The sequence below is a fragment of the Corylus avellana genome, chromosome ca9 (genome assembly GCF_901000735.1).
Source record: "Corylus avellana chromosome ca9, CavTom2PMs-1.0".
Lineage (NCBI taxonomy): Eukaryota > Viridiplantae > Streptophyta > Magnoliopsida > Fagales > Betulaceae > Corylus > Corylus avellana.
This window is the reverse complement of record NC_081549.1, coordinates 6362965-6433318: the sequence shown is the minus strand read 5'-3', so window position 1 is coordinate 6433318 and position 70354 is coordinate 6362965. Positions and strand designations below refer to the sequence as shown.

The window sequence follows — 70354 nt, the reverse complement described above, 5'->3', positions numbered from 1 at the left end:
ACTTTCATGATTTCCTCTAAGTATAGTAATACGCTGAGGATAACGCACTTTCAAGGCCACCAAAAGCTGGATGAATTAACTAATTAGTATCACCAAGATATTGCCACAGGTAACCCCAATAAAATATGCAAGCAGAAAAACTTCTAGACTACTCCCCCACCTGTCCCCGCCCTGCCCACTCCAAAGACCACAGGATAGTCAAAGGAATCAAGAATAATTAGTAAGAGCATCTATTATGAAAATTTGTAGCTAAACACCTCTAGCAAACCTATCACAAGAGGCCAACCCCTATCGCCTGGAATATGCCAACCTACCATGCAAGCAGGAACACATCTTCCAAATGCCAATGGATGCATCTCAGTCATTTTATTAAAGTGAGTAGGTCCATGAAATGCTGTCTCAATTAGAAGAAGTAGAAATGACTTTGTGGCCATTGCTTAGAGCTGATAGGTTGATGAGTGGATGTTCATCTCCCCCAATTCAAGAAAATCCTATTTGACCATATTCAGAAGGTCCTTACGGCACAAGTAAGCTGTCTGTTTTCATATTTACAAATATATTGGAAGAACTCAATTAGTAGATGAAAGGAGGTCCTGCTAATTTTACAGAAAAAAATCCAATCTTCATCAATACCAAACCCAAATTGAAGAATTATTACTCAGAATAATTCCTCCAAGAGACACAGAAAATGACCTAGAGCATCAACAGCATCCCTTACACAAGCAACCCCTCACACCCCCTTGGGGAGAGCGGGGAAGGGGGGTGGGGGGGTGTGGGGCAGGTAAAAAAAACACAGAAAAACAACAGTAACAATAACATAGAAGGATACCAATCTTGTTACAACACAAACAAGAGTATCATAGCTGATAGTGCTGTATACTTGTCACGACATACATGAATACGGTAACTGGAACCAAAACTATACAACATACATGATGCTGCCAGTTCTTGAAGCCATTTCATAGAGATATTTCTTTCAAGATAGCATAAGTAAAATCCAGTATCTTCATTCAAATTTTACTTACCGTCACAGTTTCAACAGAATAATACCCACGGTCCACATAATCTCCCATAAAGAGGTAATTTGTATCTGGACACTGTCAATGAAACAAAATAACCATAAAATTTAGATCCAGACTTAATTAGAAGAACCACGGTCCACATAATCTCCCATAACACTGTCAATGAAACAAAATAACCATAAAATTTAGATCCAAACTAAATTAGAAGAAACATTCAGAAGGAAGTCAAAAACAAGTATGGCTTTATTTGTTAAACTATTTTCCTTCTCACTCTGTTTTTTGTCTTCAAAACAAAAACATTAAAATCCCAAATACAATACACTCACAAAACACTCAAAACTATTTTCGCTTTTATGTTACACCATAATACTTTTTCAAACAAAAAACAAAACACACCCTCCAAAACACACAAACAAACGGAGCTTATATTATCGAAAAATATATAAATAAATAAATAAAACAAGCAAAAGAATACAAATCTTGATTTAGAGCAGAACCTTTTTCCACAAAAGTGGATGAGACATGGTTCAGTTTACTAATACCATTTTTTGTTTTCAAATGAGCAGAATAATCACAGTGGATTGAGTCAAAAACCAATTATGCACTGAATTAAATTAGCAGTTCCCTGACTGGTGGCAATTTACTCCACAATACCTCTGGAGCCCTTCCATCTTCAAAAGCATTTCTTTGACAGGTCTCAATTAGTTAATTTAGACATTCCCCAGCTGAACCACAAGAGTTGAATACAAAAATATGTCATGGTCAGAACTGATACCTTCCCTCCAATTCGAAAAAGTTCAGCAAGATCGTGAAACTGCCCATGAATATCGCCACAAATTGTTACAGGGCTTTTCACAGGCTGTGATACAGGAAAAAACAGAAAAAGAAAATCAATCTTTTCCTCCTTTAAGCTAAAAAAAGAGAAAAAAAAAAAAATCAACATGTGCAAAGTATAATGCGAGAATAATCAAAATATGATCGATAGCATAAAAGAATCATATTGCACCAGGAACTTGAAAACAAATTGCTATTCTTCATAAGATTCTAAAACACAGTCTCACTTTTCAGCAGAGTTACTAGTTCTTTTTCTTTCAAGGTTAGCTAGAAATACATATATTTTCGCAATTGATTCAAGAACGCACAATCTCAGAATCGAACAATGAAAGAAATAAAATGACAGTGGAGCAGCTAAGATTAACATATTCAGCAACAACAAAAAATGCCAATGAAAATTTGAAAAGGCAAGGATGAGCCGTGGCACCTGTACATTGCTTTCCTCCATTAATATCTCCTTAGCCTTCTCACACAACGCTCTAACCTACACGGAAAGCCAAATACATTGTTTAAAAAAAACAATAATTTTTTGCTACGACTCGAAAATTCTAATTCCTTATTATTCGGTGCTGCGTTTTCTCAGCATACAAACAGATCCTCATTTTTTTTCAGAAAAACGAAAAATTATAATGGAACCTGTTGCTCCACGAGTGGCTTGCACTCCATGAGCTGGGCGATCTGCTCGTCGACGTCGTCACTCGAGTCCGATGGTAACGAATTCACGCCCATATTGCTCTTCTTCTCCGGAATTGGACCAGGCGATCGGTATCCAAACTAGTAATAACCCTAACCCTAGACTTGCGGTATTCTCTAACCTCGCTCTCTGCTCCTGCAGCGGAGTCGAAATGGGACAGCGCGTGGAGGAGGGAGTGAGCAAGCGCGTAGCAGTTTTTTTATACAGTTAGAACTTGCTCTCTTTCTGTTTTTTTCTTTTTCTTTTTCTTTTTTCTGTTTTTTCTTTTGTGTTGTTGTCGTCGATGCGGGCACAATGCCTCATGAGATGGCCCAATGGGCTTTTGCTATGGTTCTTGCTTTCTCCTGAACCCAAATAAAGCACAAGTCATTTCTCTGTCTATGATGATGGCCATCCTCCGTTGTTTTTAATCCTTCCAGAGGTTTCTTTTTCACAGCGTCTTGGGGAGGTTGCACAAAGGGTAGCTTTTGTACCACCAATTGAAAGGTAACACTTGAGCCAATCTTATTAGACTTAATTTTAGAAAGATAAAAAAAAACCTATTGCACCAGATTATACAAGTTTGAGGAAATAAAAAACTTCAAAAATTAATTTTTTTTAAAAAACAAATTAGAAGTAGTGAGCAGCCACCACAAGTGGGTGGTGGGGATGGCTTGGGTGGTGGGGGTGGCCGCACAAGCCATCCCCCGCCCAGGGAATGGCCACGCAAGGGATTCTCGCCTAGGGAGAGAGTTCCAGCGGAGAGAGATCCAGTCGAGAGAGAGAGAGGGGAGAGATCCAGGCCATAGGGGGCAGCTCGTAGCCACCCCTGATGGCCTAGCTCTCCAATACAAAACCCTTTTTTTATTTATTTTTTATTTTTAAAAATGTAAACCTAATATAATCAGGTGGTTTGGTTTTATTTTAGTAATGTGTTTAGACGATAAATAGTTGGCACAAAAGTAAGCTTTTGTGCAACCTCAGTATATAAGTTATTCTGTTCTTTTTTTCCTTTTAAAACAAAAAATAAAGGAAAAACTATTCTTTTAAAACAAAATATTTTTAAAAGAGCTTTACGAATTGACAAGTAGACATTTAAATATATCAAACTACCATTTTATATAAAAAAAAAATGTCAATCTATTAGCTTCATCTCTTGTTGACTAAAAACTTCCTAAACATCCTAAGAAAACTAAAGTAAAATGTAATAGAATAGAAACAAAAATCTATTAATAAAAAACAACAATAAAAAAACTTAAAACAAAAAAACAAAAAAAAATAGGGATTGGCCACTCCCAACCCACCAAGTGACCGCCTCTAGTAGGTCATGGAGTGGCTCTGGCTCGCAAGCCACCTCCTATCTATGGGAGTGGCCTATCAACCAACCGAAACCCCAAGGGGTGATGACTGATGAGCACCCACCACTACCCTCAAGGGTTTCTTAGCTTTTTTTCTTCTTTTTTTTTTTAAGATTTATCTATTTTTATTTTTAATCAAAGTTGAAAAAATATATATTTCAATGTGACGTGGCACCAACAAACGTTCCAAAATTGGTCGAAAATTCAACATAATGACCCATTTCAAATTCACAAAATCAACTTATGCATTTAAAATTATGAAAAGAAAAAAAAATACAAATAAAAAATGAGTTGTTATTTAAAATAGCGCTTTGCTTCATGGATTCATCTTAGATTTTCCCAAAAGAAAATTGAGGCGGTTTAGTCACTCCCTATCTTCCATTTTTTTTTTCCTAAGGTTCATTTTATTTTTTTTACTAATTAATAATTATAAAATGATAAATGTGGTTTTTTAATGGTCAAATTGAGGGTGTTTTCAAAATATTTTGGTCAAATGCAAGGCACATGACCAGTGTTTCATCCATTGTAATGGTCAACTTTTTTTTTTAAGTGGGGGTGTCAGGTGTATGATGTACGACAATATTTCATTTCCTTATTAGGATTAAATTTGTTTTAATTATTTTTTTTTCTTTATTAGGATTAGGTTTACTATTACTACTAGGATTATGTTTATTTTCTCTATAAGTATTTATCTTCTATAACTAGGCTAGTTTATGATGTAGAACTCAATTCATTGAATTATTATCAAATCAGAGAATTTTCTCTCAAATACTCTACGAAATTTTATCTTTCTTTTAGTCTACGGGCTTGTTTTATCTTTTGGGTAGAAGACGAAGACGCTTCTCCTTACAGAATCTGTTGGAATTGATGGCTCATATTAATACCAGTAGAATGCCAAGTAAACAGGAGCGGAGTGAACGTTGTACGGAACAGGATATTTCGGGGATTTCCTTGATACATCCATACAAGTAGGGTTTAGGGTTTTTCTATATATATGTATGATGTAACCCTGAATCATTAAGAGTAAAAATACAGCCACCTATCGTGGACGTAGGCAAATTACCAAACCACGTTAAATTTGTGTTTCGACTCTCTCTCTTTTCGATTCTATATTGTTCATCAATTATTATGCATAGTAACAACAGAATCAAAGGCACTGCTATTTGGTTAGTTACCTAACTTACCTTAGTCTTTCACTACGTCAATTGGTATCAGAGATAGGGCTGGCAAAACGGGTCAGCGGGTCGACCCGCTTATGACCCACGGGTACCCGCGACCCGTTTAACCAAAACCCAAACACGACCCGTTTATTAAACGGGTCGGACCCTCCGACACGACACGAACCCGAGTATTTCACGGGTCACCCGACACGACCCGTGAGACCCGTTTACCCCTTTAACTTAAAAAATGATTTTTTTTTTTTTTAAAAAATAAAATAAAATAATAATAGTTTTATAATAATAGTGATAAGTCTGATTCGTCTGAAGAAGAAATACACTTCAAAATCAATATGAAAAGAGATGGATTAAGAAGAAAAGGGAAAAAGGAAAAAGAGGAGAAGATTACAAGAAGATTACGGGGCTTGGGGAGCTTAGGCTTCAAATCAGCTCGGACCCTCCTCCTTTCTGCAGTAATGGGTGCCTTCTCAGCCATCGTTGCCATGGCTTCCTTTGATGCTTGATCTGTTACGTCGGCGGCGAGAGTGAGAGAGAGCGGCAGTGGAGAAAGTGAGAAACAAAGGAAAAATGGAGCGGTGAAAGGCCGAGAGGTTTGGTCCGTCTGGATCCGCTAATCTAGAGAGTGGAGTGGAGGAGACTGCAAGTTTGCGACACGGGTCTGGATCGTCTGGGCGTTTTTCACTTTTTTGGGGGAAGAAAGAGAGCGGCAGTGGCGGAGGCAAGGAGCGGCGGTGGCGTGGCGTGGGTCGAGGTTGCATGTGGACTAAGGAGTGGAGGAACGACGAGAGAGAGAGACCGGCAGTGGAGGAGCGACAGTGGCGTGGCCGTGGGGGGTGGCATGGCGTGAGGAGTGAGGTCGAGAGGGTCTCTGGGTTTGGAGGATTTTGATTTTTGGAGTTGGAGGAGATGAGTTTCCTGTATGCGTTTTTCACTTAAAAAAAAAAAAAAAAAGAACAAACGGGTCTGGCGGGTCACCCGCGACACGACCCGCCAGACACTCATAAACGGGTCATAAATGGGTCGACCCGTTTATGACCCAAACCTATTTAAGGTAAACCCAAACCCGCTAATTTCGTGTCGGGTTGTTGGGTCGTGTCAAAATTGCCAGCCCTAATCAGAGACATGCTTTATCCTGATCATGGTCAATCAGCGCAACAGTGACAAACTTCTCCAACAATATAGTGACCTTTTTTTAGACTAATGATATATTGATGTATTCAAATGCTACACTTATAAGTTCGTGAAGCTCTTTTGAAAATGGTTGTTAATTACCCAAAAAAAAATTATTAATGTTAAAGGCCCATTTGGTAAAATTTGGAGAAAAGTCCATGTACTACCCAATTGTCAGTGTCTCCCAAATGATTAAAAATTATATATTCCCTCAAATGCCAGTAAAAATACAAAAGTAATCCCAACTTTTTATTTTTATTTTTTATGTTTAAAAAATACCCCTATAAATTAGAAAAAAAAAAAAAAAAGGTTAATAACTTTTTTGGTACCTAAGTTTTCACTTTTTTATTTTTTTCCCTCCTGAGTTTTAAAACATGACAAATCTAGTACCTAACCTATGGAGAAAAGACAAAATCAATACCTCTGTTAGTTCCGTTAGTCATAATTAACGGGTTTAGTAGGAAAATCAACCAGGAAAGCTTAGAACCCTAAAAAGTAAAAATAATTAAAAATTAAAAAAATAAATAAAAATGAGCTGCCACTGTTTGGTTGCCAAGAAAACAAGGGAAAGAATGTGTTGCGGAGTTGACAAGAATTTATTTGTATTTTAGACACTATTACATGTCCAAGTTCTTTCGGGTAATTTCAGACACTAGTTCTAAGCTTTCCTTGTTGATTTTCCTACTAAACCCGTTAATTAGGACTGACGGAACTAACGGAGGTATTGATTTTGTCTTTTCCCCATAGGTTGGGTACTCGATTTGTCATGTTTTAAAACTCAGGGGGGAAAAAATAAAAAAGTGAAAACTCAGGTACCAAAAAAGTTATTAACTCCAAAAAAAAAAAAAAAAAAAAAAAATGAAGAAGAAGAAGAAGAAGGAGGAGGAGTGGTTGTCAAACCATCCCTAAGGGAGCCACCCCCAAGTGTTTTGAGGTAGCACTACCGTGGTGGTGTGATATGCCAGCCTTAGTGGTAACCGGCCACCCTCGAGGTTGCCAACCCTATTTAAGGGCTACAGCGCTGTCTAGATGCCAGTACGGTGGTCGCGTGAAAGAGTGGTCATCGCCACTAGGCAGCGGTGGCAACACTACCAATTTTTGTTAACAACATTAAGAAAACTTAATTTGGACCGACCCACGGCCAACCATGGATTTGGACTGCCGTGGCAACACTAGGCAATTTGGGCATTTGAACAACAAAAGAGTGTGAAATTAAAAAAGCTAAAACATGAAATACAAACATTGCAAATTTTTAAATTTAGAGATTATGATTACAAAATCGCTTATTCTTCGAGAGGTGTAAGTGAAGTTTACCCTTTGTTTATTTGTTATATAAGAGTCTTGTAGTTTGTTTTTTGAAAAATGTGTTAGTGGTGGGGCAGATATGAAAATCTACTTGGTTAATCAATTTTAAGAATAGTTTTCAGTATTTGAAAAGTGAACTAAGTTTTGCAAAAGTATACCAAACAAGCCATCATGGTTCGTTTGGTTAAAAAACTCAAAAAAATTATTCGTTGACTTTAGGAAAAGTCCACATACCCCTTCAAACTATTATTCAATTGACAATGTCTCAAAAAAAAAGGACAATGTTCCCAAAAAAACAAAAAAATTAACAATTTTTAGTAGTTTGAGGAGGGCATGTCGCAATTGAAAGTTATGGGGAACATTATCAATTGAATGGTAGTTTAAGGAGAGTATGTGGACTTTTCCCTTTGACTTTTTTGCTCTAAAATGTCTAAAATGCACTTTTTGAAAAAGCTTAAAAATGAAGCTTTTTTTTAAAAAAATAAAAAGCTGTATTTCTCAATGCAATCCCAAACATGCTATAAAGGATTGCGTTAATGAGCTTAAAAATTATTTTCAGTACACAAAAAGTTGTGACAGACAAAAATCTATTTCATTTAATAAAAAAGTATTTATTTGACAATTTCTTCTAAAAAACGCCAAAACACATTTTTGGGGAAAGCTTAAATATGAAGTTTTTTTCTAAAAATTTATTTATGCCTTTAAAAGCTATATTTCTCGACACAATTCCAAACAATCTCTTCTACAATTTCCTATCAGATTAAGTTTTTGGAATAAGTAGAAATTCAACATGATATCAAAACAAGGGTCTTGAATTCAAACATTGTCTCCATTATTCACCCTTCATCTCAGTTAAAGATTCAACGTAGTGAGCCCCACTTGTTAAAAGAGTGTTATAATATAATTTAAATAATTAAATTTACAATTTTCTATCACTTAGAGTTTTTAAGATAACTGGAAATCGAAGAAATCTAAATAAAAGCACAAACTTTATCCAATTGACAAAAATGTATCAACCAGTTATAAATAAGATGTGTGTTGTCACATACTTAAGCCAAAAGTAACCGCTTTTCTCTCTTAGTGAGAGAAGCTTTAGGTAGAGACTCTTTCCTCATTGTAAGGCCTGCCTTTTTTTTTTTTTTTTTTTTCCGCTAGTAGTGCAGTTGTTTGGGGAGGAGGCAGGGGGGACGGACGTGTTGCAGTTCGTCCCCCAAATTTTTTGAAATTCTTCTTTAAATATATATATATTATAAATTTGTCCCCCCAAATTTATAAATCTGTCTCCCCAAAATAATATTTTTATCCTCTTTAATTTTTATTTATTTTTTTTAATTTCACCCCAACTAAAATTAGATCATTCTATTTGCCCCTAAACGACTAAATAGTCTTTCTCTCGTTCATTTCTAACTAGTAGAACTACAATTTGATTTGGAGTTTTGAGCTTTTGTGTAGCATCACATCAAGAGTCAAGCATCAAACTAACCTCTGCTGGCAGCCTGGCATCAGAACAAAAATCACATCTTGTCTCTTGAAAACAAAATCAACATTTCCGTGTGATTCAGCTTCTCTCATCTCTCTTCACTTTCAAAACTACTCTACACTGTCTCTAGAATGGAAGTGTGCACTGTGACAGAGCCGTGGATCTCTCTTACAATCTTAGATCCATCATCCATTTGACGAAAAATTAAAGCTTGAAAGTTGGAAGATTGAAGATGCTTGTTTATTTTTTCTGCCAGTGTATATTTGCAAGACTGCAACTCTTTATCTTTACTCTAAAATCTGAATCTGATTTTTTGGTGAACTGAAGCGGTGAAGGCGTGAGGCCCAAAGGCCAAAGCCGTGTCTCGGTGTGTGGTGACTGGTGAGCGGCGTGACTATGAGCCTGGTCTCTGCAAAACTCTCATTTTTCTCTCTCAAACATTTGAAAAGGCTTAAAGGCATAAGCAAAAGACTCAAAAGTCTGCCTCACCAGCGCCAGGTCGGTGCAATTTTTTTATTTTTTTTTTTATTTTAATAGGAAGTTTCAAGTTTGTCTTTGCTAATTGTTGGTGAATGGTGAGTCCGCGAGTGACATGATCGTACATGCCACTTTGTTGTTTGGTGAGTGTCGGAGTGATCACGTGAGTTTGCCATAATCTTAGAAAGTTTCTTTGTTTTGTATTTTTGTATTTTTTTTAATTTTGTTGTTTGGTGAGTCCGTGTTGTTTTTATTTATTTATTTTAATTTTGTTGTAGGTGAGTCGGTGCCTTTGTTTCCCTTAGATTTTTGTGAATTTTGGTAGCAACTCAAAAGATAGTCAACTTGAAGAATGCAGATCATTACTACATCCAGTAAAGAGCGTGATCTTAAAAATAAAAGAAAAAAAAAATGGATTTGTTGTGTGAGGATGTGAGCTTAAAAAATTTTCATTGTCTAATGAATTTTCAGCTTACATGTTTTATAATAAATTGTAAATTGTAATGATCTTATAATATTCAATTGGTAGCTAAGAGCGGAGTTGAGTCACATGACTATGGTTCATGGATGAGAATGAGATGCCAAAAGTATGTGATATGTGATCAGGTTTTAACATTTTTTTTGATAAATTGGTTTTAATAAATTTAGGTTGCATTGTGGTAAGGCACAACCAGTTCTGGGATTTCACAGGCAAGAACGAGATATCACGCTGAAAGGTTTTTTTATTTTTTTTGGACCCTAGAGATCATGATTAGTTTATTTTGTTAGGAGTTTGTACTATTGAATATTTATGATGCCATGAGATTTCGAATCGAATGCGTATTTTGATATAGAAAAATTATACAATTTTTTTATTTTAGTTTTCATTGTTAGATTTTGTGGGTTAATTTGATTGGTTTGAATTTATTAATTTATTTGGCATTCCTTTACTTGTTAGTGATAATAAGAAATAATGAAATTATAAACAAAAATCTTATACTTCTAGATATTTTTCAAGTTAATTCTTGATCCATAATTTTTCTTAGAGTTAAGAGAAATATGGGAAAGCCAAAAACACTTGATTTATTCTTTAAGAAAAAAGATGCGAGTTAATCAGAAGTTAATACTTGTAAACATTTAGAGAGACATTTAGCAATGGATCTCGAGGCTTTAGTGACTGATGAGCGTCCCTCCAAATGTCCAAGAATTCAACCTGAAGAAATGAATATTACCTTTTTGCAATGTGATCTAGGATTACGTCCGCAAATATGAGAATTCCCTGTTAACTTACAAGATGACATTCAACGTGCTTGTATTAAAGGAAAACCATGTCAACCTAAGCTTTCGGAATATCCATTTTCAGGAACGGGTAATAATCGTCGCCGATTTCAAGCCTCTTGGTTTGAGACATACTCAACTTGGTTGTAGTACTCAGAGTCAAAGGATACTATATTTTGTCTTCAATGCTATGTTTTTGCTAAGAAACCAACAGGTCGTCCAGAATCAGATGCATTTACAGGGAAATGTTTTAACAATTGGAAAAAGGCAAGCGATGAGATGAATAGTTCTTTAATGAGACATGTGGGGACAGATCTAAATTCACCACATAATATTGCCATGAAATGTTGTGAGGATCTAATGAATCAGTCAGGGCATATTGACAAGATAGTTGAAAAGCAAACATTACAAAAAACAAAGAATAATCGGTTGCGGCTCAAAACCTCTATAGATAGTGTTAAATGGCTTGCATTCCAAACATGTCTCTTTAGAGGTCACGATGAAAGCTCTAGCTCGAAAAATCAAGGTAACTTCATTAAATTGGTAAAGCTCCTAGCAAACTATAATGACGATGTTGCTAGATTTGTCTTGGAAAATGTTCCGAAAAATGCCAAATATACATCGCCTAAAATTCAAAAGGAAATCCTACATATCATTGCAAATAAAGTGTGGGATGTGATTAAAAAAGAAATTAGAGATGCCAAATTTTGCATTCTCGTTGATGAAGCTCGGGATGAATCAAAAAGGGAGCAAATGGCTACTATTTTGAGGTTTGTTGATAAAGATGGTTTTATTAGGGAGCGATTCTTTCATATTGTGCATGTTAAAGATACTTCTGCATCAACTTTGAAAAAAGAGATATGTGTTGTTCTTTCTCGTTACAACCTCCAAATCGTAAATATTCGAGGCCAAGGATATGATGGAGTTAGTAATATGCGTGGTGAATTAAATTTGTTACAAGCTTTATTTGTTAGGGATTGTCCATATGCATATTATGCGCATTGCATGACTCATAAACTACAATTAGCTTTAGTTGCAGCATCTAGAGAAGTCAAGCACATTTATCAATTCTTTAGACAGTTGGCTTCAATTGTTAATATTGTTGGGGGTTCTTCTAAACGTCATGATGACTTGCAATCTATCCACGTTGTTGAAATTGAAAATTTGGTTGCTTCTAATGCAATTGAGACTGGAAAGAGGGTAAACCAAATTGGCAATTTGCAACGACCTGGAGATACTTGATGGTAATCTCATTATCAATCTGTTTGTAGCATGATAAGAATGTTTGGTGCAACTTGTTCAGTTATCAACAAGATCTCAAATGAGGGAGCTAATTATTCTCAACGTGGTGATGCTGAAGCGGCTTACATGATATTAACATCATTTGAATTTATTTTGATGTTGCATTTGATGAAAGAAATTATGAGACTCAAGAATATGCTTCGCCAAACTTTGCAACAAAAGTCACTAGACATTTTAAATGTCATGAGTCAAGTTTCAACTACACAATTACTCATTCAAAAGATGAGAGATGATGGGTGGGAGCCTTTGCTTGCTACTGTTAAATCATTTTGTGAAGAAAATGATATTGATATTCATGATATGAATGCTCATTACACTAGAGTTCGAGGTAGATCTCGTCGTCAAGATGAAGGGTCTCCGACAATAATGGAGCATCATTTTAGAGTTGATATATTTACTGCTGCAATAGACTTCCAGTTACAAGAATTGAAAAATAGATTTAGTGAGCAAGCTGTGGAACTCCTCACTCTTAGCGTCGCTTTAAGCCCTAAAGATGCATACAAATCATTTAAGATTGATGATATATGTAAGTTAGCTAAGAAGTTTTATCCTCGAGATTTCACTGAGCAAGAAAAAATTTGTTTGAAATTTCAGTTGCAGCATTATAAGCTTGATGTGCCAAAGCATCAAGATTTTCAAAATATGTCTACATTATCTTAGTTATGCAAAGGATTGGCAGTTTCAAAAAAATCAAAGATTTATCCTTTGATTGACAGATTGATTCGTCTAGTGTTGACTCTCCCTGTTTCTACTGCAACTACAGAACGAGCTTTTTCTGCCATGAAACTTATAAAGACTAGATTGCGTACTAGAATGCAAGATGAGTTTCTTGCAGACCATTTGGTAGTTTATATTGAGAAAGAAATTGCTAAGAATTTCACTTCAGAGATAATAATGGATGAATTTTATCCCATTAGTGATTGTCGCCGAGCATAATTTGAAGGAGAAACCATGTTCTTTTTTTTTGGATTTTTTTTGTACCTGTCCATAGCAGAGAAAGTTCTCTTGATCTTTTTTATGATGATTCTATAGACATGCAACTTTTATAATGTTGTACAATTTAATATGAAATTAAATTTAAGAGTTCTCAGTTTTTATTTAGCATAAATACACACCTATAAAGAAAGACTATATATATCTATATATTTATGTATTATACAAGTCCGTCCCCCCAATCCAAAAATCCTAGTTCCGCCCCTAGGAGGAGGGATGGCCCTCCCTCCATCCTCCCTTTCTTTCCTTCTCATTTTGTCTTCCCTCGTGCTCGACCTCTTTTCCTCCTACATGCACAATGTTTTCTATCTATCTACCGTTGACTACATCTCTGTTGCACCATGTCACTCGACTCCTCCTCTATTCAGCTCCTGCATGTTCACTGCTTGATGTCCACCCCTCTACAACCCAAATATGCTATGGTTCTTAGATGTGTTTTCTTTAAAGTGCAATCTACCTTCCTCCATTAGATCTGAAATCCACACGCTAGTCCACCGCCCTCATCGGCCTTCCAACTCCTAACCCCCGCCTTTTGTTCCTCCATCAACCCTTCACACTCCAGTCCACTCGCCAGTCAGTGGACTTCTCATGCTGTTTTTCCTCCTTCTCCACCGCCGATGCTGCTTTTTGTTGGATTTTTTGTTGTTGTTGTTTTTCTACTTGTTTCGTTGTTTATGTGTCATTGTTTTTGTTGTTTCTGCATTTTCGTTATTTACTTTATTTCATTGTATTTTTCTATTGTGTTTGTTGGGTTTTGTGAGTTTTAGTCTCTTTATGTTATTGAGGTCTCTCTATGTTGTGGAGACTAGTGCTACCATAGATAGTACTCAATTTTCTTTGGTTACATATTTGGATTTCGAAAATGTCTTTCCCGCTCTAGCTTCTTACTAGTGGTGGATGTGGTTCCCAATCGGGGTGCAAATAATTTGGACCTCTTGAGATTCTTAGACTTGTAAATAGGGTTGGGGAACCTCTTGAGGTTCGTGATTCTTTTTGTGCTTATTTTGCTTCAGTAATTGCTATATGTGATTCATCGGAGATAATCGAGTCACTTGTTTAGCCCAATTTCAACTATTGGTTTGTTTATTTGCATTTGCATTGTTACTTTTTTTGTGGGTATGCTATTGGAGGAGCTCACCCATTTTCGGTATTTTAATCTCTTGTAACTATTTTTCAATTTAATTACACACTCGAAAATATTGATTGTGAATTGCAAAACTTTATTTCTCCCTCTAGGATATCATGTTTGATATTATTTCCACTTGACAGGACACCAATGACATTGGATCGTTAAATACCGATTTTTGTGTTGATACAAACAAGCCGATTGGTTTATAAGACCTAATTCTCGTCCCAAAGTTTGAGTTACACATGAAATGTTATGATTTATGGTCGCTGAAAACTACTCACGAAAAGTCTAAATGGTGGAAATTCCAGCCGCTCCCTCAAGATCAATCGAGTTATAACCTAACTTAGCCCTACTAGGATATTAGTGGTTCACAAGACGATTAATATTAATTAGGCTTGTGTGAGTCATTTTCCACTACGAAGAGCCGAACCCACTACCTAGTACATGCCAAATCTCATGAGAATTTTTTTAATAGAAAAAAAAAAATCATATTAAATTGGTGTTAAGTATAAGGGAAAATTATTTATTTAATTTATGGAGTTTGCAATTGTATCAAATTGATTCGTGGGTATCAAAAGTGTCTTAAAATGATCATAAGGTATATTATTTGTCCGAAATGGTCATTGATATAAGTTATTTGACAAAAACCGTTTGATGCACATGCAGATCCGTGCATGTCACACCCAATCACTAATTGACACGTGGCATGAGTGATGCCTCGACCTATTATAAAATTATATAGTTTTACCCTTAAAGGCAATATGGTACATCTACAAATGCTAAATAAATAACTTTCACATATATATAAATATATTTATGCTGTAATCTTTGAGTTACACATTTTTTTTTTGAGTTATAACTCTGGTCCTTTCATGACATACCTACCAATGATATTTAGGACACGAGGGGCTCTAATGCTCTATGGTTTGAGATCAGCTGTTTTTAATTTTATAGTCACTACCTGAAGATTTATATTTGATAATGACATTGTAGAATTACAAATAAAAATATGCTCCATTACAATATCCAAACCACATAGTAAACTAAGAATATATATCTGTATATATATACAAAATAATTGTTCGCTCAGAACCAGTGTTTATGAGAGGCTTAAACAGTAAAAAAATTAAAGGCGCTGTCTCAAAATACGTTCACTCAAAACCAAGAACATAAGAGGTATAAACAGTGAAAAATTACAAGTGTTATCTCAAACCAATTAGGCCATAACCTAACACAAAAAAGGCTAGTAACACCCAAGCCAAGTGACTTCTTTCATAAGTAATCCTAACTTTGCTCGAGACTTCTTTCATAAGTAATCCTAACTTGCCCACGGGAAGAAGTAAGTGCCAACTTACTAAAAGAAACAGGGACAAAAGAAAAAGAAAAAAAGGTAGAGAACAAAACTCCACAGAAAGCTTTAGATACAATCATGCAAAGACTTTAATAACTTGTCCGGTAAGAACAACATCCGGATTTGAACATGTTTTGGATGAAGCAATTGCTGCAATTGGCAGATTTATATCATGCAATTCAGGGCAGTTCAATAAAAAAATGAGGATAAGGCAAAAAAAAAAATTAATATTAATACAAATTACTAATGAATTGTTAATATATTATTCTCAATCGATAATATAACTAATATTTTATATTTCTTATAAGATAAATAATTGTAACTATGATTTAATTAGCTATGTACTAAAATCAACGATCGGATTGAACTCATAACAACGACCAACTAAAATCAACGGTTTTTGATTTTTTAATTTTTATTATTTTTTTAAACTCATAGCAATGTCAAATGGCCTCCTCTCATTTTATTTTTCTCAAGGTTTATTTATTTATTTTATTATTATTTTTAACCTTTTTTTTTTTATAACTAAAAATTAATATAAAAGATTTTTGTTGGAGCCTTTTATAAATTAAGAGCCTTAAGCGATTACCGAGCCGGTCCGATTGCAATTCCTTAGAATTGCAAAAGCTTATAATTCTGCAGAGCTAGGTTGTTTATTTAAAATGAATGATCTTGAGTCATATAAACCTAAAAAAAAGCAAAATAACTAAAGGGATGGTCCGATCACCCCAAGAGGTAGTCCAATGGGTAATCCCGCCGAATCAAAATCCTCTACATTTTAGGGTGCATGCTTGAATTACTAGCATTTTGAGCGCTTAAGAGAGTTGCAAAGCCCACCTATCTCGTGCACGTTGAGGTGTAATACTTACCTACATGAAACACATGAATATGCAACCCCTTTTTATAGAATTATCCGAATTGCTTGTAATTTAGACACTCTAAATGCAAGTTCGGCCACCTCTTAAAAGTGATTGACCATTGTTTTATCTTGAGAAAATAGTCAACCTTTGGCTGACCACCTCAAGAAGTAATCCAACCAACCAACCAACCATCCATTTAGTTAATTAATTTATTTTTCTAAGACTTAATATAAATTCAATTAGCCATTCATCTTGAACCAGCCGTCTGAAAATTTGGAATTGCAGGGAGCTGAAATGGCACATAAAGCAGCCAACCCACATAACCGGATAATAATTAGTCTCCCCTTAACCTCACAATTACTGTAATTAATTAGAATATAGAAACCCATTTTAGGGACGCCAACGCATTTCTCTCTCTTTTTATTTCGCCAGTTTCCTTACTGTGTGGGACACCCGTTTGCTTAAGATTTTTTTTTCTCTCTCTCTTTTTCTTTTTCTCTCTGGTTTGGTAGCGACGAAAGTGAAGGAAGAAAGAGTATTGATCCGTGTTGAAAAAGGGTAAGCGACCTGAAAAAAATCTCATTCATCTTTGACAAGTGGAAAATAACCGATATTTTCTCTCCCGTGTCCGATCCAGTTCGTCTTCACGAACAAGTTAGGGTTTCGAAATTTCATTTTCAGATCCAGTTTCGCCATTCACAGCTTCTTCTTTCTCTCTCATTACCACCATTTTCGTCCGCTCTCTCTCTCACAGTATTTTTCTGGGCCACAGAGCTAGGTATAGAGCTTGCTCTCGTTGTTGTTGTTTTTTGGATGTGAGCTCGTTGATGTATTTGTATGGAAAATCCGATTTCGTCACTGTTTTTTTTTTGGTCTATTCTGATTGTGCTGTGCAATTTGTATTTGTTGTGATGGCATTTTTTCAAGCTTGTATTTTGATCTGTTTAGCATGGCATTCATTGTCGTAACAAATTGTTCTTTTTTCTAATTTTTGACGAATCTAGTGTTAAAGACTAATTTCGTCACTACCCTTTGTCAATTTTTTATGATCTCCATTGTTGTGACAACTATATACATTTTGTATAACTGCATGGTTTTTCGTTATCATTTCTATTTTTTTTGGGAGATATATTCATTTAAGCTTAATTGTACTTGATGAATCAAGTTAATGATTTGCTGTGTTATATATAGGGCAAAGTCATAAGAGGAAAATTTGATTTGGACCCAAAATTTCGCTTTTCACATTTTGGTGGAGTAGGGTGTTGGTTGTGGTCGCTGAGCTTTTATTAGTAAGAGGTTTGCAAGTATGAGAACTTCATGGGCAGATTCTGTGGCCAACTCTGCATCTGAGAATGCAGCCACTGGTTCTTCCGAAAGCAATGGCTTGAAACGGCCTACCAGGTCAACCTATGTCCCGCCCCATCTCCGTAATAGGCAACCTTCTTCATCAGATCACCCACCTCCAGTGCACACTACTCCTTCACCAGCCAATGGTCGGGTTGGATATGGTGGACCCCCAACTGGGTCGCGCTGGGGTGGAGGGTCTAGGCCTGATTTCGGGCGTGTGGGAGATAATGGTTCAGGTGGTGGACGAGGCGGTAGTGGATGGAGCAGTCGAGGTGGGGGGAGGGAGCGGGAGGTGAACCCTTTCGGTGATGATGACAATACAGAGGAGGAGTTTAGTGAGCAAGAAAACACGGGTATTAACTTTGAGGCTTATGATGATATCCCGGTGGAGACGAGTGGGGACAATGTGCCACCTGCTGTGAATACGTTTGCAGAGATAGACTTGGGGGAGGCATTGAATCTAAATATTCGGAGGTGCAAGTATGTGAAACCAACTCCTGTTCAACGTTATGCTATACCAATTTCTCTTGCGGGGCGGGATTTGATGGCTTGTGCTCAGACAGGGTCAGGGAAGACTGCTGCCTTTTGCTTTCCAATCATCAGTGGAATCATGCGGGGGCAGTATGTTCAGAGACCACCACGAGGAGCACGTACTGTGTACCCTCTTGCTCTAATTCTTTCCCCAACAAGGGAGCTATCATGCCAGGTGGAATACTTGTTTATACTACTTACTTGATGAGCATTACGAGAGTTTTGCAAATTTTTGATATGGGTATTCTGTGTCTCTGATTTTTGTTCTATTGTCATTGATTTGTAGATCCATGACGAAGCAAAAAAGTTTTCCTATCAAACTGGTGTCAAGGTGGTCGTTGCTTATGGAGGAGCACCAATCAACCAACAGGTTTTCATTATATTGATAATAGTTGTGGTGTACTGATTCGTTGGCCTCTTTGTTTGCTTTTATATTGTTTGGTTGTTATCTTTCTAAGTTGTCAACTGCTTGACGTTAAATTTTATTCCAGACACAATGTTTCTATCTTACCCTGCATTTATTTATTTGGTTTTGTTTAATTTTTCTTCTTTATAACTTTGTATAATGATGAAAATACGCATTCAAAGACAAATTGTGTTGGTTTTTATTTCTAAGGTGGCCTTTGTACCTTTTGTAGTTGGCGGGGCAACTTAATTATGTGTGCCAGGTTTGGCAACTTAGATTTTGTTGCTTTCATAAGGCTCAGTTGTGTTTCCTTAGTAGCTCTGCATGCCGAACTGTTACTTTCAAATTTTTTGAAGTTGTTGCTTTTCCTGGATTAATTATGGCAAGTGTGTTGGTGATAGTGACTTTTTTGGATGTTGGTATTCTGGTACTGCACAGATGAGTGCTTTGGGGATAGTAAGTTAGTTTTATGCTTAAAAGTTTGGGATTTCTGAAATTAGCCGTGGATGGCTTATTGAGGCTGAGGACATTAGATGATGGTGTTTCTTATTGAAATTTGAATAATAATAATAATAATGCTTGAGGAAACATGAGAGGAGTATAAATCTATTCTCTAGTGTAAACTATTGTTGGAGGTTTTGAGGGGAGTGATGGTTGCTTTATGCAGACAGAAGGAATTTTGTGTGTTGCAAAGGGATAGCCTTTTATCATAGAGGTTTTATGTCAATAGCTGTTTCTAGTACAAAAACACGCACACATTTTTTATGTTACTTAGGATATGAACAAGGCATAGCTTTTCTTTGCAAAATTTTTAAGTAACTATTATTCAAGATTCTATAACCATGTTGATTGAATTATTTTACAGAAAATAGATAACCGCCTGGGTAATTACCTTCCCTTGTTGAGTTTTGCCTCTTGGGTAGTGGTTATTATTGCCATATAAGATGGAGGTGATTCATGGTATAGTGATTGGGCTCTTTAAATGGCTTCGCTGAAGTTTTAGGTTCTTGTAAATTTGAGGGGAGTTTGTTTTGCAGTACGTTTCAATATGGAGATGCTGTTAATTTTGATAATGGCTGAATTGTTGTGGGGTTGTTGACTGCTTGTTTTGGCTGGTCAAATATGGGGGGGGGGGTTGGCACAGCCGCACATGCTTTTGCTTTAGTGAATGTCTTTACTGTATTGATGCGGAACGAGTTATTAGTATTTGATTTAATTTTTAAGAGTCAATTCAATAATGAGCATTGCCCTGTTAGGTAAGTCAATAAATTTATGTTAGGTAAGTTAATAAATGGGCGATGCCCTAGGGTTTGGTTGAAGTCTATTTAAGCATGCTTTGTCCTCCAATGGAGACAGAATTTGATGGAATAAAATCATGTTGTGATTTTCTCTCCTTCTTCTTCTCTCTCTCTCTCTCTCCCCCCCCCCTTCTCTCTCTTTTTCTCCCCGAGCTTCTCTCTTCTCTCTCTTTCCCGGCTGCACACAACAAATTGTGAAACCAAACCACTTCCATACAACCCAAACCATTGGTGTAAAAAAAAAAAAATCATCTCCACCAGTTTCAACCCTTCAAAACCAAACAGTGTATCGACTCCAACCTCCCCCTTCTCTCTCTTTTTCTCCCCGAGCTTCTCTCTTCTCTCTCTTTCCCGGCTGCGCACAACAAATTGTGAAACCAAACCACTTCCATACAACCCAAACCATTGGTGTAAAAAAAAAAAACCATCTCCACCAGTTTCAACCCTTCAAAACCAAACAATGTATCGACTCCAACCTCCCCCATGGCTGGAACCCACCACATCACCACCAATCAACCATCAACGACAAACATCCAAACAACCAATCCAAACTGGATACCACCACTGAAATCCACAAAAAAAAAAAAAAAAATTCCCTAACAGGCCACTCTCCCCCATCGGAATCCCCTCACCCCACACTACTGTGCCACCACCACCCAATTGCCAAACCCACCTCTCTGCCACCACCCAAAACCAAACCAACCACTGCGCTGCAACTTCCCAATTTGGTCTGCGCCACACATGCACCCTGCATGCCAGACGTGCCACCAACCACAGAGCCATCAAGCCCTGTTGGCCTTCTCCACCATCAGCCCATCGCCCAGACAGTAGCGTGACTGCCTCATATAGCACCGCCACGTTCTCTAACGCTGCCATGTCCTGCTGTCACATCCCTTTCTGGAAAATCGTGCCCAAGAACCACACCACCACTCCAGCTACCAGATGTGTTCTTCCTGATCATGCTTGCACTCGATTGTGTGAGAGAAGACCTATACAAATCTCTATTTATTTTGCCTACAAAGCACCGAAAGAAACATTGATTTTGAAGAGAAGTGTGACAATTGGGATTTGTTGAAAATAAAGGCATGTTTTGGACCCTAGCGCATTGGGCCTTTTCAAGACTTGGGCTTGGATCCAATATTTTAGCATATGTTTTTAATCTTTCAGTATTTCAAAACTTGAGGTCGATTTTTTTTTACCCATGGGAGAATGATGCCAAATGAATTATTAGTATTTAATTTTTTAGAGTCGATGGTCTATGCCGTCCTTAGGCAAGCTTGGTTGTAAAGGGAAAGGCTCTAGGATTACAAGCCATGATCTAAAAAGTGAATAAACCAGGATTCGATTCTAATGGAGGAGAGCGTATAGGGATACGATCGGAGAAAGTCGAGAATCGTCGGGTTTGCTTCCCAGATTCTCTAGAGTGAAGTGATTCATGGGAAGAAGAAAAGCACATATAACTGAATTCCGCCCCTACTTAAAAGTACTCCCAAAGATCGGCTATCTGCAAGACGTACTTGTGATGTTGACTTAGGAATGAATTAGCCAAGTGCACATTTTGTGTCCCTTACTGCTAGTCTTGTTGGGACTGTGGAAATGAGAGGACTCGTCGGTGTCGATGTCACTACAACCATGGGACGTGACCTTCCAAAACCACCGATACACCCCATCGCTATCCTTTTAGCCTTCCGCAATATGCATTTTCTAGTCAGCTTCCTATTTTTGGAAGTCCGTCCCATCTGACAAATAACACTTATATCTATCTTGCACCCTCTTCTCAGCTTGCGTGGCTTCTTATCTTAACCTATCTTGCCCCTCTAGGTTATTTTGGGTAATTCAATAATGGGCATTGCTCGGTTAGGTGAATCAATAAAACTATGTTAGGTAAGTTAATAAATGGGCGTTGCCCTAGGATTCAGTCGGAGTCTATGTAAGCATGCTTTGTACTCCAATAGAGACATTATTTGATGGAATAAAATTATGACAAAGTGATCTTTCTCGTGCCGTTTCTCTCTCTCTCTCTCTCTCTCTCTCTTTTCCCCAACTTCTCTCTCTCTCTCTCCTGGATTCTCTCGTTCTTTCTCTCCTATCTCCCATCTATCTATTTTCTTTAGTTATTCACTAGAACAATTATGATTTAGAAGTTGATCTGGGGCAAGTGTTTGGATCTATTATGACATAGCCATGAGATGCTCAACAAAACACTTTTTAATCTTATATGACATGAGGTGCGCAACGAATACTTTTCAATCTTTTCAGGCCTTTGAATTGAGGCAAAATATTTTTTTTTTTGTGCAACACGGTATTCGTTTCTCAATTATAAGTTCCTAAATGGAACTACTTTATGTATTTAGCTTTTCTCTCTTCTTTAGCTTCTTTCTCCTCTCTTTCCCATATTTTCACATTGTAATTCTGGTGATTCTTGTTTGTTCCGCATTATAGTTCCATAGTTTTTTTTTATCTGATTCTTTTTTTTTTTTTTTGTGCGCGTTGGGGGGTGGGGGGATTTTTAATAGTTCTCAGCTTGATCATTTTTGCAAATATCTTCCACCTACTTTTATACTAATACTTGTTGTGTGCTCAGTTGCGAGAGCTTGAGAGAGGAGTTGATATTCTTGTGGCAACCCCAGGACGATTGGTTGATTTGCTTGAGAGGGCTAGAGTGTCATTGCAGATGATCCGATATCTGGCACTTGATGAGGCAGATCGGATGCTGGATATGGGTTTTGAGCCTCAAATCCGGAAGATAGTGGAGCAAATGGACATGCCTCCACCAGGTGAGAGGCAGACATTGCTGTTTAGCGCCACCTTTCCTAAAGAGATACAGGTTAGTCTTGATTGTTGCATTTAAATTTGTTTGTTTGGTTATTGTATTGCAAGTTATGGATATTTTATGTTGTTCGCTGAATTGTCATGGACATTATTTTTATTATTATTAGAAGAAGAATAAGAAGACACCTTCCAAATTCTTCATGTATCTATGTTTTGAAAACCATTTTCTTAGAACGAAAAACTGTTTTAAAAAAACATGTTCTCATGCAGCCATTGTAAACAGTGGTGCATGGAGATGGAGGGGTCCCCTGCATGTAGAGGGGGGCGGTGGGCGATCTCCACCCCGCAGAGGGGTGGGGTGTGGAACTTCTTCCCTGCAGAGGGGCTTGGAGGGGATGGTCTGCTCCCCTCTGTGAGAAAGATGAAGTCACCCTCATAACACATCACCTCCCACCGCCCCCCTTTGCAAGGGTGGAGATCCACCCGCAGAGGTCGGCGGTGGGGTGGAGACTGGCATGAGGGGTGGGTCTTCCACCAACTCCATGCCTTCTGTGGGGGTGGACACCAGAAGTGGAGAGGGGGGAGACCCAACTCCCTCTAGTGAATGGGTGGCGGCCTCCATCCCTCACAGACGAGGGGTGGTGGCTGCAACCCATGGAGGCCAGCAAGGGGCTTTTTTTTTTTGGTTGCTTTTTTCAGTTTCCAAAACACTTAAAATCTATTGAAAACAAAACACAAAAACTTATTCAAACAGGCTGAAAGTTTTTGTAAGAAAGGGTCCCTTCAATTGTGTCTATCTGATAGCTTCTTTTGCAATTGGCGTGGTATGCAGAGACTGGCATCTGATTTTCTTTCAAATTACATATTTTTGGCGGTTGGAAGGGTTGGTTCAAGTACTGATTTGATTGTTCAAAGAGTTGAATTTGTTCAAGAGTCTGACAAGAGAAGCCATCTTATGGACCTTCTTCATGCTCAGAGGGAAAATGGAGTTCAGGGCAAGGTAACTTGAGACATGCTCGTATTCTTCACTTTGGACTTACCCCTGAAGTTCCTTCTATTTTATTTGTCTTTTGGAGTAAACTTGGTGTTTTCTTCCAAAATTGACACTTACGCTGCTAGTTCAGAAGAAATCCTCTCTAATTCAATTTGACGGGTTTATTTATTTTTAGTACACTGTTGATAATTGCTTGTCTTCGAATTTGCAGCAATCTTTGACATTAGTTTTTGTGGAGACAAAGAAGGGAGCCGACTCATTGGAGCATTGGTTGTGTCTTAATGGGTTTCCTGCAACTACCATTCATGGCGATAGATCACAACAGGTGAATTTGTTGGAATAGATCAATTAAATGAAGTGTTAGATATATTCTGAATCTTGTATATTTTCAATTTTATTGACTTGAAAGTATGCATTGTTGATGAGTTGACGTGTTCATATTGCCTATCCTACATGTGAGTTTGACTTGTGCTATTGTGTTTGTATCATCACTAACATAATAATTAGTAGTGTGCATCATCAAATATGTAGAATCCTGATCTCGATATCAGAATTTCGATGATAATATTTTCCCTGCTTATTACAATCAATATCAAGCCCCCCCACCCCCTTTTAATTTAGATATAATTAAATTTGTGCAAATTAGCAATGTGAACATCTAATTACTTTTTTAGCAACAATCACATGATGCAGTGTATGATTCCACAAGATTCAAATTCCAAATATCTGGCAGGATTTTTTTTTTCAAGGTTGCAACTTGCTTATTCTGTACCAACTTTAGGGACCTCAAAATAGTGATCGTTAAACACCCCACCCCCCACCCCCCCTTGTGTCGTGACAATCGGACCCCCCAAAAAGGGGTGATTTTTACCTTTTCCAACGTTTTGGTGATTTCTCTTTGGATTCAAAATAGGATATTGCCTTAGAGAATATTATGTAAGAAAAAGAGCTTCTCTGCTGGGATGATTGGCAGCTTGAAAGTATCTGATGAGCTGTGCCTAGCCTGCCTTATGTGTCAATAAGCCTTAGCCAAGTGAGGCCAAGCTCATTTTGATGTTCATGAGCCTAAGCCAAGCTAGCCAAGCCATAGCTATTATCAACAGGCAGAAGAAAACATTTCCAGTGTCTACTGTAGTTATCTTGTCTAGTTAAAAGTTTCTGTTTAATACCCAATTATCGTTGAATGTAACACTGCTTTCTGATTTGGGAATAGAAAGAGTAGGCACTTACCAGTTATAAGATGAAAAATGCTTAGTTGATAGCTGTCTCATGTTTTTTAATGCATCCTTTTGTCATTTGGTTTGCATCGACCATTCCATCATTTGCCATAATTTAAGTATTTTACATTATTATTATAATGTCATCGCCTTATTGTACATGATTTTGTATGCAGGAAAGAGAACATGCATTGAGATTGTTCAAGAGTGGAAAGGCACCAATTTTAGTGGCAACAGATGTAGCAGCACGTGGTCTTGATATTCCTCATGTAGCTCATGTGGTAAACTTTGATCTGCCCAATGACATTGATGATTATGTTCACCGGATAGGACGGACGGGGCGAGCTGGAAAAACAGGATTGGCAACGGCCTTCTTTAACGATAATAATTTGTCAATGGCAAGGCCGCTAGCTGATCTAATGCAAGAAGCAAATCAGGAAGTACCTCATTGGCTTACACGTTATGCATCAAGGGCTTCCTATGGTGGTGGTGGCAGAAATCGGCGGTCTGGGGGAGGCCGATTTGGTGGCCGTGATTTTAGGAGGGATGGTTCATTTAATAGGCCTACAGATCACTATGGTGGAGCAAATAGTAGCAGTGGATATGGGTATTCTGGTGGTTATGGTGGGGGGTATGGTCAAGGTGTGACCAGTGCTTGGGATTAATGTCCCTGCTGTACGCTGAAATTGTTGCCCCTAGTTTTCTCACAGTATATATATATTTTTTCTAGAACTCAAGGATTGTTGTATTCTCATTCGTTTTTGCTTTATTTCTCGTGTTCATCCGGGTTCTAATGTAGGAAATGCTATGTAGAAATTCATGGAGGGGGCTGTAGGTTTGGCATAAGCATCAGTATTTATAGGTGGCTTGGTTGGCAGAGATGGGCTTCCGTGTTCGACTGTGTCTGTGGACACAATACAAGTTGGTTAGAGTATTTTTCTTCTTTTTCTCATTTTGGTCTGAGACCTATTGAGTATAAACATACATCAGGTGCAGCTATTAGTTGGTGGAAGGGATACCATCCAAATGGTATGTCTGGTGCCAATTCACGTAATTGCAGGATATATTCTGATTCTTGGATAGTGCATTTAGTAGAGATAAATGTGTGCATGGGGAAAACTTGGGTGGGCGGACAATCATCGTCACGCTTCTGGGTGGGATGGGCAGCGGATGCCTGTACGAACAGGTGAGGCTTGGGAGAGGTTTAAATATTTGGCCGGGCACATTTGCACTTGGGAGATGATTGGAGGGAAAAAAACGAAGGGGGGACGCATTTATGCTTGTATTTGATGAGGCTACGTATAATATGGTTGTCAAAATGATGGAAGCTCTACATCCTATGCCGGAAAGTGGCATCAACCAAAGTCTCTGGTCTCCTGAAAATTGGAAGCAGTCGGGCAGAATTAATTACTCATTTTGATATCTCGTTATTTACAAAGGTTAACATTTAAAGAGAAAAAAGGTCCAACGAAAAGAAAAGGGAATTTTCATACAAAGATGCTTAGTAAATTTCGAGCAAATAAGAAAGCATGATCAAAACTTTATTCCGAAGGAGAGGCAAACTCCACGAATCAAACTTATTCTGATGTTACCCTGCAAATTTCCCTGAATATTTCTTTGTTCAAACAATAGTTGAGATTGTTACAATACCAAAATGTATACCTCCAATTTCTTATATGATCCATGGCTCTTCTATCAACTCATTCCTCTATTCATTGTAACATTAGTTACTGCATCAAATTTCCCTTGAATTAGTTTTTGACATATCATCTTGATGAAGTTTTGCCGTACCCTTGTAGCTTGACATGCTGTTTGAGCAACCTGATACAAAATAAGCCAACACTTGAAGGCCCAAAACAAGAGCTTTCATTTGTTAAAGATAATTCACAAGTAAAAGTTTTCAATTGGAAGCTGGGATCTCTCTTGTTAAATAATAGTAGCAAACCACAGGCATCAATATAATAAAGAATACAATCTTTTATGAATGGTGAATCTCTCTCTAGTCGACACAGAATATATCAAACATAAAAGCACAGGCCGATGTACTTATTAAAAAGATTTTGGAAAAAAAAAGAAAAGAAAGGAACAAAGAAAGAATTGTCATGATCCAAATACACCATAACAAAAGAAAAAGTTGAAGGAGCTATTATAGCTAGAAGTCTGCTTAATTCTCACTGCATATATTTTTCTAGATGCTACACACACACACACACACACACACACACACACATATATATATATATATATATATATATATATTTTCTAGGCAATTCTAGATGCTACTTAAATTTTCCTATAACGGAATGCAAAATCGAAGCATACGATCATTTTAACTGCTTGCACTAAGTCAGCTTCTCTATCGTAAATACAAACAAGCTCCTTGTTCTTTCACACAAAACCAAAGATTAGGTGTCCAAACAGCACTGTTTAGTGACATTATAAGCCATTTTCTTTCATTCAAAATTATCAGTACAACTGTACTGAATGACATAAAAGTAGCTGGCAATTCGAATACCTATATATGGCACAAGAGATGTAAGAAAAGGTGTTCTATAATTGTTAACATGCCTAATGATTTCTGAATCTAATAAAATGCTTCACCGTGAATGTAAAACTCTAGTTGCATGTCACTACAAAGGTGATCGATCTCAGGCACTTCTTTCTCCAGCAACACGCATATCAGAACATGAGTAATAACACCGCATCCATAGTGGTAATCACTTAACATTGCAAATGGTCTGTTGTCTTGTCTTGATTTCTAACGACAGATACGGGATCAATTGATCCAAATAGTGACTACAAGAACTTGAACGCTAGATTTTCCTTGTTGTGGTTGCCCCCTTAACAGTTAACTTATAACCTGTTTGAAAGAGTTGGGGTGCCCCACTTAGCTGAAAGCGGTTGGAGCTTTCTTGTAGAAAACGTTCAGAAGTTGCTAGATCTAATGCTGACAACAATCACCCAAATAGGATGATTAACCATTTCCCTCTTATGCATTAAGCTTACATGCCCGTGTAAGTAAAAATGAGAGTTCAATGTAAGATTGCTTCAGTCTCCCAAGCATAAAATGAAATTTATATTAATAATGATAAAGAACATCTTCATTTCACTTTACACTAAAAGAATGGGACTGTTTGTTATACATGCTGAGGAGGTGCCAAATGGTGTACTTGGATAACTCATTTTATCTCTTGGCTAATCGGTTTTGGTGAACGACACTTCCACCAGCTTTTTTAGTAGTTCTCATGGTCTAAAACAGGGAAAACTTCATCTCCGTTGTTGTTTGTTATTGTTATAGAGGCTTTAGATAAGATCGCAACTGCAGTGAGAGGGGTGGGGGGAGGGGTATCTGGTTTTTCCATCAGGCTTAGGGCTAGTGGGATTGATATCTCTCATCTTTTGTTTGCAAAATTTGATTTTTTTGTGGAGCTCACCTGCGTCATTTGTGGTGCTGATTTTTATGTTTTGAAGCCAGTTCGGGTTTGAAGATTAATTTGGCCAAGTCATAGTTGATCCCTATAGGTAATGTCAAAAATGTAGAAGATATGGCTTGTATTTTGGGTTGTGGGGTCTCCTCTTTGCCTTGGAAGTACCTAGGTCGCCTACTGGATGCTACTTTTAAGGCCAATTCTATTTGGGACGGCATTATTAAGAAGGCTGAGCCCCATTTGGTTGGTTGGAAGATGTTTACTTGTCTAAACAGGAAGAATAACCTTCATTAAGAGCACTTGGTCCAATTTTCCTACTTACTCCCACACCCCCCCCCCCAGAGAGTTGCTAGCTGCATTGAGAAGTTACAACAAGATTTCTTGGATGTGCCCTTTGTGTTTTTAATGAAGTTTATTTACTTATTAAAAAAAAAAAACTTAACACTAAAAGAATTTCTAAACCGGATCTCAAGCAACAGATGAGCTTACTCTATTGTGATTAATAAGGTCATCAGCATTTTGACTTCTGAACACATAATGTTTCACATATAAGTATTGGCAGCATATTTTAATATAAAAGCATAACATACATTTGTTGAATTTTGTCCTTCCAAATCAAATGATAAGTAAGCATCAATATATTTACCAACAGGACATAAACTTGTCTAATCAAAACAATTCGGTTTTTGCCTTGGTGCAAGTAATGAGAAGTAAAGCCATAATCTCATACTGTTCATATTATTTGCAAAGGAAAGTTTAAATAACAACGCAGAGAGAATTTTGCTCAGAGTCAGCAGCAAGACCAAAACAGACAATGAATGTGCATAGAATGTAGAGAAAGATAGTCCTAGTAATCCCCGAGAGCAATCTAAAAGCACTACTTTCAAGCAGAATTCCTTACCTTGAGCCACTGATCAATGTTTTTCTATTTTGCATTTGAGTAAACCTCAATTCTGTCATACAAGCACTACTCTTCATCAGACCCTTCCTCCACCTCTGAAATTTCCTCCTCATAGCACTCATCACCCGCTTCATCCTCTTCTGCCTCAGAACCTTCTTGCTCTGTCTCATCTTCCATATCATCAAGTAAAATGTCTTGCTGAGGTAGCAAGTTTACACCTTTACCACGATAAAGAAGCCCTGTTCTCATAACATGATAAAACTTCTCCCTGGCACGTACAAGAGGATGTGGGTTTACAAGTTTTCCCCGGCGGTACCCTTCTCTAATAGCCACAGTCGTTGTTTTACACTTCAGTGACAGGTAGAAAATCCCTGGATACCTTGTAAATATTCGAGTAAACTTATGTGGAAGATTCAGTTCCTCCCTCAAGCTTCTGAGGTAGTTCCTTTTAGTCTTTTTGTGAATAGTCAAGCTCAACATCTCATGCAAAACCCCAACAACTCGTTTCTCCATAAGATCACTATTAGGATCAATTTTACTAGAATCCTCATACGGTGAAATGTATGGTAACTTCTGAAACTCCTCCATCCACGTCTTCACCTTCTTCTGTGCCCCGTAACCCCTCGGAAAACTCATGGGGAATGCCAATGCCGTTTGCCCCCTCTTGAATTGCCTATACTCATTACCCAATTTACTACTCTCATTACTCCTCTCTAATGCCGAGGCTGCGAATTCCTCACGCCATTCTGCGAGTCGCAAGCACGCGACCCCATTCGAGGCCTTAATGAATCGAAAATGATCCGGGTACTTCGGAACCAATACTTTAGCAAAATCATCTGGCAAACCCAGATCCCATTTCAACGGATACAAAGATTGCAACTCTATAGTCCTAGTTTTCATCATCATAAGCAATCTACAGAGCCTCTCCACAGTGTCACTCTCACGGTCTTGGTGAATAGTTTGCTCTTGTGAGTCTAACAATAATGCAGTGTCTGTTAACTTAAAGCAAGGAAAATTGGCGTAACGGGTGTGAGGGAATTCGTGAAAGAGAGTGGGGTACCTGCGCAAGAAGCGGAGAACGGGGACGGTGAGGCCGAGAAGCTTTTGCCAATCGGCGACGGACTTGGCAGTGAGAAAACCGGTTGGGGAGCGCTTGATAGCGTCCTTGAGGAGGCAGGCAGCCTTGAGATCGGTCTCGGTGTCGATGATGTGGTCCAGGCTTCGGTTCTTGACCCATTTGAGACGGACCCTAGTTATGCCTCGGCATTGGTGGCATTGGTGAGGAAGAAGAAGAAGGTTGTGGCTCTCAGAGGGGGTGGGCTTCTGGGATTTTAGGATTGAGAAGAGGAAGTGTTTGATTTTGAAGCTCATGTTCGTGCGGCGTAAGTGTTTGAGAAAATGTCTCAGAGGATATTCATTTGCCTGTACTGCCAAAGCACAAATGAGAATTGCGAGTCTTTATGTGCACAGTCCACGTCATGAAGCGATATGCCGAGTGGCGGGACAGTGGCCGTGGATTGAAATACGAAATCATTGAGCAACGTCGTATGGGCTGAAAATAGATAAGTTTTAATATTAGCCGTAGATTTAAAATAACAGGAGATGTCCTGTTATTTCTCCACAGCATGTAAGCCGGACCCATGCGAAGTATCTTAACCCATGTAGAAAAACGTTTGTCGAAATACTCGAAACACAAAACATACTCACAAAAAAAAAAAAAAAAAAAAAAAAAAAAAAAACCACAAAACAACAAGATGGAAGAAGCAGAAGCAGAGTTCATATGGAACAGAGAAACAATCCCGAAGGTCCTCAAAATCGTGAGCACGAGACTTCCTCAGAGAGACCTCATCTCTCTCCTTTTGGTCAGTCCATGGCTTTACCGTACCCTGATCTCTTATCCTTCTCTCTGGCAGGTAGTGTTTTGTCTTTAAGTCATCTCGTGTGATTTTTTATTGGGTACGAATGTTATATCGGTTTGCGTGATCTGGGTTTTCATTGTTCAGGTTATTGATTTATGTGAGATGGGTAATGCCGGAAATCGGCTTGTGGCTGCTCTTTCACTGGTTAGTAGAAGTTCAGATTGCCAAAAAGTTACAATTTCTTTGTTTTGTTTTTTCAATGAATGATGAATATTTTATGTTGAATGAAATAACAGAAGTAATGGGTCAGCCATTTTAAGGTTAGAGTTTGAAAATATTCAATATTGGATCATATGGCAGTCGTACTGTTAAAGTGATAAAATGGTGGTTAATTTATTTTGGGGTGAATATAGAGGGTAGTAATGGGTGTTGTCACTGAGGGGGATAGTTGTGTGATTTGCCTTGCTGAGGTTATTGCAATTGTTGTTTAAAATTAAGGATGATTTTGTGGTGATTATTGTTTTTGTATTTTGTAGCCAAGATATCATCATGTGAAGGAGATAAAGCTTGAATTTGCGCAAGATATTGAGGACAAACATCTTGAACTCCTTAAAATCAAGGTAACACATGTTGCTGTGGTTTGAATTTGTACTAAATTTCATTTGTTGAAAAACTTGAAAGGCTTGGACAGTATGGTGTGTGAGTTGCAATGTTGGGCACCGACAACCATATTATGTTCCTCATTACATAGATCCTGGTTTTATCATCATAAGCTATATGTAACATAAGTATAGCTTGCTGTTTGGAAGGATTTTCCCTGGGGAAAAGAAGGGTGATCTTATATCATAAGCCATATTTTAAGCAGCATTATGAGCGTGCTAGGTAGAGAGAGAAGAGAAAAAAGGAAGCTTATTGATTTACAGGTTCTAGAATTCTTAACTTTGGGGATGGTTCAACCACTCTCCTGGCCAATCTGGGGTGGTTGTGATAGTGTCTCATAGGACTGAACATCCAGCTCATCATCATGGGATAAGACGTGGGTGGTAGTTCTTAGCTTCAGTTGTTAACTTTATCCTTTATTGCCAATATTTGTTAACATGGGTAGTGGGTAGTTTATTTAGGTTGTGGGTAATTATCTTTAGTTATGTAGGTAGTTTTCTTTAGTAAAAGTAGTAACCGTTGTTGTATTAAGTTTATATATATGTGTGGCATTAGAATAAGAAAGGTAGAGAAGAAAGTGTTTGTATTGTGGTATTCCTCCAACCCTAAGTGCGGTTACTCCCACCCCAAGTGGAGATTATCAGTTCATCATTATTGACTCTGACTGAGACTTATTAGGTCAGACCACCCCCCATAGAATTTTTTATTTCAAATTTATATATATATATATATATATATAGGGGACACATGTTATATTATTATTGGTGCTGATGTGGCACTTTGAAGATTTCGTCAAAATTTCAAAAGGAAGTTTGGGCTGGGGAATTATTTGCTATTTATGCTTACCACATGGAATGTTAAGCCACTTTTTATACCCTAGGAAGCTTATTGCAAATTTGTGCAACCATAGGGACTGATTTTGCATCTTTCCCTTTTAAATATCGTATGCTTTTGACCGGATGCTTTTCATAACTTAACATTCTATGGATTTTATTTTTTGATAAGTTGTAACTTTAAGATTTTATTGATGAAATTTTGAGAATTTTATAGTGCTTGGATTCTCTTCAAAACCTAGAGTCTTTGAATCTGAATGGCTGCCAAAAGATCTCCGATAAGGGAATTGAAGCTATAACCAGTGCCTGTCCTATACTGAAGGTTTTCGCTATCTATTGGAATGTGAGGTATTTTAATATTCACTAGACTGTAAATCAACATGAATTTTTCAAATCCTATTTTTAGATGTAAACTTTGCTCATTACTGATGAATTTCGAAATATGAATTTAACTTCAGGATTACAGATATGGGTATGAAGCATCTGGTGAATAACTGCAAACGTGTAACCAATTTGAACTTAAGTGGGTGTAAGGTATTTCATTGCTAGGTTTAATCCTACTAGCTGCATTCTAAACTATATATAGTAATACTTGCATATGTACGAACAAAGACAAAAATATAGGTGACCATATATATTATTTAGGTACATCCCTTATTATAAAGGTGACCATGCATGTATAATTATAAATTTGCTGTGACACGTGGTTACTCTTGGTTCTGCATGTTTTATGAGAAAAGGCCAGAAGGAAGCTTTTCACTTTTTACAGCATGCATTGCATTACTTTGTTGTTAGTATGAGTGACTGAAACCTCTGGAGTGCTTTTGCATTAATTTAAACCACTTGTCATATGCTATAATATAGCTCAGTGTGAAAATTCCCAAGGAGTATTATGAAATATTTACTCACGTTATGCCCTCCATTAGAGGCAAAAGGAATGCATGTAGGTGGAAGTCCTTTTTATTTCCTTTTTATGATCTAATTTTTAACCAGCGAAACAATATGTGAATCATGACATGTCCATCTTTTGAATGTTTACGATTATATCTTGCATCCATTACTCAGCTGTTGAGTTTGAATATTTATCTTGAAGGATTCTTTCAACATGGTACTTTGATGTGCTTTGCAGAATATTTCAGACGAAAGTTTGCAATTAGTTGCTGAGAATTATCCGAAGTTAGAGTCGTTGAACCTGACTAGGTAACATTGGTCTATATATAGATTATATTGGATAATTGGAAAACACTTATTTTTGGGAAATGAAAATAATTTATCTGCTGTTATATCATGACACAGATTTCACAACAATCATTTCTTGATGGCATTGCTTTAGGCTATGATCATCTGAAAAATGATAATTTGATGGCATATTTTACTGGCACAGATGCTGGTCAGGATGGGTTATTATTGTTTGCTAATTCTGTAAAGTATGCAATTCTTCATCTTGAAATTTTTGCATTCTAGATGATGGTCAAGTGATATGGTGAATTTACTTGCCATGAGTAAAAAACTTATGTTCGTGCTCATGCTTACATTTCATAATTTGGCATACCTAGGTGCATCAAATTAACAGATCATGGATTGCTGCAGATATTGCTCAAATGCTCCTTTCTCCAGAGTCTAAACGTCTATGCCCTTTCTGGGTATGCAATTGATCCTTTGTATGTTAAATTTAAAATTAGTTCTTGCTGTGATTTGACTGGTTGCATTGCCTATTTTTTTTTCTTTCCCAAAGCTTCACAGATGAAGCTTACAAAAGAATATCACTTCTATCCCATCTTAAGTTCTTAGACCTATGTGGTGCCCAGGTAAAATCTCAGATTTGCTGAACAACCTTTTTGCACACAGTTTACCAAACTGAGGATTGATACTAATCAGAAATGTTATTTTCAGAATATATCAGATGAAGGACTTTCCTGTATAGCTAAATGCACGAACCTTGTATCTCTCAATTTGACATGGTAACTAAAACTTTCAATCTCCCTAAAGATATCTTTGAAGAAAAGGAGATAGATTGAATGAGATTTTATAAACCAATATCGTCTTTTTTTCCTGATAGGTGCGTCCGAATCACTGATGCTGGGGTCATAGCCATTGCGCAGGGTTGCACCTCTCTAGAATTCCTTAGGTAATCCTGATAAGAAAATATTTAAAGAACTGAAATATCTTAGATTTCCCAATCCATTTTGACTTGAGCAGTTGTAATCTCTTGTCATTTACTTGCTTTAATTTTACATAAGAAACTTGTCTATGTTCTTGTCTCAAGATGATGATGTTTGATTTTGGCTTCTATTAGTTAGCTATTTACGAACTCATAAAATCACTTCTGGTTTCATAAAACCTTTTCAAATGGCTGGTTTACCCATAACTTTGAGGTGATGCTATTTATAAGCCAAGCCGAGCCTGAGAAGGTCTTATTGCATTGAGGCTACAAATATGCAAGCACTCATGGGCACCTCGCACTGGTTTGAGCTGGTTGTTTTGCTGATTTAATTATTGAGCTGACCTTGAGAGCTCGGATAAGACAAGTTTGAGCCCAAGCTAAGCTGGGCTTGGCCATGTGCTCATGAGCCCGCCTCATATGCATTTGTATAAGTTCTTGTTTTTTGTTTTTTTTGTTTGTTTGTTTGTTTGTTTTTTTCTTTTAATTGCTTTTACGCTGATATTTACATGGAAGTTAATATATTTATGGCTGGATAAGCTCGTTCCACATCCCCCTCTTCCACCTAGATCTGTATGGCTCAAGTTCCAAACTCTTTTTGCGTGATCATCAAATCATTAGACACTGATTCTAACATCCTTCTCTGTGTCTCTCATTTCTTTAGGTAATTGAAGGGGTTATGGTTTGGTTTGTCTGTCTTTATTCTTTGGGTGTTGAATGGGTTACAATTTGGTTACGTTCTGGTTGTTTCAGAGTGCTTTGATAGAATTAATCTTGAACTTACTAGGCTTGACATCAAACTTTGGCTTCAAGCTGAGCTGATGAGGTAATGTAAGAAAACCCAACCCAGCTCCAGCTTCATATTCTACTGACCAAGTGGGACCAGCAAACTCAAGGATTGAGCTCTTCTCAGCTTGGTTGCATCCCTAGCCACATTCAACTGATCTATCACATTGCTTCTGATCCATTGAGCCAAGCTCAAGTGCTCATGTACTGGGCTTGGCCGGTGCAACTACACCTCTAACTGGAAAAAAAAGATAGTAAAAGATGTTCATTACTCAAAGGAGGAACTGATGTTGTCACTTTTGGTTTAGAAAATTTGCAAATCATTTTGGAAGCCTTTTAATTTGTTTATTTTTTGAATGTTATGCCTAAAGTGCAATAACAACTGATTAAGCATCAGGTTATCTGAAATTTCATTGGTGAAACTTTTGGGGTTCACTTGATTTTCTTGATCTAGGGTTCAGGATTAGTGTCATTGAATTTCTAGTTAGTTAGGTAAAACAGATATCATGTATACAAAAAACCAAGATCAGAGAAATACAATGCTTTGATTGTAGATTGTAGAGCATATAAAGCTTTCATGGCCTATCCCATGCCCTTGTGATGACACCTTAAGGCATGCTGTGACCCTTATGCCTATTAGTTGTTTTTCTTGCGATGGTTTCTATAACTGATGTCATGAAAGAATGTGATGCAGCTTGTTTGGAATAACTGGGGTGACTGATAAATGTCTGGAGACCCTCTCAAGGTCCTGCTCGAATACAATCACAACCCTTGATGCGAATGGATGTATTGGCATTAAGGTAATGACCCTTTCTGTTTAGTGATTTCTTTGTTTTCTGCATAGCAAATTATAGTCATTAACTGGATTAGTGTTTGTGATTGTATGCTTTTTTTCCTCATAGAGACGGAGCCGTGATGAACTGCTTCATTTGTTCCCATATCTGAAGTGCTTCAAAGTGCACAGCTAACGCGTGGTCCATGAAATTTGCTAATAACAGGATCATCTCCTTGCAGACAAGGTATTGTACCTGCTTAGCTACCAAATTGCTTGAAGTAAATTAGCAAACACCGCCATAATAAGTAATAAAAACAATCTATCCTTAGCTGCTCTGTCTTTGTGCTGTATTTGAACTTCATTTCATCTTCATGAGGTCCTCCCTTTTATGATTACTTAGATGTTGACTGTTTGTAGTGATTTCATCCTTCATCTAAATGATAAATATTTACAATAAAATTCTATGAGAAAGGAAATAGATTGGTTTTAATCTAACATAGCCCGGGCCCTTGATTTAGAAATGATTACCAAATCATCACTTCTTATTGAAGGGGAAAATAGTGATTACTTGTGTTCTGCTTTGCCAACAATAAAAGAAATGGAATTTTGCTATTTTTTGAACGTCACGAATGTGGTAAATTCAAATATTTTCTTTGTTCTGGTCCCTTTTCTTAGAAAGTAATCTAATTATTATTGTCTGCGTAGACCTATATCCACACTTAAAAGGAAAGTTTCTTAAAAAACTCCAGGGAAACATTTTCGATTAGAAAATTCTGTTCTTGTGAACATGCTAGAAGGAGGTGAATATTACATGGGAGTGCGTGCTGCTGATCACCATTCATTTCCTGTAAATTTTGTTGATACTCTCTCTCATTTTTTTTTTCTCTGCTTTTTTGGATGATTCTGGTAGTTTTATTAATATTTTGGTAAAGTACCTTCAGTTGATTGATTGATTGTCCACTGGATAAGTTCAAGTAGACAAAGGGCTAACTCCCCGAGGGGGTTAACCTATAATCCTTGTGGTTTATTAGGGAATTATGAAGTTGGTCCAAAGGCACTGCATATCTTTGATTAATGTTTGAACCATAATGAAAGATTGGACATATAATGCACGTTGGCTCTGTTATCTGGCTAAACTCCAATTGATCATGAGGTCATTTAAATCTTCTGAGTTTGCTCTATGTTTGTCTGAGGTTACAGGATAGATGTAGGGAACTTGGGTTTCATTTTTCTCAGTGGGAAATAAATGAAGAGCAGAGAATTTTGTAGAAACAGGTGGGACTTCATGCATGCTGCTGCCTGAATACATGCAGAGGAATAGGGATTCATTTCTTGGTTCCCTCGCAAAATATTATCTCATAATGTATCCTTGTGATGTTACTCTCATTGATTACACGTTTGAAACTGTTTATTTGCTTACATCAATGAAGGCAAGAGATTGTTCTTTTATGGTTGAAAAATAATGGTTGAATATTTGAGAGGTTGACAACTTCTAAACTATGTTTCCAACAGGTTCCTATAAAAGAAAATGAACTTCTCTTGATTGAGCAAAATTTGATCCATGAAATTGTATCAATACTTGAACTATATGTTTGGACCCATCTTGGGTTTAGACAAATCATAGAAATTTGATTTTCTCCTGCTGCATATATCAACCCGTTACTTCTTAGATATATAAATGCCTATATTTTTGCATTTACTCTTCTACTTAGAGCGGAAAGGAGGATACAAATACGGGATTGAAAGGTACCAACCGAATAGCTGGACCAGATTTCAGATTTTTTTTTTTTTTTTTCCCTGGTCGAAAGTCGGAACATAGGTAGAATTTTTGACCCAACCTTACATTTATAAAATATTTAGTTCTTAAAACGACACCGTTTTAAGCATATTGCTACGTTTTTAAAAAAGCTTTTTGGGAGTACAAGCTGTTGCTCTCGAATAAGTTAAAGTGGTTGTAAATGTAAAATAGAATTTTAAAGGGTTAATTACATCTTTTGCCATCAACTACAAATAATTTACAAGTTCCAAGAACTTCCACAGGTTACACTTGGCCACACATTGAACTATCATTTTGTTACAAAAAAAAAATAAAAAATCGTGTTATTAGGAAATTTAATCAAAATACATGAAATAACGAAAGGTCCCTAAATTTAGAAACTAAATTTACATAAATAAGCTTAAAATTAAACAAGTTCAAAAAAATAATAAAAAATAGCCACCCCACAAAACACCTATTTGGTATGATTCGGCCATCCCATTTGATTTATAGGCGTCAAGCCGCACCTAAAAATGGTTTGAAAGTGGTTCGAGGACCTCCCCTTTTTCTTTTTTTAAGCTTTCATATTTTTATCTAATTCTTAATTTTTAATTTACTTGTGTATTTTTTTTTTGTTAGTTTCTAATTTATTTATTTACTTATTTTTTACTTTTTATTTTATTGAAAGTAATGCTACGTACTATCCTTTATTTTATTCTCTCAAATTTATGTAATTTTTAAAATCACAATTAAATCAAAATTATAACAATTCATCATAAATCCTAATTTTAAAATTTACATCCTCTTTTAAGATATAGCAAAGAAAAAGGGTATGCAACTCTTCTGTTTGATTGACCAAGATTTCCCAACATCGGGATCCTTTTATTCCTTTATAACAAAATAGTAGTTTACTGTAATTGAATGTGACAGGTGTAAATGAATAAAATAATTTGTTTCAGGGAAAAAAAGTGAATAACCCAAATTTAAATCCTTCAAATACCATTCTGCATTACCTCTCCTTTGTACTTTCATTGTAGGAAGGTGGTTGGTTAGGTGATGGGTTGAAATCTCGCCGGGTGTAACTTGCCCCAAAAAAAGAAAAAAAAGAAAAAAAAGCCTCATAGTCACTGCAATTGAATCCCCTGAAAAATGGGAACCCAAGACGAAAGGAGGGCACACAGTTACAGGCCACTCAATCACAGGATCATAAGTTATATTGAGCAGGCGGAAATTCTAATTGAATTTCGTTTGGCAAAGAAAAAGCAAGCAAACGCAATTGAACTCGGGATAATAATAATTTTTTTCTATGAGACAAAGGTTGGCATAATACAAGGCAGATCATAGCAAGGATCCCACAAGGAGATGCCAGCGATCTACAATTCTTACAATAACTTAACTTTATCCAACAGCTTCTCTTGCCCTTTTTCTTGGTTATCTCCATTCCTGACCTACAGCCATTGAGCTTCACATTAACACAACCACCCACATAAAACTTGTCCAAGCATAGAAACACATTATGCATTCAAATCTTCATTGTAGCACCAGTCGTCTGGCCAAGAAGGTAAGGCGACTGGCCCCACATTGGTTATCTCCATCAAGGTTCACCCCCACAATTATTTATAAAATTTATAGAATTAGAGCCACCACAATCTCAGTTTCAACAGTTGCACAACTAGAAACAATTCAAACTTAGGAAAAATGTTCATCCATGGATGACTTCAAACTCAGTCCTTCGATATAACTTCCTATACTCCATAACAGAAATATAGTAGCATGGCAACTTACTAGGAGAAAGGATAAATCCCTTAAAAGAGATTCTGAAAAGGTTTTAGCATTTATGTGGTACATAGTTCCTAGATCTCATTTATTCCTCTCAAGTTCAGGAAACACATCCTTCAAGGAGAAAGGAAAGAAGGAGAGGTGATTTTTTGCGGGACAAGTTTTCTTAATTTGGCAAGGAGAGGAACGAAGGAGAGGAAAGAAAACTTTTATTCAAGTTTTCTTAATTTGAATAAAAGTTTTCTTACTACCAAAATACATACATGCGAATTCAATAATCAATCACAAACCCCAACAACAATTAAAAGCCTTGTACTGATTTTCAAGCTTTGGCAGCACTATCAACACATTGGCAAAAATAATAATAATAATAATAATAAATAATAATAATCTTGCAAGCAAGCAAACAAACAAACAAATCAATCAGATAAAAGAAAAGATTATAATTGCTTACACTGACTTGTCAACGTCTAGCTCTAGGCATGCAACGAAATTCAGCTAAAAGTGCTATATGATCAGAGGACCACTCCGGAGACGGAAGTGCTGTGTCCTTCCTCAAGCTCTCCTCATCCAAGAGCTCCAATAAGGATTCGACCGTCAAAGAGTCCGCTGAAATCACAGCATGTAAGCTTAGCACATGAATGAAATTTAAAAAGAAATAATCAAACTAACAGATAAAACAATATGTTGCACCAAAATTCACCTGTGTAAAATATGTAATCTAGTGTGCCAATGAAATCTCTAGTGCAATTTGTAAATAAGGGTTCATTTGTTGTGGGGTCCAATCTCCTCCGCTGTTCCAAACCATGACCAACCCCCATTCTTGCAAAGGATGAGTAAGCACTAACCTGTAAAAGCAAGACAGTCACAACCAGCACTAGACCGTTGAAACAAAAAACACAAATCAATCTCCTCCTCCCTTTCCCTTTTAAACAAAAATCTAGCGAAAAGAAGCTGTTGCATCTATCACAAGTATGCTCTAGAACCCATGCATAAGAAAGGATATATTACGAGTGGCAACTGATGCACCAGCTTGCTGTTTGGACGCAAGATGCCAATGGGATCTGCCGCCAAGTCTGGATGCAAAGGATCCACCTTCCCCATAGCAAGAAGTGAATGAGCAGCACTGCAACAAAGTTCAGGCACTGCCTTAGTAAAACATATAAAGTTGATTGAATTACTTATAAAAAAGAAAAGGTCCTACATCAGCTGAAGTATACCTACTTGGCAAAAATAAGAAAATAAAAATTAACTAAATAAGATCATATAAGTGGACAGACCTTCCAGGAATTGAATTAAAATCCCCACAAACCAACATTGGAATGTCTGCACTAGCAGCTATTTTTTCCAATCCTTTCAGGAGAGTGTGAACCTAATTTGACAAAAAGCAATCACAAAAATCATCAATTAAACAAAATCATATTTAATTGATGATTTGAAACAAGTACACAGATACATATAAAGATGAAACAAAAAGGTCTCACCTGCCAGATCTTTACATCCTTTAAATCTTGGTGAACGTTTACATGTGTATTTGCCTGTAGCCCAAAAGCAGTAAAAATGTGGTTAGAATGCCATTAGATGCCTGTGCAAGGTCAGGCAGGCATAGAAAGAGAGAGAGGGTAACAAAAAACAGGAATTCCTACCACACAAAGAAGCTGGCGTTTCCCAGGATTATCAGCTCCCTGATTGCTGAATTTTGCTTCAAGGACTACTATTAGTGCAACATTATCCTATTAATAAAAAGAAGCCCACATGAGAATCATTACACCGACATACATGCACAATATCTGGGCACAAGACCCAGGAGAAAAATATAAATAACAGTACATCAAGGCACCTTATACAGTCGGTTTAAAGCAGTTTTCTTCTGAGCACTTGGCAGTTGACTATCAGTCCAAGACTGGGCAGCCTTATTAAATTCAACCTGCATGCCAGAACTCCGTTAAAATGTGGGAGAATTATATAGCGCTATAATATGAGCAAGACAATTCCAGACCTCATATTTTTTAACATGTGAAAATCTGTCTCTCCGAAAAAATGTTGCACAACCGTCAATTGTGTTGGTATTTCCACTATAAACCTGCAACCAAGAAGAACATAGATCAATAACAAAGTGTTTCAAAATACATTACCTAGAGAAACATGAAAATTTGAAACTACCTCATTTGTTTTTCTTTTATATAGACCAACATAGCCATGTTTGTCCAGCTCAGGAGCAAAAAACTCCTCGTAGTGATCACTTTGAACCTGAAAGGAAGAAGCTATACATTAGTTTATACAGTAACAAGAGCAACCAAATCCTATGGAACAAGCATAAGCCCACTTTAAATATATCAAATAAAAGAAATGGTCCACATAAGATTAAGCTTAATTAAAGGAAACCAACACCAATATCACAAACTAAATATAACTACAGGTTCAACATTAACAAAAAGTTCAGCAGGAACTCATCAAAAGTAGTAAAGTAATTTAAAGCTTTCATATACATAAGTGGCACTTGGATTTTTAAAAATGGTCAGACTGGTAGAATTAGCTATCCATTTATTCAATACATCTTTTTTTTTTTTTTTTGGTTGAATTTCCAGGAAGCAATCCAGATGTTGTAGCTAAAAGTGCAACATAGAGACCTTAAATCAGATCTTCCTACACCTAGTATCAGTGATTTTAGGTTCCTTACACCTCCATTGAGTAAAACAACTTCCATACAAACAATTATTTTAACCTGAAATTTCCAAAACTTGCTAGCATTGCTTCAGTAATCAGACCCTAATATTCTCATCAAACAATTACTCAAAATTCTGTTTGCATACCTCCTGAAGACAAACAATATCTGCATGGTAGCCAACTATTTCTCTTAACAAATTTTGTCTGCGATAAGGCCAGGAAAGAGCCCAAGAAGGGCAGTAACTGTATAATTCACTTGTTGCATACACATCAGACAAAATGTTGTAAGAGAGCACAGAAAAAGTTCCGGAGGTTGCAATACGGCCATCTGAATCGAGATGTCCCATCACATCAACTCCATTTACTGAGATTACACAGCGTGGACTAGGTGAGGGAGCTGGAATGACGCGAGAAGTCAATATAGTGTTGACATGGCCCACAGGAAGTTTTGTTTCAGCATCTACTACAACACATTCAAACTTCAGAACATGACCAATATCATCAGCTGTTGGTGTATATGTTTTAGCGCGTCCAACTTCAAACCATGTTTCACCCCCACTCCTTTGTGTAACAGCAGCAGGATACAATGGTGTTGTACCATTCGTCAAGCTAGGATTCGCTGCAGAAGCAGATAAGCTTGCTGCAGATCCTGAAGTGTTGAAGCGTCCAAACAACTCTTCCTCTTCATTTCCATTTTCATTTACAGCACTTGCAGCACGGTCATGTAGAACACGATGATGCTGCCATGCATCAGAGAAGCACTTAGGAGAACAATGGTAACTTTTGGCAACAGGTATTTTGGCCTTAACACAACCTAGGCACTGTAATGTGGCTTGCTCAGATGGATGAACACTACAGACAGCAACTTTTTTATCACTTTGTATACGATACCTGCAAATGAACCCAAAAATAGGCAACATGTAACATGTCAAGAATTTCGGGCTGAACTTAACATCTCAAACTATTCAATAACCAAGATAACTAATATAGAACCACTTAACCAGACAATGGAATACATCAGGTAACCAAAAAAAAAATGTTTTAACAAGATCTTGAAAGGAAACATCTATTCCCTCTGATACTTATTTGTACCATAACCCAGCACACAGCTGTAAACTTTCCAATGATGTAAGGGCCAAAACTTGTATAACTTAAATCTTCCAAAGGTGCTAAACATCAGTTGTGGTTAAATGATTAAGCTATGCTCATGATTTACATCAAAATCATTTAGTATGTTCTCTGATCCCAAAGCCGGTCATCTATGAACATTAGAGAGATGAAGTAGCATGCAGTACCAAAGAATTTATGATTTCTTATCAACATTCCTTGTCTATGTCACCTGTTAAGGATGTTTCTCTTGAATAACTAAATGAGGTATGTATAATAACTCCATTCCAAGACTTCATAATTTGTCGCCTTGTTCAACACACTGGTGTCTAAATTTTCTTTTAGTTTAAGGCCTCTTTTGGGTTATTCACTAGAATTGTTTCTTATGTGCTTCTAACAAATTACCAACTAGAATTGTTTCTTATGTGCTTCTAACAAATTACCAACCGTATAGCTTTTTTTTCCTTTTTAAACAAGGAGCCTCCAGTAGTTGATGATAATTGACACACTTCCCATTCCATTTAGGACTACAAGTCCCTACAACTCACTTAGCTCCCTATATCTTCTCCTTTACTTGGGTAAACCGATATATTTTCTAAGTCAAACTGCCTTATTGAACCTGCTAGCTAACTACATTTCCTTTTGTTTTTCAATAAGAAGCCTCATCCCATGTAAAGTTCCAACTTGTCTTCCACTTATAACCTTAAAATTTATATATTTATCAACATGGTAATGCAAATGTAGAAGTTTTAAGCTGTCAAGGGGAAATCCACATGGTCAATTCATGAGAACCACTTCATGCAAAATGTTGAATGTTAGGACAAAATCTAAATCTCCCATCCCAAGACTCTGCTTTGGCGGGACCAAGATTGGGTAACAGCCATCAAATTAACCAATGTTTGACACTATTTGCATGCATGTTAAGAAATTATCATAACACAGCTATGACAATCAAAATGTCACAAGTGTACAAAAGATGCAAACACTCTTATAATCCCACACTTCTTTTAAGTGAATGAAGGCTTATATGTGTCCAAACCAATGTTAAATATCGAGAGACATGTTATGTTTCTTACCAATCAGGTAATTAAGACTTCAAGCCTAGAAGTGGCAATTCGTGTTTGCGTATCAAGTCCGGGTCGTGTCAAGGTATGGCTATAAGACTATATAGGTTAACTCTAACCCGACCCATTTAATTAAATGGGCCAAACCCTTCAACCATAACCAACTAATTTTGTGTTGTGTTCATATCAGGTTCATGTGTCGTGTCAAAAATTGCTAACACACATGTTGCATGTCAGGTTTGGGCCATTTCAAGTCATAAATATAAAACTATATAAGTCAACCATAACCCGCTAATTTTGTGTCAAACGCGTGCTGAGTTCCCAACTCGTGTCAAAAATTGTCAGCCCTAAGTTCAGCAAATAGCACAACCAATCAAGTATCCAAATATCTAGATATTATCATTAACTTTCATCGTCAAAGCTGTTCATTCATCCACTAAATAATTCAATGGCCATACACTACTTGAAAAATCAAGTAAACAAGATGCAAAATTCAATCTTCTATTCGATATAGAGTTTATTCTTTCATGGAGCAGCAAGTAGAGACCATATCTAAACTTTATTACTTACTATAACATTTGATTGCTTTAATTCCTCTATGAGTTCAAATTCCAAAATTACCAAAAAACGTGGATCACGTCAATGTGCAAAATGGAAACTGCTACAAGAACAAAAGAGCAATTCATCAAACGTAATACAATGGGAATACTGTAACCTAGGGAATCTAAATGTTGTGCATTCATTATTGGTATTGTTATTTAGATCAAAAGCTAGTTTTTTTTCTTATGCAACAGATTACAGATGCAATCAGCTATGTATTATCTTTCAATAAAAATTTCTGCGTCCAGATTTGCAAGCCTTATCAATGACTTAACCATGCAATAGAAAAATTTATCTATTATTTATTTTCCGTCTCTCAAAGTACTATGGCACTCTAACAGTGTTGGTTCACAGCAACTACACAATCCATTTCACAAAAGAGTTAGCCGTGCTATTGTTAGCCATGTAATAGCATGACTTAACTATGATTTGTTGCAATACTATCAAAAAAATATCTTTATCACTAAATTTTAAATTTAGGAATGAAATGTCTCAAAACACATACCCTAAGATACACTAGCATTTTGGGGTACTCTTGATCCATATGAATAAACATTTTAGAAAAGTAGCATATGATTTTTTTGATAACCAAAAAATATAAACAAACCGCGGGAGTGGGGAATTGAAACATCATTATCAATAGAACTCTATTTACACAATGTGGAGTTCATTGTGCTTTTGCTCTTTAATAGAAATCACCAAGGAATATCCCATTTTCACCACAAGCCCTACCTAGCTATAAGTTTACACCCCTTTTACGTTTGAATGGCTTAAATTTTCGTACAAATTTTTCTACTGATGAAATTTATGGATAGATTTAATCCTTACTATCATGGATGGATTTCAGCCATATTAATATGCGGGTTTGAATGATTATGGTATAAGATGTTATTTCAAATTCAAACACGTGTCTCTAATGGAACAAAATCCTGATAGCCCAAAACTATCATGTGTCGTTAATATTCATATCAAGCAATTTATATTAGCAATGGTTCTCCAAATCCCTTGATATGAAGAACAATTGCAGGAAAATTCACAGAAACGAATAAGCAAATGGCGAGGAAAGAAAAATTTCCACATTTCAGTAAAACCCCAGCACTACATATTTGTAACAAAACATTTATACCGATACAATTGAAGCCCACGAAGAGTGCATAACAACAATGATCAATTCTATGCACCAACCAGTATTATCTCAATCACATAATAAAGTTCAAGTCTTGAATAGAGTAAAACATAGCTCAAAAGCCCAAATATAACCCGAAAGTCAAAAGCGCCCACAAGCGAATACCCCAAAATTCAACAACAGGAGGGACTTGGTAGCACTTACCACTTGTATCTCAAGAAATGGCCATCGAGTGGGGCGGACTCGGGCACATCGTCGGTGGTGACGATCTTTTCAGGACGACGGAGGAGCACGTATGGCGTGAGCTCGCAGCCTACAATGGGGATATCAGAAGGAAGGTGCACGCGCAGCACACTCAGCATGCTTTTCTTCTTCTTTGTATTTTCTTCTTTTTTTCACTCAGCAATCGTCACAGCTCTGTAACCCTATCAAGGCCAATCGAGCACGTAGACAGAAGAGACAAGTTCGGAAGCTTCCTCGGGACGACCACACGTGCGGCAGAGGGCGGAACCGTGGCGGATCCGCCATTTACTTGACCCAAATACCCGCCAGCCTTGCCGGAACCCTAATCGAACCCCAGAAAACCACCAAATTCTACGAAAACAGCCTTGGATCTTGCTCGAAGAGAGAGGGATTTCAGGTCTCAGATAGAGAGCGAGAGAGAGGGAGAAATCGCTAGGTTTTGCGCAGTGATTGTAGTGGATCGATTGGGTGTAGAGGGATTGAAGATTCTAGAAAGAGGGAGAGCGAGGAACTTCGGGTTTTAGGTATTGGGATCGAAAATTAGGGTTTTACAGAGGAAGTGAGAAAAGCAATCGGTCTGTGTGCTCCATTTGATAGAGCGAGAGATTAAGGGCTTTATATTATTAATACGATACGACTTCGGTTTCTCTCTTATTTATTTATTTATTTTTTTTCTGTTTTCTGTGTTTTGCCCTTTTGGGGGTTTGGTTTTTCCACGGCTCTCTGTTTCTCTTTTATCTCATTTTTGTGTGTTACCAGGATTTGATACGTTCTTTTTTCTTTTCCTTTCTATTCTTTGAAATATGTGGAAATTGAAAAACCAGATGTCCAATAAAAAATAAAAATAAAAAGGAATAAAAGGGACTTTTGGAGCAAAGTACAACGAGACAACGATTGTAAGGCCAAATATTTTTTTATATTTGGTGCAATTGAAAAATAATCAAATTTCTTTAATTTTGCAAAATGATTTCTATTTTTAAGTTTGTAAACCATTTTTTGAATTTGAGTTTTTCATTTTCAAATTGTCGAACCACTATGAACCTTCACTAGACCATCGTGATTCCTGTTGGACCACTACATACCACCATCAGACCTCTGCCAAACTATCGCTGGAACTTGTTGGACCTTCTCCTGAGTTGCTAGAAGTCACCATCCGTTTTTTTGTTGTAGCTAATTTTTTGTATGAGCCAAACATGAATAATTATTTTTAATTTCATTGAAAATAATTTTCGACAAATTTTTTTTTTTTTTTTTCTACCTCGAGCAGTAACTAATTTGCATGCTTTTGTTGCTAAAACGTGGTTTTATTTGCATATTCTAGTGTAGTATGTAAGTTATAATGAGTTACATTTTATTTTCAAAATTTTTATTTTATATGAATTAGCATTTATCTTATAAATTTATAGATTTGTCATATGTTTGGCGAAAACAAATTTCATATTATAACAGAAAAAGATATTAAAGCTAGTCAATGTTTTTAAAAAAGCAAATGAGTTAATTTATCATACATTCATAATTATTGTAAAGTGTGAATGATTTTTTTTTCCTGAGCTTTTTTTTTTTTTTTTAGTAACTTAATTCGAAGAATGAATGAATTTAATCATTTAATTAATATTCCAACATGCATATTATAGATTTTTATGCACATTATATTTCAATATGAGCTCCACCATTGGAAATTTCATAGCCATTTTCGTTAATTTTTCTTTGAATTATATTGGTTTTCAAGACAAGTTTGAAAAAAAAAATTATTTCTAAACATATTTTATTGGAAAAAAAAATATAAAAAAGCTCCCCAAATTAACAGTTATTTGCGATAGAGACCCATAATGTTCAAAAGGTACTAAAGCAGCTCATCAAACTATTAAAGTGTGTCAAAAAGGTCTATTTTTTTATATTCCTATAATACCCCTAATCTTTTAAAAACTAAAAAATAAAATAAAAAAATAAAAAATAAACTAAAATATTTTTAAAACAAAAATAAATTAAAAAAAAAAAAAACAACCAATAGGTGAATAAATACAATTTTTTTTGAATGAATAAAAAATTAGTCACTATTGTTAGCTTAAATTACAAATAGTTTGTGTGGTATAAAAAATATAGATAAATGCAAAATCAAACCTTGTGGTCGGCTCAATTGGCAGCCACCCCTTTCCTCTTTTTTTTTTTTTTTTTGAAAAATTAATTTTTTAATTAGTTATTTTATATTTTAGTTTTTAAAAGATTAGGGGTATTATAGGAATATAAAAAAATATGGGACATTTTTGACACACTTTATTAGTTTAATGGGCTACTTTAGTTCATTTTAAACATTATGAGGTTTTATCGTGAATGAATGACTATTAGTTTAGAGGGTTTTTTTAATAGTTTTTCCTATTTTATTTGATCATGATTCATGGGTTTGTAGACAATAGAGAATTTCAACATTCTTTATTTGCAGAACAATAATGGATATTGGTTTCGATCTTTTATTTGAAACAAGTGACCCTCTAAACATCCAATGACAACAAAACATTTTTCATAATAATTATGGGAAGCTAAAAATTGGGCTTGTCTCTCCATGTGGTGTTTTTTCCCAGCTTAATTTCATATATACCTACACAATCTTGTAGGAAAAAGATTGTTAAAATAAATAAAATACAAGTATATAAATTAGTAGTCAAAAAAATATATTTTATATGTATATTGAGAACATGGATTCATCTACTCTTCCCTCATCTAATTCTCAGTCTTTCAATTCTCATTTTAAGCTTAAAGATATCTTACATTGCCCTGCTGCTTCTACAAGCTTAATGCTATACATCAATTTGGCAAAAGGCAATGATTGTTTCTTCATACTAACAATATCTTATTACTTTGTGAAGGACAATCAGACAATGACAATTCTTCTGAAAGGAAGGAGTAAGAATGAATTGTATCCCTTGCGTTTTCAGAAAGTGCCCTTAAAAAATAAACGTAGTTTTACAACTTTTCGAAGATCATTGCATCTGAATGGCACTTAAGATTATGACATTCTTCTCTTGTAAGAGCATCTCCAATAATACTATAGTTAAAATAACTAGTAAAAAATTGCAAATTTTTATTTTAGCTACTACTTTTTCTATACACACTCTATCAGACTCACTATTATACCATTTATTTTTATTTAAATATTATTTTTCAAATTAGGGGATGGAGGAGAGAGAAGGAGGAGAAAGGGGACAGAGGGGAAAGAAAAAAAAAAGAATTAAAAAATCTTAAAAGGTGCTAGAGTTTCTAATCCTTTTATTTTGAAGCATCTGCTAGAGGGATAAAGTAGTTAATAATAGTTAAATATAACTACTATGAACCATATAAAGAGTTTGCTGAAAATGCTCTAACAATGTCAAATGTAAGAAAATCCCATCATTTACCTGTTCTAAGTGATGCTTTGAATAAAAACTTCTTTTGTGATTTATATAAACTTGGCAAAGGCAAGCAACAACCCTTCTAACCATCTAATTGTGCTTCAAGTGCACCATTAGAATTGATTCACATAGATCTCAGGACCACACCAATTTCTTTTATTAATGTTTGCAAATATTAAATAATTTTTGTGTGTGACTTCTCTCATTACACATAGTGTTAAGTGTTGATTAAATGATTAAAATTTACATCTTCCTAAAAGCTTAAGCTTTTGGGACAACATGTAATTTAACATGGAATCAGAGATAAATCCTAAAGGTCCTGGGATCGAACCTTGACTCAATCATTTACCCAAATTTCAATTAAATATTTCACGTATTGGGCATCACCCATTAAAAGGGAGTTTGATCCCACAAGTGAGGGGAAGTGTTAAGTGTTGATTAAATGATTAAAATTTGAGAGCCCCTACTATCAGGTCCATTCTAATAACACCCACTTTGCAGCCTCCAATTATTATGTAACATATCATCAATTTAAGAAAAATGTAAAAAATAAAAGTGAGAATAATCACACCAAATCAGAGAAAAAAAAAAAAAAACTTGTAGCCGGTGAGACCCACGGACCCACAGGTCTGACCAGCGGTAAAAGCCTCAAACCCCGCCGGTCGTGACTTGTCTCAAAACCCGTTTCTAATGTTCCAAAACCCATTTCTAATGTTCCAAAACCCGTTTCTAATACCCCAAAACCCGTTTATAATGCATTAAAACCCATTTCTAATGCCTCAAAACCCGTTTCTAATACTTCAAAACCCATTTCTAAAGCCCCCAACCCATTTCTAATGCCTTAAAACCTGTTTCTAATGCATCAATGTTTTTGGATTCAAAATTAAAATCTAGAGGTGGAAGGTTAACCCTTTAGGAATTTTATCACCCTAAAATCTAGTGTATTTTGGTCCAACTTATTTTTGTGCACTTTTTTATGTTTTTGCTTATGTGTCGGTTATTGATTTAGGGCTGTAAAAGGGGTGTTATCAGTATATTTTTGCTTATGTGTCGGTTATTGATTTAGGGCTGTAAAATGGGTGTTATCAGTATGTTTTTGCTTATGTGTCGGTTATTGATTTAGGGCTGTAAAAGGAGTGTTATCAGGATGATTTTGATAAAAGGTTTTCTCTTAAAATTTACATCTTCCTATTAGTTTAAGTTTTTGGGATAAGTGATAAAGTTCTTCACAATAAAACACAATTTTGGGAAATTCGAGACTTCAATTGAAACACAATGTTCTTGCAAAATCAAAAGTATTCGATGTCTCTCCCAACATGGTATTCTCCATTACAAGCCTTGCCCATCCACATCTCAACAAAATGGGCTAGCTGAGAGAAAACTTTGACACATCACAGGTTTAACCTTGCTAACACTCTCTAGTTTGTCCAACAAATTTTGGGTTGATGCTTTCTTAAATTCATTCTCTATAATCAATTGTCCTCCCAGTGTTGTTTTACAGAATTCTTCTCATTTTTAAAAAATTAGTAAACTTTAAAAGTCTTTTGCTATAAATTCTTCCCTTTGCTATAACTCTTGGCATATTATCAAGCTGTAGTAATGCTGCATAAAAGCATCTTGATCGTCTTACTGATTGAGTGTATCTTTCTAGCCATGATGCTTTTTAATGAGAGCTCATTCCTTGCAAGGATCATGTCATTGTCAAGTTACAATTACCTTCAAAGCTTCTACTGATTTTCGTTGGACCACTACTATGGCTTAAGAACTCAATGCTCTCAAGTCCAATGGTACTTGGACTCATTATCCTAACCCAGCCAATCATAATATAATCAAGAACAAATGGGTTTACAAAATCAAACACCATGTTAATGGCTCCACCGACAGATTCAAAGCCTGATTGGTAGCTGATATAAAAAAAAAATGTGATATTGATTATACTGACACTTTCAGTCCCGTTATTAAACCCACTCTTGTTGTTCAATTTAATTGGCATGTTAGGCAATTAGATGTGTCCAATTTCTTTTTACATGGATCTTTCATTGAAGAGGTGTTCATGGAACAACTTTAAGGGTTTCAAACTGTTAGTGATTGGACCTTAATATACCCATAGTGGAGTTGGTCCATATAAAACCAAGAGTTGTATCTCTTGGAATTAGTAACTTCCATAACCAAGAGTTGTGTCTTTTGGTTGTTTATAAGTAACCCATAGGATGGAAGTTAAAACACAGATTATTCATTCATTCTTTTATAATCAGAAATTCTGAATCTCTCTCGATTTTCTCTTCTATTCTCCATCAAAGAGCATTTAGGTTGTGGGTATATGTGTTTTTGTTCTTGTAGTAAAATACCACCGTTGAGTTATTTCAAATCTATACGTGAGAAGCATCACTATACATTGTAGAACACTTACCAAAGATCCAGTGGCGGAGAGAAGAGGGGGCGACCTGGGGGCGGTTGCCCCTGGTAAAAAAAAAAAAAATTAATATTTTTCTGATTGAATTGTCTACTGCCCCAGGTAACAAAATTTTGTTTTTTGTTTTTTTTTTTTTTTAAAAAAAAAGGTAAAAACTCCTCCAGCTGTTTTCGGTTTCTTGGTTTCACATTAAAAAAAAAAAAAAAAAAAGAGTCAAGAAATTTAATGTTTATTTATCAATATTTGACATTTTCTTGTCATAATCCAAGTACCCAACCGAGTAAGTTGAGAGTAAAGTTTATAATTAAAGCCATTAACGTTTTAATTTGTCTTGGTTATAACCGCGCTCTTAATTTGTCTTGGTTATAATTTAAACTTTTTAATTGAGATATATCTCTCATTTTCATCATTTTGTTTATCTTATTTTAAAACAATATTGTTATTTATTATTATTATTATTTTGGTGTGTTTTATATAGTACTTTGGGATTTTGTCAAGCATCAATGAGTTTCAGAAGATTATTGCCAATCTTAGATTTGTTCTTTTTATTAATTCATTTTAGGCTAATAGCTATCGAAATATGCTAATAATTTTATTATAATATCATTAGAGTATGAGAAGTAAACAATTATTAAAACAATACTTCGTAACAAAATGGAAGATGAATTTCTTAAAGATAATTTACTTGTCCATATTGAAAGGAGAATTGCTGAAAGCTTCGATTCAGATTTAATACTTGATGGTTTTGTTTCTTTAGGATCGCATAGGATGCAATTTTAGGCACTTTGTATTTTGTATTTTCCTTTATTTTTGTACTAATGCCTACATGGTAACTAATATATCAATTTAGCATATAAATATGCTTTTTGTGATACATATATTGTGGTATAATTTTTTTTTTTTTTAATTGTATTTACCATATTATGATAAAAATATAATATATAAAGAGAAAAAAAATTATTTATCATTATATTTTATTATTTTATTGACGCCCCCAGTAGAATGAACTCCTGAATCTGCCACTGTAAAGATCCTTATTTGTGAGTTCTAGAAGAAAGGCACACACATAAAAACTCTATATTTTTATGTTTATGTTTTACTCAACATTGGTATCAGAGCCAGGTTGAGTGTTTCTCATTGTATGTATGTCTGTGTAAATTGTTTTCTATACATGAGAAAATGCATTGAGACCAAGTTTATGATTCACATACAAATTTCGTTAACATATGGCCTTTAATGGCAAATTTCGAAAATGAAGGAATTAGACCACCAAATTTATATATGCTGTAGAGAACATTCATATGAACATGCCCACAAAATTTGGTGATGATTGGACATGTATGTTGAGAGATATACACATTCTTAGTTGAAGAACATGAAACTTTGTTTTTTTTTATTTTTCTGATAATTGATTATCATCAAATGCATTAATTTTTCATATAGTAGATTATAATTGTCATAAGTTTTAATTTGACATATGGAATGTGTAAAACGGACCTATAATGAGGGAGATTTGAAGGATTTAAGATTGAACGTGAATCTGGAAATAGGGCGACATTTGGTTTTTTTTTTTTTTCATAGGTTGAAGAAGGCCTGGTCGAATTTGTAAATAAGCATTTACATATTTGAACCGTTGCACATACTCAAGAATCTGCTTTGGCATAATGGTAAAGTGGTACTTCTATGATTATCGTGGCCCTGTTTCGATTCCCCTCGCCCACAGGTTTTTGGTAACTTTTTTACTGAAATCATGCAGTCCACGCGTGCGCCTTCAGTAAAAGATAAGGCATGAGGGTTTGAACCCATGCCATGTGGTTAGAGTATTGTGTACCCTAATAGGTGGGCTACTAAATCCTTTCAGCAATGGAGTTTCCTTTGCTATTTATAATACAATAATACATGCATAAAATGAATGAAAATTCATTTGTTGAAGAGATTGCATGTTAAATATTTTTTGTACAGTATGTTTAATATTGGCATGCATGTAAAATTGTTAGAGGTTGTAGTAATTTTTATGGATTTATTTTTATACAAGGATTGTATATCAAAATCCATAATTATTTCTTTGGAGAAATGAAATGTATGCTTACTCTTTTTAAATTTGTTGAGTTAATTTTTTAGAGCATGTGTAGCCCCTAATATTATGGCATTGAATTTGTTCTTGGCATGATTTTATTTATGTTTGTTGCCTATAATTAGTTTAAATAGTGGGAGTTAGGTTAAGTTGAATTTATTTCTCCTCCCTTATGTGTTTTTGCGCGAAAATCAAATTAAACATGATAATGGGTACTTGTGGAGTGAGAGATGATTAAGAGCTTGGCAAATTTTCGATCTTGCGACTTGTGCATAAATTATTTTATTTAATTTGGATTAACGCGGCAAAATTTTGTAAATGTGTGTACATATTAATAATATTCCTCTCGTTTTAAATGTAGTGAAAATGTCCTCTAAGAGTGTTATTGCTGATTTAAATAAAGGAGAGAAATTGGATGGGGATAATTACGACATTTGGCATCGAAAGATCCGATATGTCTTGAACGAACAAGAGGTCTTGGAGACTATAACCCAATCCATGACTGCTCCTCAACGAGGGGACACTCCTCAACATCAACGCGATCTTGATGCCTATAAGAGTTGGTTCAAGAAAGATCGTTCTGCGCGCTTTACATTGTTAAGCAGCATGAGCAATGATCTTATAGGCGAATTTGAAGAGTGTCAGACTGCCCATGACATGTGGAAAGCCCTCAAGTTGAGATATGGAGGCACTTCGGCTAGTAGGTTGCGCGGATTAACAATGAAGTTTGACTCATACTCAATGCGCTATAACCATACAATGAAGTAGCATTTGAGAGTGATGTCTTCTATGATTCGCGAGCGTAAAGTCGCTGAAAACAATCTCACTGAAGAACAACAGGTCCAAGCTGACATTTGTTCTCTTCCAAAATCTTTGGAAAATATGAGCCAAAACATGACGCACAACGAAAATATTAAAACATTTAAGGATGTAGCGGGCCATCTTGAGCTAGAGGTTGAGCGCCTAGAGGCTACTAAACTTGAAGCATTTGTTAATATGGTTGAATCTACTTCGTGTAGGGCATTTAGGCCCAAGCGGAGGAACCAGAGAAAAGACCCCATGCAAGGAATGACTAGAAGACCTACGCCTAAGAAGGCTAAATCCACCAAACACAGGAGAGGCAAGCGTGGTGGGAAGAAAGACAAATCTAAGTTGAACTACTTCAATTGTGGCAAAGAAGGACACTTTGCTTGTGAATGCACTAAGACAAAGAAGGTACTCCCTAATTTCATGTCTCGTGGTATTTATGTTACCAGTCATGTTATGGTTGTTGATTCTTCTTTTGAATGGACTGTAGATTCAGCAGCAACCGAACATGTAGTGAGAGAACATACGAGGTACGTGGAGTATTGTTGCCTACCAGTTGGGAGCCAAAGATTATACATGGGGAACCGATTTAGTGTGGATGTACTAGGCATTGGTACTTACAAACTGGATTTGCAACAAGGGCGCACTTTGTTACTGCATGATGTCTTGTATGCTCTTGAACTTCAACGAAACCTGCTATCAGTTAATTAGTTGCTTAGATTAGGGTTTGAGATTGATTTTAAGAATATGGGTGTAAAGATATTTTTAGATACACATTACTATGGTTGTGGCTTTGTTTCTAATAGTTTTATGGTTTTGGATATCAATAATTTATATTATGATAATACAATTACTTTGTTGACTTATAGTGATAATGTTTATCATGATTCTATATTATGGCATGCTAGATTAGGCCATATAGGACAAGATAGAATGAAAGATTGGCTAGAGAAGGTCTTATAGACCCACTCGCTAAAACGTCATTGCCCACATGTGAACATTGTCATATGAGAATGTAAAAAAGAAAACCATTTGGAAAAGCCACTAGGGCATCTTTCCCATTGCAATTAATTCACTTAGACATTTGTGGCCCAATGAATATGAGGGCAAGGCATGGTGGTTCCTACTTCATCACATTTATTGATGATTACACGCGATATGGTCATGGCTACTTAATCTCCCATAAGTCTGAAGCTTTGAATTGCTTTAGGCGTTATATGATTTTGGTTGAGAACCAATTAGACAAGAGCAGCAAAACTCTTAGAACTGACCGTGGACACGAGTATCTATCTAAGCAATTTAAAGTGCTATGTGAAGGAAAAGGCAGCTAATGATGCCTTGTACGCCACAACAAAATGGTGTGGCGGAAAGGAGAAATCGAACTGTGCCAAAAATGATTAGGTCTATGATGGCGCAGGCAAACCTATAATATCCTATTAGGGAGATGCATTTATGACTGCAGCCTATATTCTTAATCGAGTGCTCTCAAATTTAGTACCTTCCACACCGTACGAGTTATGGACTGGTGAAAAGTCCAATTTGGATAATCTACGACCATGGGGTTCGACGGGTTTTGTTCATGATACTTCCCATAAGTATGGGAAGTTAGGCCCTAGAGGAAAGAAGTGTATCTTTATACGATAGTCAAAACATTCTAAGGGTTACATGTTGATAGGCGAACAATCCGATAGAAGAGTGACTAAAATAGAGTCATGAGATGTCGATTTCATTGAGAATGAATACCCTAGTAGGGGTGAGGTTAATAAAGATTTGGAACTTTATGAATTAGTGGATCAGGAGGGAGACGCTCCAAGTAACCTAGTAGAGAATGAGGAAGAAATTTCCCAATCTCCTAGGGACAGTGGGAGTGACTTGCCGCCTAGTGGGAGCATACCACTAGAAGAGGATTCACAAGAACCTCAATTGTATAGAAGCGAATGTGGAAAAATCCCTCGACGACACTTTGAGATTGAAGGTGATGTTTTCATGGTTGCGCCGCAAGATGATGATGAGCCTAGGTCATACCATGAGGCTATATCATCTCCAGCTGGTAATGAGTGGATGAAAGCAATGAATGAAGAAATATAGTCAATGGGGACTAACCAAGTCTGGGATTTGGTAGACCTTCCGCCAGGACGCAATGCCATCAGAAACAAATGGGTCTTAAAAATCAAGCGTAAGGCGGATGGTTCAATTGAAAGCTATAAGGCATGCCCTGTAGCGAAGGGTTACACCCAAAAGGAGGGTGTTGACTACGAGGAAACCTTCTTTCTAGTAGTAAGGTTTGCCTCCATTCGCACAATCCTTGCCATTGTCACACATTTGGATTTAGAATTATTCCAAATGGATGTTAAAACTGCTTTTCTCAACGGAGAACTAGATGAGGAAATATATATGAATCAACCTATTGATTTTGTAGTTAAAGGAAAAGAGCGCAAAGTTTGCAAGCTCAAATGATCCATTTATGGTTTAAAACAATCATCTAGGCAATGGTATCTAAGATTTCATCAAGCCATTATTTCTAATGGATTTAAGATGATTGAAGAAGATCATTGCGTGTATGTGAAACAATCCAAAGGAATTTTTGTAATCCTTTCTTTGTTGATGACATTTTATTGGCAAGAAATGATAAAAATATGATTGTTACCACTAAAGGATGGTTGTCCTCTACTTTTGAGATGAAGGACATAGGTGAAGTAGATTATATTCTTGAAGTTAAAATTTGTAGGGATCGTTCAAAGAAACATTTGAGTTTGTCTCAACAAACTTATATCAAAAGGATTCTTGAACGCTTCCAAATGCATAACTGCAAACCCATTGACACACCTGTTTTTAGGGGTGAACCCTTAAATCTAGAAATGAGTCATAAAATTCAAGAAGAAAAGGAAAAGATGTCTTGAGTTCCATATTCTAGTGCCGTTGGTAGTCTGATGTACGCTATGATGTGTATTCGACTAGATATATGTTATGCTATTGGGTTAGTTAGCAGATTCCAATCAAATCTAGGACTTGCTCACTGGAAAGCAGTGAAGAGAATACTTAGATACCTCAAGGGAACGATGGATTATGCGCTTTGCTATCAAGGAGAAGATTTGCGTTTAGTTAGTTACAGTGATGCTAATTGGGGAAGTGACCAAGACAAGCGCAAATCCACGACAAGATATGCATTTTTGCTTAGTAATGGAGCAATTACTTGGAGTAGCAAAAAGCAACCTTGTATAGCTTTATTTACTATGGAGGTAGAGTATATAGTATGCTCAGCAGCAATAAAAGAGGCGGTTTGGTTGAGGCGATTCTTATAGCATTTGAATGTGGTCACAACAATTAATGATCCTGTGATAATTCATTGTGATAGTATGGCAGCACTTGCCTATGCTAAGGATCTAGAAGAACCAAACACATAGACATCAGATATCACTACATACTCTATGGTTGCTAAGAAAGAAGTGGTGCTTAAACATATTTCTACGAGTCAAATGATAGTTGATTCGCTAACAAAGCCTATAGTTCAAGGTGCTCATATGGCTCATGTTAGGAGTTTAGGACTGCGTAGATTATGATTATTTTTGCTGACCATGTACATTGGATGTATTTTACTTGGAATATTATTTTTATATATGTGATGAATTTTCATTTTTGTGTGACATTAAATGAATAATATTGTTGTTTTTACTAGTACACACGTATAAGCCATATTTAGTATTGGCGAAGAAAGTATGTCAACAGGTTTAGATCGGCTTTCTCACACGACCGATCACCTCTAATGCTATGGTAGCACATTTGGCTCTTTGATAGCGAGCAAGTTAAGATAAGGTTGCCTTAGTTGGTGCTAAGGTGAGACACATTTATAGATATGTTGCCTTAGTTGGTGCTAAGATGAGGTCTATGATGAGTATTGTTTTTAGGACCGTGCATAGATATCCCACAATCCATTTACCCTGTGATAAGCCAGATGCAAGATCTTAATTTAGCGCCTGAGGTGGCGAGCAAATAGAGGACTCAAGTTAGGCGCTTGGGTAGCGACTAGACTAAGATTTGTACGGTGTTATTGAGCTTGGACATACACTCTTTTGGAAGGAGAACTCCATCGTAGCATGTATTTCATACTACATGTGCTCGTTCGACCGATAATAGAGGTGAGTGAATCGATCCCTTCTTCCTCATCGTGTGAGTCTTATGAGTCATTATTAAGACCCCAATTATGCTCTATGTGACCTTTGACTATGTTGTGAGGCAAAGGATTCAGTGTTTTCTACTTTAGCATGTTGTTTATGGCCATGAATGATGCGGTCTAAAGAGGCATGACTAGGAAAGCGGTTGAACTTAAGCTAAGTAACATGAGGGCGAGGGAAGATTATTCGGTAACACATTCACATTTTGTATTTATAGTCGACAGGTTATGTCGCTTTTTGAATGTTGCGACATAATCATGAATGCATTATAGTTAGTGGGGGTTTAACATACTTACGAAAAATTAAATTCATGAAGGATCCGAGATGTTTAATTTGATGTGACTGAATGAGTCTAAGGCATAATGAGACCTCGTTTTGTTTTTAGGGATGTTGTTATGCTAGTCTCTAACAAGACTTAGTAGTGCTCTTGATCTTTCTACATGTGTGCTCGATGGTCGTACGACCTATTTGCAAGTATGAATGATATCAAAGATTAATAAGAGAGATGTATCATTATGAGAGATGTATGGTTAGCCCATGCTCACTGTGTGTAAGTGGGAGATGTTAGTCATTGGACCTTAATATACCCACAGTGGAGTTGGTTCATATAAAACCAAGAGTTGTATCTCTTGGAATTAGTAACTTCCATTACCAAGAGTTGTATCTTTTGGTTGTTTATAAATAACCCATAGGATGGAAGTTAAAACACAGATTATTAATTCATTCTTTCAAAATTAGAAATTCTGAATTTCTCTCAATTTTCTCTTCTATTCTCCATCAAAGAGCATTTAGGTTGTGGGCATATATGTTTTTGTTCTTGTAATAAAACACCACCGTTGAGTTATTTTAAACCTGTATGTGAGAGGCATTACTATACATTGTAGAACACTTACCAAAGATCCTTATTTGTGAGTTCTAAAAGAAAGGTACACATATAAAACTCTATATTTTTATGTTTATGTTTTACTCAACATTTACTGATTGAGTGTATATTTCTAGCAATGATGTTTTTTAATGAGATCGAGCTCATTCCCTGCAAGGATCATGTCATTGTCAAGCTACAATTGCCTTCAAAGCTGTTGTTGATTTTCGTTGGACCACTACTATGGCTCAAGAACTCAATGCTCTCAAGTCCAATGGTACTTGGACTCATTATCCTAACCCAGCCAATCATAATATAATCAAGAACAAATGGGTTTACAAAATCAAACACCATGTTAATCGACAGATTCAAAGCCCGATTGGTAGCTAATTAAAAAAAAATGCGATATTGATTATACCGACACTTTCAGTCCCGTTATTAAACCCACTCTTGCTGTTCAATTTAATTGGCATGTTAGGCAATTGGATGTTTCCAATTTCTTTTTACATGGATCGTTCATTGAAGAGGTGTTCATGGAACAACTTCAAGGGTTTCAAACAAATTTGTTTGTCGGCTACAAAAGGCTATATCTCTACTTTTTGTGCCAATTAGTGTTGGAGTTACTGTGCACTTAAAATGATTTTGTTTTTATGTTGTTGTTCCCAGCTTGTTTTCATCACTATAAATCAAACTAGTTTTCAAAAACATGTTGAACTTGTATATATTTTTTTGGGGGTTTTGTTGATTTTGGTTTCACTTAATTTTTTTTCTTCTTAAAATAGGTTATCAAACAGGTTGCTGCAGTGCCAAAATGCGTCTTGTTATTTTTGAAAACTGTTTTCAAAACAACAACCAAACAAACTCTCTCATTCTGATCGCCTTACATGCCATGTAAAAGAAAAAAAATTAAAAAGATTAATGCAATATCCTTTTCGTGATTTGTCTTATATCACTTTACAATTTGCATAACAATTATGAAGCAATTATCAGAGGGAAGACTATTAACAAATAATACATTCCTAAATGTAATTGTAGTTGACAAATTAGAGTAACTCGATAGGGATTAGAAATGCTAGATTTGATGTATTAAAATAAGAGTATCGTTTTGTATTGTGTTTGAGAAATAAAGTTTTTAAGTCAAAAAAGTTTTTTAGCAAAAACTTTATTTTTAAACTTTTGTTAAAAGTATGTTTTAATAATTTTTAGGCTTTTTGGACTCTTAAAAGCTCTTTCAATTTTTTTTACGAAATAGATACTTTTTTCTTCAAATTGATTTTTTGAGTGTTAAATGCATTTTTAGACCCCATCAAACGCACACCCAAACATGCCATAAATATAAGACATAACAAGACACTTCTTAGAAGTTGCTAGGCTAGCGTTTTTGGTAAAAAAATTGGTATATTGCTCCCATTTTTTATGCGGGTGTGCTCGATAGTCATATGGTTTATTTGCCAGTTTGAATATGATGGAGAATTCATTGAGAGATGCATGATATCAGCACAAGTGATTATTGTTGTTATTCTGTTGTGTATTTTAATTCTCTATCAAATATTTATGATGAGAGAAATTAAAGGAGTAGTGATATAAGGAGGACTAGAGTCCTTTTACAATCTTCATAAATGTGATGTGGCATTTAAAATCACCAATATATCAAAATTCAATAATAATTATCTCAAATTAAATGGTAATGTTAAAAGTTAAGTCACATTTGAAATGACTCTAGTCCTCCTTATATCATTACTCGAGAGAAATGGCTAAAAAATCCGGTCTTCGGCTTAGGAAAAAGGATAAACAAATTTTGTACCTCACCTATATCCAACTACATTTATTGTTCATTACTACTCTAATTGGCTACTATCTAATCGCTCTTACAATTCTATTTGTCAATTCCCCCACCCCCTTTTACTAATCAAATTCACCAGTTGATATTACACAATTATTTGCATCTTCACATGGCAATTTATTGCCGCCCATTAGATGTTGAGAATATTAATGAAAGTGGGGGATTTCTTGAGTAAAATAAGCTTTTAATTTTCCATTAACAGCTTCACACCAAAAGTAATCAATACTCCTAGTTGGATCCCTCATGGTAGTTTTAGTTTGAGTAAATAGATCTTATAAACACAAAAAATTAAAAAAAAAAAAAAAAGAAAAAAAAAAAGACTTCTTTGGTGTATACCTTTTTTTCTTAAGAACTCACAAATCAAGATACTTTATAAGTGTTCTACACTACTTATTAATACATCTCACGTCTAGAAGTTGAAAGAACTAAAGCCATAGCGTTTTATTACAAGAACAAAACACTTAAATTCAAGTTATTTGAGAAAGAAAAATAGGAGAGAAATAAGAGAGATTCCTATATCCTAATTTCGTTTTTGGATTGATTGATTCTCTAACACCTATCCCATAGATTATTTATAACCAATCAAGAGACACGACTTTTGGTTATAGTTGGACCAACTCCCATGGTAGGTATACTAATTGTCCAAGTCTTTTAGAAGAATAAAACATGACTCTTTTTTTAAAAAAAAAATAATAATAAATAAATAAAACACGACTTTTAAGAAAGGAAAAAGGTCCAAAAAACACTAATGTCCATTATATAAATGTCCTTAAGTGAAGAGGTTTGCATAGTGATTAGTGCATGCCTATAAAATTGATGTTTGGAGTTCTGGTACCAATAAATTATAGCATGCTTTATGTGGATCAACGGCGTGGACATCCATGTTTTTGGCAGCCCTCAGCAAGCAACTTTTAATTGAAGTCAATCCGGTGGTAGCTGAAACTCTTGCAGCTTTACATGCAATTATGTTTTGCAAAGAACGAGGCTACTTGGCGGCAATTTTTGAAGGTGACGCACTGCAGGTTATGAAAGATGTGAACTTTGAGAACTCCTGCAACAGCATGCATGGCCATTTAATAGAAGACATCAAGGCAGGCATTAAAACTTTGAACCAGGTGTGCTTCAATCATGTAAAACGAGAGGCTAATACTGCTGCACATGAACTAGCTGGTGAAAATTACACCTCAATCCCATCGTGTATCTGTGGTATTGTATGGAGAGAGGAATTCCATCCCTCTTCTTGATTTTTGCTCTTTTTGGGCTTGAATAAAATTTTAGAACATTCTTCAAAAAGAAAATTATTATTGTTTCTAGTTGGTGAAAATTCTAAAAGTTTATAGTAATTGTCAGAAGGGAAAAATTAATTGTCTTCCTTTCAATTTAAATGATAAAATTGCAACTGTTCCGGGGTATAAAACTCTACTGCAATTATGGTGGAGGGTAACTCCTATATATATATATATATATATATATAAAAGCTTACAATATGACAGATCCGGTTACTCAATTATAGAAGGAACAAGGTTAAACTTGTGTCTCCAAATATCAAGTACACGAATCTGGCTAATTAGTTATAAAAGGAATAAAATATGTACACCTTCATTGTTTTGTATTGTTGCATTAAAGCTTAGTTATTGACGCAACTAAGTAAATCCTCTATTTATACCTCACATCTGAATTGTTATACGTACACTACACTCCATACTCATAAAACAAATATACTTTACTCGTATCTCATATCTTGCAAGCGATGGCTACTTTTTCTTTCTCCCATTTCTTTCTAATTTTCCTTGTTTTTGGAGGTATCTAATTGCATTGTTTTCATAATTGGTTTCCCTTGCCTTTTCATAATTGATTTGAAAGCTGAAATATGGATGTACGTACTTAATCTTGTTATATTGATTTCTGCAGCTGTAGTGGCCATAATGCCCCAAGCGGATGCCCAACAGAGATGTACTGCCGTGCTGAATGCCAACAGTTGTAACCTTTCAACTTGTCGGAGCGACTGCTTGAAACTACACAATGGCAATGGACAATGCACGCCCACCAGTTTTGGGAATTACATTTGCACTTGCGTTTTCAACTGTTCTTGAGTTCTCAATGTTTGTCAAGTATTGTTAACTACTTGTTCTTCAAACATCATGAATAAAGATGAATAAGATTTGATTGGGATCATCATTTTCTGAGTATCTGAATTAAGAGCTAATTAAATATGTTTCTCACTACCACTATGTCTTTTTTTCAAAACCATATTTCGACTCCACGAGATCCAAAATGATTTAATTTTCTAGCATCGCCAATAATAATAATAGTAAACACAATAATGGATGAAGAAATTAAGAAAAAATAAAAAGAGCTAAACACTTTTTTGGTCTAATATACTAACCCTTCGTTTGATCACATAAAATACCCTAAAAATTTTATTCACCATTCAGGTTCACAACCATCGACAAAATTAGAATAAATATAATCCTTCATAGTGTAGATTGTATAATGAAGAAGCCAAATTATACCCTAAAGTCATACGAGGCGTTGTACACGGTGTTAAGATACTTGATTGAATAAGTTATTGAACACCACAAAATTTATTTGGACAAGTAAATCTTGTATAGGCTGAAAATCCTAATCTGTGTCTCAATATGTGATTGGAGGATGTAAAATTTAATTTCAAACAATTTGGACAACAAATTGCTAGAGATCCCAAATGAGTACCAACATGTGATTGATGAATGTGAAAATTATTTCTTTTAACAATTGAATCTTTAATCATATGCTAGCATGTGTCAAAAGTTATAAAAAAAAAAAAAATAGTTGCAAGAATATGGAAATAGAGAGCCCCTATGGTTTGGAACATCTGCAAACCACCACTTTTACAGCACTCGATCAACATTTGACACATCATTTTAAGAAAATTGCAAAAAAACCAAAATAAGCACAAACACAACAAATCAAAGTGAAAAAAATACCAAAAAAAATCCTTGGCTGCTAGACCCAGTAGACCCACAGCCAGACCCACTGGCTTGGGTCTTGCTTGCCATGACCCGACTCAAAACCTGCTGAAACCCGTCTCAAAACCCGTTTTTAATGCCTCAAAACCCATTTATAATGCCTCAAAACCCGCTTCTAATGCTCAAAACTTATTTCTAATGTCTCAAAACTCGTTTTCGGATTCAAATTGAAAACCTAGAGATGGAAGATTAATTATTTAGGGATTTTATTACCTTAAAGGATGGAAACTAGCGTCGGAGAAAGGTGACCCATGGCATGGGTGGCTAGACCCACGCCATGCGTCTGGCAAAACCATGACAGACTCACGGTGTGGGTCTCACCAGACCCATGCCGTGGGTCTGGCCATGTTCACGAAGGGGCCAGACCCCTTCAAGTTCTTTTTCTTTCTGTGTATTTGGGCTTAGGTTATTTAATTTGGTGCAATTTTTGAGTTTTTTATTAGGTGTCGGTTAGGGATTGAGGGTTGTAAAACAAGGGTTTTAAGGATGCTCCTTACCAAAGTTAAACTCATTGAAGTATATTGTAGAAGTTTATAAACTCATTTTGAAATTTAAAATTTATTTTATTACGAGGTTAAATGATGCAGTAATGTTATGGACTATCTTTTTATCTTTCCAAAACTTATGTGAATTTAAAAATAATTGAATTAAAATTCAATAGTAATTCATTCATAGTTTTAAAAGTTACATCAATTTTTGAGAAATAAAAAAAAGATCTGGCAATACTCCAAACCATGAGTACCAATTTTTCTTCCATTATTGTAAAATATTAAATTCCTCATATGTTGTTGTAACCGATAAGCTTCATCTGTTGGCATTTAGAAGCCCAACTCCACCATTGTGGGCCAACAGAATAACCCAACAGCTTCACTCTTTTCGGTTGGGTTCAAAAGAAAGCTGAGAGGGGAAAAGTGGAAAGCTTGATGAAGGAATTAGTGCGCACCAATTTAATTTACTCAAGCTGATTCTTGTGCATGATTGCACTAATGAAAATTTTCTATCCCACTTAAGTAAAAAATGAATTTTTCTATTTGCCTTTATGATGAAACTTGGCATAAAAGCAAAATGAGATTTTCTTTGTAATTCTTCACACGTATATAATCCCACGCTTTCAATTTGGGTGGGGCAAATAAAAGAACGGAAGTAGAAATTCAACTTTAAGGAGTTCAGACAATGAAAAAAAATTTTAGAGGCTAAAATTACGAGAGAAATTGGTTTTATTGAATCATGAGAGCCCGTGTACATGAAATCGGATCCACTCCAATTCATAACAATTTTACCCCTCCTTTTAAAGGAACCGGCTCCTCTCGAATTCGTTTGAACTGGAAATAATCAATTTCCATGGACAATGGACACTCCCTCATAATACCTCCAACCCATTATCTTCAATGTTCGGTCACAACTCCTAATTAAGTCTATTATCTTCTAATGCACTGCTTGAATGAATCTCAAGAGATAAGAATATACAACAATTAATTGCTCAAATTACTATAAATTTTAGTAGATAATATGAGAGATTTTCTTTGAGCTTTACCTGTCTGGATAAGTTGTAAGCTAATTTAAAATTTATTTATACAAGTTTTATATGAAGTCTCTTACATTATCTACTCAATTAATTAATGTGTATCTTCATCCAGTGTAGAGTGCCCATTACAAGGAAATTTTAACAACTTAATTCCATTTTTGACTTCTCATTGAATGTCTATAATGCACTCATGAATCTGGATTTAATACTCACTCATTGACTCCAAGCATTTAAAGGCTTCGAATCCATTTGTTCATCCATCAATTGTGTAGACTTCACACATGAGTTTAAATCTAATTCACCTGGTCATGAATTTTTAGAATATACTTTTTCTAATTAATAAGGTGTGAAGTACAACATTATTCACTTATAAATGTCAAACTATACAAGTTTTAGATTACAATGATTCCTAAAAAAATAAAAAAATAAAAATAAAAATACCATCATAAGTTAAGACTTCAAAATATTTTAAATAATGTTATCTACAACTCTTATCAAGATTACATTCTAATTTACATTTTTTTTTTGACATGTCTGCATAAGAGGGGGAAGGGGGATTTGAACTAGTGACCTCCGCTTCATTAGGCGTAGTGCCAGCGGATTGAGTTACCTCTTGAAGACATATTCTAATCTACATTTAAACTTACTATCATTATCTCTAATGTTGTTTTATCACTAATGACAACATAAAATTAAGGTCCAGCTATAATTGGTTATAAAAGGAATTTGTGTCTCAGATTAATTGGCTAGCAATTGAATGCCATATTTGTGCCAATGTTATTTTGTTTTTTTAATTAGTTAATCGGTTGTAGAAGGAATATGGTTGAATTTGTGTCTCCAAATATTAAGTGCACGAATCTAGTTAATTAGTTATAAAAGGAATAAAATATATACAACTTCATTGTTTTGTATTTTTGCATTAAAGCTTAGTTCTTTACGTAACTAAGTAAATCCTCTATTTATACCTCACATCCGAATTGTTATACGTACACTGCACTCCATACTCATAAAACAAATATACTTTACTCATATCTCACATCTTGCAAGCGATGGCTACTTTTTCTTTCTCCCATTTCTTTCTAATTTTCCTTGTTTTTGGAGGTATCTAATTGCATTGTTTTCATAATTGGTTTCCCTTGCCTTTTCATAATTAATTTGAAAGTTGAAATATGGACGTACGTACTTAATCTTGTTATATTGATTTCTGCAGCTGTATTGGCCATAATGCCCCAAGCGGATGCCCAGCAGATATGTACTGTTGTGATGAATGCCAATTGTCTTAACATTTTAACTTGTCGGAGCGACTGCTTGAAACTACACAACGGCAATGGACAATGCACGCCCACCAGTTCTGGGAAGTACATTTGCACTTGCGTTTTCAACTGTTCTTGAGTTCTCAATGTTTGTCAAGTATTGTTAACTACTTGTTCTTCAAACATCATGAATAAAGATGAATAAGAATTGATTGGGATCATCATTTTCTGAGTATCTGAATTAAGAGCTAATTAAATATGTTATGAAGAAAGAAAAAATAAGAGGTGCTAAACATTTTTGAAAATGTGGGCAGATAATAACGTACCGCCTGCATCCGCTACTCGCTATTCGCATATGTAGATTCAGATAGTGATTTTAGAGTATGCGGATGTAGTTAATAACAGCATCCCCATTCCCTATATATATATATATTTGCCAGATTTGTGATTATGGACAAAATGATTAGCAAATATGATCTGAAAAATAGTGTTCAGCTATAAATAATGCCTTTTGTATTTACTAGAAGCATGGATTACAACTTCAAGGTTCAAACGCCCACTAGCTCATATGCAAATAGTAATCATATGATGCGAATACGGATATGGATACCTAAAAGTGATACCTGCATTATGTGGATGTAGATGTAGATATTACTAATAATCACATCCGTAATTTCACCTCTCAATAGGGCGGTATAAAAAAGATGTAGAAGCTAAAATAAGAAAAATTCAATCTTTAAATTTTTGTTAATTTTTTATAAAGCCTCCCTTATTTCCGTCTTCGCTGTGAATTAGTTTTATTGAAGCATGAGGGCCTGTGGACAATCCTTCACGCCTCCACTCCATCCCGTTATCTTCAATGTCCAATCACAACTCCCAAGGCTGCTAGATTTTCTTCTAATGCACTGATTCACTCGTGAATGAATCTCAAGAGATAAGAATATACGACAATTCCTTGATCAAATTGCTATAACATTTTGGAAGATAATATGAGAGATTTTATTTGAGATTTAACTGTAATTGGGTAGTTTAAAATTTATTTAGACATGTATATGAAGTGGCTCACATTATTTGTCTCAAGTGCCCATTAATGGAAAATTTTAACATCTTAATACCATGTTTGACTTCTCATTAAATGTCCATAAGGCACTCATGAACTCTAGATTTAATACTCTCTCATTGACTCCAAACGTTTAGGGTGCGTTTGGGATTGCGATTTCAAAAGAATAATTTGTATTTTAATTCTCTATCAAATTTTTCTGATGTGATTATGTCTTCAACCGGCTCTCTTGTTTTCTCTCTAGCTAAACCCTAGTGGAGGAGGATTTGTTTTTCCGGGCAGCTAAGCTTGTGAAAGTAACATGTATCAAAGTTGATTCCTCAGGATGGCAGATGATCTACCGTGGGATAATCTCTCTTTGACGGAGGGCGAAAGTGTGGAGGTGAACATCCAACGAGCAGAATTGAAGGAAGTAGTTTCTCGTGGTCAAGCCCGCATCGTAGGCAAACTGATTGCAGATAGATTGGTGAGTAGAGAGACAATAAAAATGACGCTCATGAAATGGTGGAAACCTCTGGAAAATCTGACCTTCAAGTTGCTTGGGAAGAATTTGTTCCTGATTGATTTTGCAAACCCTAGAGATAAAGAACGTGTTCTGGAGGGGCGATCGTGGGTTTTTGAAGGAAGCCTGTTTTTTGTTGAGGATTTTGATGGCACTACACCGTTGTCAAAATTAGGTTAAACGATCCGGTTTTAGCTCTTATCGGTTAAACGGTTTCTTAATCGATACCGGGCTGATAAGGATTTTAACCGAAATTATTGGTTATAATGGTACACGATTAAATGGTTCGGTTAAACCGGTTAACTGGTTCTAAATCTCACTTTCTTCACTTTTCTCTACTTCTCTAACCTCCAAGCACCAAAAGGCAAAAACTTTTACCTGAATTGAATCTTCGATGCTAAAAAAAGAGATATGTGACTGTGAGAGCAGATGTTGTGAGAATTGGAAAGAGAAAAAAAAAATAGGGGAAGAAACCCATTATCGTGCAATGGTGAGAAGGAAAACTGGAAAAGAAAGAAAGAAAAAAAAAAAAAAAAAAGAGGAAGAAACTAGAAAGATCTGAAAGTGAAAGCTAGCTGCGTGCCTGCGTGGGAGGAGGAGAAAAAAAAAAAAAAAAGAAAGAAAAGAAAAGAAATATGTGGTATCAGGCGTGGGAATTGGGAAAAGAAAAGAAATGACTAAGTGGAGAGTGTGTGAGTGGGACTGTCGGCCAAGTGGGAAAGAAAAGAGAGAAAAGAAAAAAAGAAAAAA

The 70354-nt window shown here is 35.9% G+C and overlaps 7 protein-coding genes across 11 annotated transcripts in view; 4 read left to right on the top strand and 3 right to left on the bottom strand.

Moving 5' to 3' along the window:
* LOC132191479 (serine/threonine-protein phosphatase PP2A-4 catalytic subunit) overlaps positions 1-2742 on the bottom strand; it is a 5351-nt gene extending 2609 nt beyond the window's left edge. Inside the window, exons 1-5 of the mRNA XM_059606511.1 lie at positions 2493-2742; positions 2284-2340; positions 1798-1881; positions 1026-1097; positions 1-66 (exon numbers count right to left, since the gene is read on the bottom strand). The exon at positions 1-66 is cut by the window's left edge and continues 6 nt beyond it. Coding sequence (XP_059462494.1) covers positions 1-66; positions 1026-1097; positions 1798-1881; positions 2284-2340; positions 2493-2585 — 372 coding nt within the window. The 5' untranslated portion in view covers positions 2586-2742. The remainder of the gene's footprint in view (positions 67-1025; positions 1098-1797; positions 1882-2283; positions 2341-2492) is intronic.
* Positions 2743-10770: 8028 nt separating this feature from the next.
* LOC132162216 (uncharacterized) lies at positions 10771-11996 on the top strand. Its single transcript, XM_059572480.1, has 2 exons — positions 10771-10876; positions 10969-11996. Exons 1-2 carry the CDS (start codon positions 10771-10773, stop codon positions 11994-11996), a joined length of 1134 nt encoding a protein of 377 aa, XP_059428463.1.
* Positions 11997-12035: 39 nt separating this feature from the next.
* LOC132162215 (uncharacterized) lies at positions 12036-12992 on the top strand. The gene is made up of 2 exons (XM_059572479.1): positions 12036-12582; positions 12787-12992. Exons 1-2 carry the CDS (start codon positions 12036-12038, stop codon positions 12990-12992), a joined length of 753 nt encoding a protein of 250 aa, XP_059428462.1.
* A 3826-nt stretch (positions 12993-16818) lies between these two features.
* On the top strand, positions 16819-25723 carry LOC132191292 (DEAD-box ATP-dependent RNA helicase 37-like). 2 transcript variants are annotated; one of them, XM_059606241.1, is made up of 7 exons: positions 16819-16947; positions 17581-18442; positions 18554-18637; positions 22556-22798; positions 23576-23743; positions 23949-24062; positions 25131-25723. In XM_059606241.1, exons 2-7 carry the CDS (start codon positions 17696-17698, stop codon positions 25617-25619), a joined length of 1845 nt encoding a protein of 614 aa, XP_059462224.1. In that variant the 5' UTR covers positions 16819-16947; positions 17581-17695; the 3' UTR covers positions 25620-25723. The 2 variants fall into 2 exon arrangements, with proteins under 2 accessions (XP_059462224.1, XP_059462223.1); XM_059606240.1 differs by having other exon boundaries at positions 16819-17167.
* A 400-nt stretch (positions 25724-26123) lies between these two features.
* Positions 26124-30753, bottom strand: LOC132191293 (protein WHAT'S THIS FACTOR 9, mitochondrial). 2 transcript variants are annotated; one of them, XM_059606242.1, is made up of 2 exons: positions 29284-30753; positions 26124-26796 (listed from the first exon to the last, which is right to left on the bottom strand). In XM_059606242.1, exon 1 carries the CDS (start codon positions 30652-30654, stop codon positions 29350-29352), a length of 1305 nt encoding a protein of 434 aa, XP_059462225.1. In that variant the 5' UTR covers positions 30655-30753; the 3' UTR covers positions 26124-26796; positions 29284-29349. The 2 variants fall into 2 exon arrangements, with proteins under 2 accessions (XP_059462225.1, XP_059462226.1); XM_059606243.1 differs by having other exon boundaries at positions 26124-26775.
* A 170-nt stretch (positions 30754-30923) lies between these two features.
* LOC132162214 (F-box protein At3g58530) lies at positions 30924-37806 on the top strand. The gene is made up of 13 exons (XM_059572478.1): positions 30924-31196; positions 31287-31346; positions 31679-31762; positions 32853-32983; positions 33094-33169; positions 33765-33835; positions 34192-34278; positions 34371-34443; positions 34529-34596; positions 34695-34763; positions 36277-36382; positions 36485-36601; positions 37558-37806. Exons 1-12 carry the CDS (start codon positions 30924-30926, stop codon positions 36548-36550), a joined length of 1164 nt encoding a protein of 387 aa, XP_059428461.1. The 3' UTR covers positions 36551-36601; positions 37558-37806.
* A 1583-nt stretch (positions 37807-39389) lies between these two features.
* On the bottom strand, positions 39390-47383 carry LOC132191519 (carbon catabolite repressor protein 4 homolog 1). Of its 3 annotated transcripts, none has more exons than XM_059606586.1 (12): positions 46661-47383; positions 42706-43450; positions 42056-42142; positions 41892-41975; positions 41733-41819; positions 41539-41625; positions 41377-41430; positions 41173-41264; positions 40904-41018; positions 40596-40740; positions 40347-40501; positions 39390-39556 (listed from the first exon to the last, which is right to left on the bottom strand). In XM_059606586.1, the coding sequence occupies exons 1-11, from the start codon at positions 46816-46818 to the stop codon at positions 40356-40358; spliced, it is 1800 nt and encodes a 599-aa protein (XP_059462569.1). In that variant the 5' UTR covers positions 46819-47383; the 3' UTR covers positions 39390-39556; positions 40347-40355. The 3 variants fall into 3 exon arrangements, with proteins under 3 accessions (XP_059462569.1, XP_059462570.1, XP_059462568.1); XM_059606587.1 differs by having other exon boundaries at positions 39390-39561; positions 40353-40501; XM_059606585.1 differs by having other exon boundaries at positions 39390-39561; positions 46661-47382.
* Positions 47384-70354: the final 22971 nt, after the last annotated feature.

What these genes read in the sequence shown, in the direction of transcription:
- LOC132162214 (XM_059572478.1), top strand. Translation starts at nt 30,924, where the DNA reads ATGCGAAGTATCTTAACCCATGTAGAAAAACGTTTGTCGAAATACTCG. An exon ending in TAGACCTATGTGGTGCCCAG is followed by an intron (nt 34,444 to 34,528) that starts GTAAAATCTCAG and finishes TGTTATTTTCAG; the next exon opens with AATATATCAGATGAAGGACT. An exon ending in ACCTCTCTAGAATTCCTTAG is followed by an intron (nt 34,764 to 36,276) that starts GTAATCCTGATA and finishes AATGTGATGCAG; the next exon opens with CTTGTTTGGAATAACTGGGG.
- LOC132162216 (XM_059572480.1), top strand. Translation starts at nt 10,771, where the DNA reads ATGACATTCAACGTGCTTGTATTAAAGGAAAACCATGTCAACCTAAGC. An exon ending in CGCCGATTTCAAGCCTCTTG is followed by an intron (nt 10,877 to 10,968) that starts GTTTGAGACATA and finishes AGAAACCAACAG; the next exon opens with GTCGTCCAGAATCAGATGCA.
- LOC132162215 (XM_059572479.1), top strand. Translation starts at nt 12,036, where the DNA reads ATGTTTGGTGCAACTTGTTCAGTTATCAACAAGATCTCAAATGAGGGA. An exon ending in ATTTAAGATTGATGATATAT is followed by an intron (nt 12,583 to 12,786) that starts GTAAGTTAGCTA and finishes TGATTCGTCTAG; the next exon opens with TGTTGACTCTCCCTGTTTCT.
- LOC132191519 (XM_059606586.1), bottom strand. Translation starts at nt 46,818, where the DNA reads ATGCTGAGTGTGCTGCGCGTGCACCTTCCTTCTGATATCCCCATTGTA. An exon ending in ATAAAAGAAAAACAAATGAG is followed by an intron (nt 41,976 to 42,055) that starts GTAGTTTCAAAT and finishes TCTTGGTTGCAG; the next exon opens with GTTTATAGTGGAAATACCAA. An exon ending in TTTAATTCAATTCCTGGAAG is followed by an intron (nt 41,019 to 41,172) that starts GTCTGTCCACTT and finishes ACTTTGTTGCAG; the next exon opens with TGCTGCTCATTCACTTCTTG.
- LOC132191292 (XM_059606241.1), top strand. Translation starts at nt 17,696, where the DNA reads ATGAGAACTTCATGGGCAGATTCTGTGGCCAACTCTGCATCTGAGAAT. An exon ending in CCTTTCCTAAAGAGATACAG is followed by an intron (nt 22,799 to 23,575) that starts GTTAGTCTTGAT and finishes CGTGGTATGCAG; the next exon opens with AGACTGGCATCTGATTTTCT. An exon ending in AAAATGGAGTTCAGGGCAAG is followed by an intron (nt 23,744 to 23,948) that starts GTAACTTGAGAC and finishes TCGAATTTGCAG; the next exon opens with CAATCTTTGACATTAGTTTT.
- LOC132191293 (XM_059606242.1), bottom strand. Translation starts at nt 30,654, where the DNA reads ATGAGCTTCAAAATCAAACACTTCCTCTTCTCAATCCTAAAATCCCAG.